Source organism: Scardinius erythrophthalmus (assembly GCF_964197995.2).
Source record: "Scardinius erythrophthalmus genome assembly, chromosome: 25".
NCBI classification, from domain to species: Eukaryota; Metazoa; Chordata; class Actinopteri; order Cypriniformes; family Leuciscidae; genus Scardinius; species Scardinius erythrophthalmus.
Window position 1 is genome coordinate 13,245,150 of NC_138245.1, and position 60,948 is coordinate 13,306,097.

The 60,948-nt window shown below is 37.4% G+C and overlaps 2 protein-coding genes across 3 annotated transcripts in view; one reads left to right on the top strand and one right to left on the bottom strand.

Annotated features, from left to right (window-relative positions):
- Window positions 1–10,727, bottom strand: part of il12rb1 (interleukin 12 receptor subunit beta 1) — a 10,986-nt gene extending 259 nt beyond the window's left edge. Inside the window, exons 1-15 of the mRNA XM_081357926.1 lie at window positions 10,492–10,727; window positions 9,158–9,284; window positions 8,367–8,542; window positions 7,948–8,084; window positions 7,830–7,863; window positions 6,015–6,155; window positions 5,832–5,911; window positions 5,544–5,763; window positions 5,189–5,320; window positions 4,992–5,090; window positions 2,673–2,816; window positions 2,378–2,527; window positions 2,159–2,243; window positions 554–629; window positions 1–147 (exon numbers count right to left, since the gene is read on the bottom strand). The exon at window positions 1–147 is cut by the window's left edge and continues 259 nt beyond it. Coding sequence (XP_081214052.1) covers window positions 1–147; window positions 554–629; window positions 2,159–2,243; window positions 2,378–2,527; window positions 2,673–2,816; window positions 4,992–5,090; window positions 5,189–5,320; window positions 5,544–5,763; window positions 5,832–5,911; window positions 6,015–6,155; window positions 7,830–7,863; window positions 7,948–8,084; window positions 8,367–8,542; window positions 9,158–9,284; window positions 10,492–10,546 — 1,803 coding nt within the window. The 5' untranslated portion in view covers window positions 10,547–10,727. The remainder of the gene's footprint in view (window positions 148–553; window positions 630–2,158; window positions 2,244–2,377; window positions 2,528–2,672; window positions 2,817–4,991; window positions 5,091–5,188; window positions 5,321–5,543; window positions 5,764–5,831; window positions 5,912–6,014; window positions 6,156–7,829; window positions 7,864–7,947; window positions 8,085–8,366; window positions 8,543–9,157; window positions 9,285–10,491) is intronic.
- Window positions 10,728–25,717: 14,990 nt separating this feature from the next.
- mast3b (microtubule associated serine/threonine kinase 3b) lies at window positions 25,718–58,480 on the top strand. Of its 2 annotated transcripts, none has more exons than XM_081358554.1 (26): window positions 25,718–26,163; window positions 27,465–27,547; window positions 28,600–28,675; window positions 30,575–30,653; window positions 30,975–31,132; window positions 33,137–33,212; window positions 33,299–33,508; window positions 43,551–43,652; window positions 43,768–43,900; window positions 43,999–44,069; window positions 44,163–44,251; window positions 45,220–45,428; window positions 45,910–46,048; window positions 46,127–46,259; window positions 46,353–46,518; window positions 46,650–46,751; window positions 47,497–47,619; window positions 47,797–47,909; window positions 49,873–50,033; window positions 51,015–51,136; window positions 51,499–51,699; window positions 51,801–52,027; window positions 53,011–53,133; window positions 54,050–54,186; window positions 54,582–54,763; window positions 56,660–58,480. In XM_081358554.1, the coding sequence occupies exons 1-26, from the start codon at window positions 26,078–26,080 to the stop codon at window positions 57,670–57,672; spliced, it is 4,314 nt and encodes a 1,437-aa protein (XP_081214680.1). In that variant the 5' UTR covers window positions 25,718–26,077; the 3' UTR covers window positions 57,673–58,480. The 2 variants fall into 2 exon arrangements, with proteins under 2 accessions (XP_081214680.1, XP_081214681.1); XM_081358555.1 differs by having other exon boundaries at window positions 44,166–44,251.
- The last annotated feature ends 2,468 nt before the right edge of the window (window positions 58,481–60,948 follow it).

Here is a 60,948-nt window from a genome sequence, read left to right on the forward strand (position 1 = left end):
GTCTACCTTGTCTTCCTCCTCAAAGACGACAAGGCCAAAGCCTTGCAGTAAAGTGCTCTGTTCAGGAATCACGTTTTCACTGGGTTTGCTGAGGTCTTGATGCTGCAAGAGAACAAACTCATGCACTTCCTCCGTCTGTCTCAGGTCCTGCAACACAAACATTTTCTCATTTGGAATAACATGCTCTGATGAATCATGCACATTAAGATCAATTTAATTGCAAATATACCCTCCATTTATTTTGCTTCACTTTCCATTAGTAGGTCTGGTCAACTCTATAGTTTATGTCAATCAGTTCTGTGAGAGGATTTTGCAAAATAACTTTTCTCGGTCTGATAGTTGCTTTTGAGGTACGTCACTGCAAATGCACTGATGTGACGTTGTGGTTGATATTTTTACCTCACCACAGTTTTTTTTGTTTTTTTGCTAACTGTGATGGAAGATTTAGAATGTGGGTCATTAATGTGTAGCATAATCAATCATGCCCTTTTTAAATATTGAGGTTGTTTCATTGGAAATAGGTTTAGATTCTTCAGCAGTTTGTGTTGCTAACCTGATCTTGCGGACATCTGATTTCTGATGTATCAATCACAGGACTGGGTACTTTAGGTATCAACTTACTCTTAAATCTGCAAAGCAAAAAAGACAGTTAAAGAAATGTTTTAGTAAAATACATTTACATATAACAGATGGTGCAAGTCTCTCTCTCTCTCTCTCTCTCTCTCTCTCCCTATATATATATATAATGTTTTTTTTAAATGTGTAATATATGTAAAACAATAAAGTTGTAACAATACAAGATTAAAATGGTAATATTTTGAGAATAAAATCAAAATTACAAGAATAAAGTGGTAGAATTATGTAGTAATATTTTGAGAATAAAGTCAAAATGATGACCAAGATGAGATTAAAGTTGTGTTTTGTCAAAATTACCAGAACAAAGTCATTGAATTATGAGAATTAAGTTGTGATATTTGTAAAAATGAGAATAAAGTCAGCAGTATAAGTTGTAATATTTTGAGAATAAAGTGAAAATTAGGAGAATAAAGTTGCAGAAATGCAAGATAAAAGTCATAATATTTTGCGAATAAAGTGAAAATTAGAATAAAGTATAAGATTAAAGTTGTAATATTTTGATAATCAAGTGAAAGTTGCAGAAATGCAAGATAAAAGTCGTAATATTTTAAGAATAAAGTCAAATTGATGACCAACAATAGATTAAAGTTGTAATATTTTGTAAATAAAGTCAAAATGACCAAAACAGTCACTGAATTATGATAATATAGTTGTGATATTTTAAGAATAAAGTGAAAATGAGAATAAAGTCAGCAGTATAAGATTAAAGTTGTAATATTTTGAGAATAAAGTGAAAATGAGAATAAAGTCGCAGAAATGCAAGATAAAAGTCGTAATATTTTAAGAATAAAGTCAAATTGATTACCAACACGAGATTAAAGTTGTAATATTTTGTCAATAGTCAAAATGACCAAAACAGTCTCTGAATTGTGAGAATAAAGTCGTAATATACTGAGAATAAAGTGAAAATGACTACAATAAAGTCATAGCAATACGAGATTAAAGTTGGAATATTTTGAGAATAGTCAAAATTACAAGAATAAATCTGTAGTATTGCGACAATAAAGTGGCAGAAATACGAGATAAGTCGTAATTTTTTGAGAATAAAGTCAAAATTACCTGAACAAAGTCATAGTATTAGAAGATTATAGTTGCAATATTTTCAGAATAAAGTCAAAATTATGACAACAAAGTCATAATATTCCTTAAAATTACGAGAATTAAGTAGTAGAAAAACGAGATTAAAGTTTCAATATTTTGAGAATAAAGTCAAAATTACGAGAATACATTTGTAGCATTATGAGAATAAAGTAATAAAGTTGTTATATTTTGAAAATGAAGTGAAAATTTCAAGAATTGTGCCGTAACAATATGATTTAAGTTCAATGTGATTAAAAAAAATCAAGATTCAATGTAATTAAAAAAAGTAAATAAATAAAGTCAGATATTTTTTCTTTAAACAGTGTTCCTGAAACCAAGGCCTTTTTTAGCTCTGTGGTCTACCAATAAAGCTACAGGTTATGTACAATATAACACAATAACATATTTTGGTGATCAGTCAGTTCATCTGTGATAATCTCACCTCTTGACAGCAACAGAGCAGATTATAGTACACAAGAGGGCAACCACTAAGACGCTCAGGATGGTCTGCTCCTGCCATGATAAGCCTGAATGAAAGGGCAGAACACATTTGCTGTTGGCAGGTATATTCTCACACTTCATTGTGTTTACTTCACACAAAAGCAGATAAAGTGTCAGTTCTGCATAATCATTTCTCATTCTGAAATGACTGTTTTAGTACCCATTTCTTCTGAGTGTGTTTCAAAGTTCACCGTTGAGTTCGGCCCTTTACCAGCCATTGTTTCTCCGGCTATAGAAACGGTGTAAGAGGCCCCTGGGTGGAGGTTCTTGATCTTGAAGCTGGTTTCATTTGTTTGGACTTCATGGAGTGCTGAAGCAAGAGGAACGGTGTTATAAACAATTTGTTTATAATAGATTATTTTGTTGGCTATACCAGTAAAAACTTCTATCTGCAGTTGTGACATAAAGGTTTCATAGCAAATAGATGATCAGTAAAACTACAAACTTTGCCTTACTTGTGTTTCCCTGTCCTGAAATCCAAATGAGATAATGCAGTAGAAATCCTTGCTGCCCCGCCACAGGAATGGAAAGCCAACTCACCACAGCTGATTCATGTGTCACATTAGAAATATTCACATTCCCTGGACCTTCAATAGGTGCTGAAACAAATGCAAACATTCCATTGTGAAAACTAGAGATCAATCTGGATTATATCTTACATTGTGGTCTTCGTGTTTCAATAACCTAAATAGACTAAACAAGGGATGCATGACATAGCAGTACCATATCGGTTATTTACGGAGCCCCTGATGGGACATGGTGATGAAAAAATATAAGATGGGAGGGACAATTATTTCTCAATTTGTGAACACAAAAGCATTGAAATATAATTTTCCTTCTTATCTCATTATTTTTCCATCACCATGTCCCTTTAGGGCAGGGTTCCTCAAATCTGGTCCTGTAGGGCCACTGCCCTGCAGAGTTTAGTTCCAATCAAACACACCTGAACAAGCTGGTCAAGGTCTTCAGAGTTACTGGAAAATTGCAGGTCAGTGAGAACGATCATGGTTTGAGCTAAACTCTGCAGGACAGTAGAAAATCCAGGGCTGGATTTGAGGAACCCTGCTTTAGGGGCACCGTAGTTATTGGCCAACATATCGTCCAATATAGGATATTTACTAGTGCAATTAACCATAATTTTACATTTAGCTGTCATCTAACGCATACTTAAAGGGGACCTATTATGCCCCTTTTTACAAGATGCCCCCAGAATGTGTCTGTGAAGTTTCAGCTCAAAATACCCCATATTCATGCTGTAAATGCCCATTTTTGAGTGGAAGAAAAAACATGTTGTTTTTGAGCATGTATCTTTATATGCAAATGAGCTGCTGCTTTCCAGAAGAGGGCGAAGCCACAGCTTGTGTTTCTGATACTCTGCTAAAAAACAACAACATCTGCTTGGTTTTCAGGTTTTGATTATCATCTCTATCGCGGTCACTCTCACATGACATTGCAGTTCTTCATCATCATGAAAATTTATTATCTGCATGCATTTTAAAGCAAAATGAGTCTAAATTTCTGATATATGGTATTCTGAGCGCACACATCCGAAGCATGCGCACAGAAAGCTGGATGTCAGATGGAGCATTATGTGAGTATTAATCTAAGTTCTTTTTCACGTCTTATTGCGTTTAAACTGTCAAATAGACGGTTATGTCAAAAACACACATAGTTCACTTAAACACAGTCGGTTACGTCTATGAACGTAAACAGCAAGTAAAGAAATTACGTGTATATATTAGATCTGTGTATTAAAGTGAAAGCAGGGTAATATACAGTACCTACTGCTATATATGCTTTTAATATGAATAAAAAAATATTTAAAAAAAAACCTGAAAATCACTTACTTTTCTTGATTGAATAACTTTAGTATCTTTAATAAGAACACATTTCTAACTTGAATGCTGCTGTTAAAGGGTTAGTTAACCCAAAAATTTTAATTTCACTAATTACTCACCCTCATGTCATTCTAAAGCCGTAAGACCTGCGTTCATCTTCAGAACACAAATGAAGATATTTTTGATGAAATCTGAGAGCTTTCTGTCCATCCATTGACAGCAATGTCATTGCAACTTTCAAGGCCCAGAAAGGTGGTAAAGACATAGTTAAAATAGTCCATGTGACTACAGTAGTTCAACCTTAATGTTATGAAGTGATGAGAATACTTTTTTTTGGAACGACATAAGGGTGAGTAATTAATGACAGAATTGACATTTTTGGTTGAACTAACCCTTTAAATGCTCTGGCGAGGAGATAAACATATCGGACTGTGTACAGCTCACTCAGGGCGGGGCTATGCTAATAGGGCAGAGTCTGTCATCAGTTGTGGGCGGGGCCTAAACATTTGTGACATCACAAAAGCTACAATCTGCAAACAGCTTGTTCTGAGACACTGCTAATGATTTATGGGGATTAAAAAAGGAGGAGTGGGTGGATATTTACCATTATAGGGTGGTTGTGTACACACTGCAGACACACATTTATGTTCAAACACCATGTAAAAGTGAATTTTGCATAATAGGTCCCCTTTAAATATAATCTTTAAAAACACTAATAATTTAACAACACACTGTTAAATATAATTTTATCGAATCTCACAATACCATTCTAATGATTTACTTGATTTATGTTAGTTTTTAGTGTTTTATTTCAAGAATATATTTAGACAAAATGTACGAAATTTTAATATCGACCATTTATTGGTCATAACAAAAAGTTATCAGCTTATTGATAATGGACAGAATCTTATGGCCACATTCTTAGTCTGAACGTACCTCCCTGTTCTGAGTAAAAAGGACACATATCAACAGTTTGAAGATGTTTCTTTCTCCTGGTGTGAAGAAAGTAATAATGACGTACAAACTTCTCCACCCCTGTAATTAAAACCAAAGACACGATTTAGCATACGCAGCACATGTTAATATGACACATGAACATAGTGCTCTACATTGGATGAATGATTTATCTCTACCTTTTTCAATATCCTTGAACGATTCGTTGCCTGAGCTGTTTACTGTACTTGTTCGGGTCTCACCGTTTTCCAGCTTGTACCATTCTAAGCAGGTTTGATAATCCTTGGTGATATTAGAGGGCTTGTCACAATCTGAAAATTAAAAAAAGTTTCCATTGTACAGTTTTTTTTTTTTTTTTTTTTTTTGTTACATGAGTAATTTATGACATAACACTTTAGGACCCCCTTCACCAAAAAACACACATACTTTTCACTTCCTTCCTGCTGTAAGCGCACACACTCAGATATTCATTCACATACAGTACATGAAAACCCAAGCTAACACACTCACAGTTCACACTTGCAGCACACTTACTGCTCAGATGTTTCACAGCGGGAATGATGATCTCCAGTGGAGGTGAACTTCCAACCTTGTTAGTTGCAATAATGGAAATCCTGGCCTCTGAATATGTTATTGAGGTTTTATAGGTTCGATCCAAAGTTAGCTTTTCCTTTCTCTTGGGTTTTTCACAAGCCCAAACACTGACGCTCAGCTTGTACCATACACCCCCAACAGACTCTTCAGCAGATGGTTCCTAAAGAAAATTGTTTCATTCATCTAAACAGAAACATTTCTGATGTCCAATGTTCTTCTTATACTTACATCCCAGGTGAGATTAATATGCCTGGTCCCATTCGTCCATTTTTCTACATGTTGTTGCTGTACAAGAGGGAGGCTGATTTCTGCAGAGAGGTGTTACATTTGTTAACCAAATATTTTCAGATGGTTAAACTTATTAAAAACTTCTTATTTGCACTGTATTGGCAGATACAGCTGAAATCGAACCTAAGGGAACATCCACCACTGGGCTCCAGTCACTCCAGAGAGTTTGTAGTGAGTCTTTACATAGATGTGGCTGCAGTTTGGCCTGCCGTCTCAGTTGGATCTGGTAGATCGTCTGTTTCTGTAGATGTAGCTTGTAGGACTCTATAGACATTCATCTCAGTCAGTTTTTATGTTTTGGACATGAATCATTTAAAGGGGTCATACATAATCATACTTTTTTTTTACACACCAAAAACAATGTATTTAGTTTAACTAAAAGTAATTTAGCTTTTCATTCCTAATTTCCAACATTTCTATGACCTTTAGAACCTTTGTCTGTTGCTGTACCTTTAAGAATCCATGTAAATACAGTCAATGTATTTGTCAAATTGTTAAAGACTCAAAGGATCAGAGACAGACACTGCATAAAAACTGACCTCTGAAAGGATTTGCAGAGCAGTAGGTGCTACACAAATCCACGTTTGACAGATGTTCTCACATTTTACTGTTAAACTTTTTATACTGTTAAACGTTTTTTATGAGCGTTCAGGATATACAGCAGTGCATTGTTTCGCACATCCTGTGGCAGCAGGTTCCATAAATAAGGAGCTGCATGACTAAAAGCTTGGGACCCCATAGAAGTAGTGTGAGTTCTAGGGAGAACAAGTGTGAGTGAAGAAGATGATCTTAAAGTCAGAGAAGGAGTATAAATATGAAGAAGGTCTAATAAGTATGAAGGGGCAAGGTTATTGAGTGCTTTGTAAGTAACAAGAAGAATTTTAAAATTAGTACGATATTTTTCCGGGTACAGGGTAACTTAGTTCAGGTTTGAACAACAAAACCAGACGGATACCCCTTTTTCACCAAAAAATAACTGGTTCAGAACTGGTGCTGGTTCAAAGTTGGTTCAACTTGCGAACCTTCTCAGAACCGGTTTGTTTTTCCACTGACTAGAGAGCCCAGCGAACGTCGTTACATCACTGTGTACGTTGCCATAGGCTACGTCTTAGCTTTCCTGAACGCTTGCGCCAAATTCAAGCATAACAATTACAATGGCGGACTACATCGTCTTTCTGCAAATGTTTCTCCTGGCTTTGCGATCCTATATTGGGGTCAGAAGAAGAAGTTTAGAACACATTTATGCAGCTCGTCTGGATTACTATAGACGGAGGTTACGTTCGAGAAGAAGTTCGACAATAACCCCGCCCCCAGCCCCCGACGTAAGCATGACGTGGTAAAAGGACGGTTCTAGTCCAGCAAAGAGTTGGTGCTGCTTTGGAACCAATTTTCCTGGCCGAGAACAGGTTATTTGGCTGTCGAAACACAAAGAACTGGTTCGCGAGTAGGCACCGGCTCCGAACCTGGTGGTACCTGGTTTACTTGGTGGCAAAGGGGTAAGTGTGAACTGGGGTTTGACTGGTTAAATGGAGTGTAGCTGATGAAGGTAAATGATGGCTAAAGGGTGAATCGTAAATTATGTGCATGTGTGAGTCAGGAGGGATTATGGGAAATGTAGTGTGGAGGTGACCGGTAATGGGGAAGTGACTGGACTGGTGACTGAGGATTGTGACAACAACATTTAAAACTTGAGTTCTGAAAATTACCGAATGTTTTCAGAGTACACTGAATTATTTTATTTAAAATTTGATTCTAATTTTATTTCTCGTGACATGACCCCTTTTAACCCTTTAAAGCTTTGTTATTTTTTGAACATTGCATTTAAAAAAAAATGTGTGTGTGTGTGTCATTAACTTTTTTTTTAAATACAAGGGCAAATCAATGTATCATTCAGATGACCTTATTTCTGCACTTTATAAACAGAGTAAGGAGTCTAACCTTGACTAGTGCTGTCCTCAGTTTCAAATGTCGCCTATAATTGCAGAACACATCATGTTAACAAAATAACAGATTCACTTCAGGATATGAAAATATCAGATTTTCTTAAATGTCTTACATTCTGCCATTCAGAGCCTCTCTCCCTCCATCTGATCTCATATTTAACACTTTTATTATCCTTTGGTTTCTTCAGTTTGAGAGACAGGATTCCAGCTGACCTTTTCATTCTGGTAATCTGAGGTGCACTGTATTTGACTGTTGACAACATGAGAGTGACACATTAGGCGCGACATACCATGCAAAATGTTATGCTGATAATATAATTAATTATTTACAATTAAATTTATAATAATGTAACTAATAATTAATAGAATCTATTTATTAATTATAATACAAATTTAAATGATAATGTAATATAATATACCATATTACCATATCATATACCAATTTATTAGAAACATGCAAAAACTTTAAGATCCCACCATATAAACTATCAGAAAATAGCAGTTTGAATAGATCTCTTAGATTGGTTCTTACCCAAGCATTCAAAGATGACTGAGATTTTGCTAGAATTGCAGGTGAGATTGTCCACTTGTGTTTGTACCCATACGTCCATATTTCTTTTTGTGTTTCCTAGTTCCTCCAATGGAATATATTTCTCTGAATGATTGCCAGAGTTTGCACACATAATAAAATTTTTCTTTTCACTGTCCCTGTGCACACCAGGAATTGAGATTTAGATTCATGCAGACTGACATACATAATCAAGCCTCTGTATCTGTTATTTAGTACAGTATAGCAATAATAAACACTTTGTGGCAACTCAATTTAATCTGGTCATCATATAAAGCAATCGAGTTTCTTCAGAAAAAATGGATTCATGTCATATGGATTAGTTTTATTATCTCTTTATGTACCTTTTGAAGCGATAAATAGGTAATTATGTAGACTGTCAATAGAGGGTCAGAAATCTCTCAGATTTAATTTAAAATATCTTTATTTGTGTTTTGAAGATGAACAAAAGTCTTACGGGTTTGGAACAGTGTGAGGGTGAGTACTTGATGGCAGTTTTTTCATTTTTGGGTGAACGGGTGAAAAAAGTTTCATTTTTTTATTTTTTACCCAAATCCTTTAACTTTCAAAAATAATCTCTCACCCTAAGAAATATTCCTGGAGTATAATGTTTGACAACTAGCCCCGGTCTCCCAAGTACTGATTTGTTTCACAATATGTGGCACATTCTTTAACTCTGAGGTTTACAATGTTTCATAACTATAAAGACAATGAGATTTGTTCATGTTACTTTTTAATGTGTTGGTTGAACTTACCTGATAAAAAGAATGTGTGTCTGATTCTCCTTAGGGTTTATCTTATCCCATTTACATATAAAGTCCTCTTCTGGTAAAGTTGAATTTTTGTAACACCGTGGAGTAGTTGTAGGTATACATCCTGCTGCTTTAAAAACATTTACATCATGGAAAAACAAAATCTGTAAGTTTGACTGTAGTAACTCACCTGATCCCAGCAAATATGTTTCTTAAAGAAGTTTATTGGCTGCATTTATTTGATCACAAATACAGTAAAAACAGTAATATTGTGAAACACTATTACAATTGAAACACATTGTTTTCTATTTTAATTTTGTTTTCTATTTTGATTTTAAAAATGTAATTTAATCGTGTGCATCATCATTTCATCATCATTTTGCATTTCATCATCATTTCTCCAGTCGTCAGTATCACATGCTGATTTGGTGCTCAAAAAACATTTATATATGCATTTATAATGTTGAAAAGAGTTTTTGCTGCTTAATATTTTTGTGAAAACCATGATACACTGTATTTAAAAGTTTGGGGTACATTTTTTTTTTTAAAGGAAGTAAAAATTAGTCAACAATGCATTAAATCGATCATAAGTGAGAGTAAAGACTTTTACAATGTTACAAAAGATTTCTATTTCAAATAAATGTCGTTCTTTTAAATTTTCTATTCATCAAATAATCCCGAAAAATAAAATCACGGTTTTCACATAAATATTAAGCAGCAAAAACCCTTTTAACATTGATAATAATAAACATTATTAATACAATCACCAATAACAATTGACAATAATTGAGCATCAAATCAGCATATTAGAATGATTTCTGAAGGATCATGTGACACTGAAGACTGGAGTAATGATGCTGAAAATTCAGTTTTGCCATCACAGGAATAAAATACATTTTTAAATATATTCAAATAGAAAACGTTATTTTAAATTGTAATAATATTTCACAATATTGTTTTTAAAAACTACTGTTTTTACTGTATATGTTTGATGAAATGCAGGCTTGGTGAGAGCAAGAGACACAGAGTCCTCTTGAAATTGTAATTATCGCAAACATTTGACGACACTTTTTAAATCAGATTGATGTTATAGTAAACACCTTAAAGAGCAGTTCCTTGAATTTGTTTACATCCTGTGGTTTTATAGTTGTTTAATGGTGGTTTAGGCAAATGGTGACTGGGTCACAGCTCTGATAAAATCTACACACCATCACAATCTTCTGAAATCTACATTGCTACTACTACCATAAAGTATATCAAGCTGATCTCAATATCATCTTCCGCTGTCTGCGGTGTTGTGTATGTGCCGTTCGCGCTGATAACATCAGCAAACATACCTTCAGTCAGACTGACAGAAACAACAAGCAACAGCACAGCCACTCTCATCCCCATCGCTTCTCGTGTTCGGAAAGGTCCTCACTCATAAGACATGGCGAATACACAGGCAGTTCAAGACGATCTTTGTACCCTGAGTTCACATTAAAAATCGTTGGGTTGGAAGTCATCTGGACTAGACACATGAGGGGTTAGTCTGATATGTATGAACTACTCATGTGTCTTTCTGGGGCAGAATAAGGTGCAAACTACTGCATCACCACAAACCACAACACGAGAGCAGCAGGGGAAGCTCATCTCACTTCATGAGAATTAGCAGGTTTGGTTGCCTGCTACACCCGTTTTTTACCTTCACTTTCAAACATGAACATGCGAGATGGAGATGCTACATGGGTTATATTTACAAATTAAATCATAAACCTAATTTACAAACCTATTGAGATCGCTTTCCAACAAAATCATCATTAACCCGACGTGGGTGGCTTTTAGTAAAGTGCTTTAGAGTAATCAGGATTTGACTCCTGAAACTGACTCAATTTTTACATCCTCATTTCATATGTAGCACACTACATTTTCCTTAACACACACTTCCTTGAAAACTTTTCATGAACTTAGAATTTAAATACTTAAAAACAATGTGAATACTTTACACTTGAGTCCCCATTCACTCATTCATCACAGCAATGAAACTTTTAATGATGCCTCATAAGCCATCATGCCAATTATTAAATCTCCTAAATGTTTTGTTATGCTGGTTTCTGTCAAGTGATTAGTGCTATTTAGTTTCACTTCTTTATAGGTGTGTTTGTGGGTGAGATGAATAGGAAGGCTTCAATAACCGCACTCTGTATGCGGCCAGTATTACAAAGATATCAATTGCTTCCTTAGGTTATTAATAGTAACCGTGTAGCTAAGCAGTGGTGGTACATCGAGTGTTCGTCTGAGAGAACTTTCCAACTTCACTAACGTTCTTTTAGAACTCATGCAAATTTAGATTGAAAGTAGATCACAAAAACATGCTTTTATGTCTTGTTTATGACTGCACATTTTTTAAAAAGGTCACTGAAAGGTTTCCTGGAAATGGTGAAATCCATTTCCTCTTGACGTTGACTCTTGTTCAAATGTCAAAAAAAGTGATTCACTTGTAAACATTTCCTTAACAAAAAAATAGATAAATAAAAATAGAACAAGAAAAAAAAAACTGACTGTATGTTCCTGGCTACTACTTGTTTCACTTTCACATTAAGTGAAGGTTCCCATCATGCATGCAATCAGTATTATATAAACTAAGAGAAAGTTAATTTAAGTAATCAAATGAGTTCAAGTAAATCTCAAATTCCCAGAAAAACAACACAACTATGTCACATGCTCACAATGGACTGTAATTACACACACCTGCAATTTATCACCTGCTCATTTGGACTTCCATTTAAGAAGCACTCAGTCACACAGGCTGCGTCCGAAATCACATACTCTCTTAGGTACTTGTTTTGTAATTAAGTAATTACTTCACAACCGCTAAACGCTCAGTACGTTCTATATAGTATGAATGTGTGTAGTATGAATGTAATCTCGACTACATTCTACATGTTGTCATTATCATGTGACCTAGCAGCGTCAGTTATGTCACTTCACTGTCATTTACAAATTCTCTCCCGTGGCCTCATGAGATAATAAAATGTCAATCGAATGCACACTTAGAATCTCACTGGACGTAGTAGGACGTCCGGGTTGTTTTTGCCTACTCTTTTATGAGTGCTGTGTTCGCAATGAGTGCGAATTGCACAGCTTTTGTCACATACTGTTTTTCGCCTACTTTATAGTAAGGAAGTACAGTATGCGATTTCGGATGCAGCCACAGTCATTGGTCAGCTCTCAATCAGCTCCCTAGCTCCCAAGCTCATGAATCAGTACGAATCCAGGTACTGGTACTGTCTTGCGATGTGTTTATGCTGACATATATTTTAAAAAGTGTTTTCTTTTCAAACCTTCTATCGCATGTCATAATTGAGTTGGCACATGCATTATATGTTTCGTGCTTCAGTAATGTGACGTAATTCTGGTGAGGGAGCATAGTGAGCATCGATGCTCCCTGTTTTTTGTGGTGCATTGTGGGATTTTTTAGGGCGCGAATATAAAGGACGTAAGCCAGTAAGAGGTGTGTGTGTAAACCTCACTCCCCTGGCCTCAAAGAGGCGTATAGCGTCTGCGGAGTTTAGCATCCTTGTTAGCGCAGCCGCCTCCCACATCGGAGACCCCGGTTCGAATCGATTAGGACCGATTACATTTGGTGCCGTGACCCAGATGGGAGTGAGATTTAGGGGGGTAAGTGTAACAGACGTAAGCCAGTAAGAGCTGTGCGTGTAAACCTCACTCCCCTGGCTTCAAGAGGCACTAGCAGCTGTTGTTTTTAGCTTTTCTGTTAGCGTGCCCGCCTCCCACTCTGAAGACCCCAGTTCGAATCCCGCTCGGAGCGGGTCGAGTAAGACCGGTTACACGAATGTTCCAGTGCAATGGATCGATTTTGTGATTGAGACAGCCTTTAAAATGGCCGACTCCCTGATCAGTGCCCTGACTGTTGAACTAGGGATCTGATTGAGATGCACCCATTGTCTGGCCTTATTTGTGTTTGCGTTAGTGTTGAAGGATTACAGACTCACCTTCTCATTTATGTTTTGTGCCAGAAGGATTTAAATGTGTTTGCTTCTCTTGTAGTGTTATATCTCCTGGGCTAAAGATGAGTGACTGTATTGCTCAAGTATTTTCTTCTTAAGGATTTGAATCTTACCTGAAGTCTTGTTCCCGTCTCAGTTATCCTGCTCCTTGTGTTGTTAATATAGAAGAAGAAATGTTGTACTCTGGTGTTTTGTGGACTTTTGTATTTGTAAGTTTGTACCTGTTTATGTACCTGTATGCTCTCACAAACTGTTCCACAGAGTATCTCATTCATGTTTATGTTTAAAAACGGTTTGCACTGCCTATGCATGAACCTGCATACTCAACTGCATTGTCATCCAGTCTTGCATTAAACTCCCACTCCTAGGTTCATCTCTATTTCCTGTAGTGGTGTGTTACAATATATTAAACACAATGTACAATGTGTGATTTGTTTACATTATCCTGGAAATGTACATCACACTTTCTGTGGGGAAAAACAAGTCTATAATCTTTTTTGTAAACTAAAACAATCTCAAAAGTTGCTAGTAGATGTATTATATTCCTGTTTATGTATATTTTGCACATTGCTGAAAATGCTTAATCAACTTAACAAAACCTAATAAAAAAAATTTAAATAAATGTTGATTTATTTTATTTAAAATAACCTACATTTGGTGTTAATTACTGAATAAGATGACGAAAAATCATGATATTTGTCATAATTTCATGATCAACAATTAGATTTCTCTGACTTTCAGATATATGTCGCCATCTCGTGTTCAAAATGTGTATTGATCATAACAATTTCTATATCTACCTTTAAAAAACTAAAAATAGTCATGTAAAACTATTACTAAAAAATGTAGGCCTAATAGGTTAACCAGCTAAAAGTATTTTAGATACTCACAATGTGATTTTTCTGTTGTTACAAGCAAAAAATAAAAACATAACAGTGAAATGATTCACATTTAATACTTGTGTTGAGTGGCTAAAACTTTTTCCTTTCATCATAAGATTTGTCAAGACTCTATTAATATTAAAAGCATGTCTGTGAATGATGATGCATGCATAAGAATCTGTGGTCATGCTGAATTACTCATATTGCACTGTTGCAGTATTGTACCACCACATATATATTATATTTTTTCATTAAAAAACAGAAGTTGTTACAGTTAGTCATTCTCTGTCTTAGCTGAGTTCACTTTTGTTCATCACCGATTTATAATCAGCAAAAAAGAGAGGGAGAGGAGAAGGTAGGCCCTCATCTCCATGGTAACTGAGAGACCTCAGCTCTCTTATTTTGCGGTGTTCCAAGTCCTCAACACAAATTGAAAGAGAGCAGAAAGGAAAGCCTCAAAATATTTACCATAATTTCTGTTGATGTAAATATCAAAGCCAAGTTCATATTGGAACTCTTATTTTCTTCTATTACATATTTGTCAGAGGATTTAAACTATACTGTTTACAAGGATGTTGTGCATGCGTAGAGTTAGCTCATTGCATTGATGTCAACATTTGTAATCAGGAAGCAGTACTTCTGGTATATGTGCAAAATGCAAGTCTGCACTCCTGCTTGTGCAGCCAGAAGCCAATGCAATCTGCTGATTGGTCAAGAGCTGCCCTGACCATGAAAACTGTAATCATAAATTTCATGCCAAGGTATCAAGATAAAATATCTAACAGATACTGAAATGACAATATTCCAATTTTAGTAACAATTCATTAGGTATTTATTAATTAGTTTCTTGTAGTATCTATATTATTAATTAGATACGAGTAACGATTTTTGGTTTAAATTTAACTATAAAGCTAGCTTTCTAACTATTCATTACATGTGACAAGGTAAGATAAGAAGTATTAACAACTGAAATGGATACTACCTTAGGTACAAGTGTAACGGAGGCCAAAGACTGCAGTCTTTGTTAGCGCACCCGCCTCCAGTGTAGGACTGGTGTCCCGGGTGGGATTGAGGTTTAGGGGGGTGAGTGTAACAGAGGCCAGCAAGAAGTAGCTGTGCGAGTAAACGTCACTCCCCTCTGGCCTCAAGAGGTGCACTAGCGACTGACGCTTGAGACTGTGGTCTTTAGCGTCCTTGTTAGTGCACCCACCTCCAGTGCAGATGCCGGTTCGAGTCCGGCTCGGACTGTGGCGGGTAGGACTGGAGGGGTGACATGGTGCCATGACCCGGGTGGGATTGAGGTTTAGGAGGGTAATTGTAACGGAGGCCAACTAGTAGAAGCTGTGCGAGTAAACGTCACTCCCCTGGCCTCAAGAGCTGCACTATTGATTGCCGCTTGAGACTGTGGTCTTTAGCGTCCTTGTTAGTGCACCCACCTCCAGTGCAGATGCCGGTTCGAGTCCGGCTCGGACTGTGGCGGGTAGGACTGGAGGGGTGACATGGTGCCATGACCCGGGTGGGATTGAGGTTTAGGGGGGTGAGTGTAACAGAGGCCAGCTAGTAGAAGCTGTGCGAGTAAACGTCACTCCCCTGGCCTCAAGAGCTGCACTAGTGACTGCCGCTTGAGACTGTGGTCTTTAGCATCCCTGTTAGCGCACCCACCTCCAGCGCAGATGCCGGTTCGAGTCCCGCTCGGAGTGTGGTGGGTAGGACTGGAGGGGTGACATGGTGCCATGACCCGGGTGGAATTGAGGTTTAGGGGGGTGAATGTAACGGAGGCCAGCTAGTAGATGCTGTGCAAGTAAACGTCACTCCCCTGGCCTCAAGAGGTGCACTAGCAACTGATGCTAGAGACACCGATTTGAGCGGACGAGTAGGACAGGGTTACATTGGTGCCGTGCCTCGGATGGGTCTATTGGAACAATTGCCTACAACGAGTCACTGAAATAGGTAACAGCATAAAAGATTTTTGTATAAGCTGCATCTGAAATCGTATACTTCCCTACTATATAGTAAGTGAAAAACAGTATGTGACAAATGAAGTTTACCAATTCACTTACTTGCAAAAAGTACCCGGGTGACCTACTTCTTCTGGAGATTCTGAGTGCACATACAATGAACACTTTAATATCCCATGAGGTCACAGATTGTGAGGATTTGTGAATGGCAGTGTATTCACCACTACATTCACCATGCTGTCATAATAATGTGACCTACAAGAATCAATTATGTCACTTATAATTGATTCTTGTAGGTCACATTATTATGACAGCATGGTGAATGTAGTACGTCCGGATTACATACACTACACACACTCATATTATAGAACATACTTTTTTAGTAGGACTTTGTGAAGAAACTACTTACTTATTCAAAATAAGTACCTAGCCTAGGCTACTCAAGAGAGTATGCAATTTTGGACACAGCCTCTACTAGTTGAATGCCAGATAGGCTGTCATTTAATTTGAGAATTCAGCAGTGTTACCAGTAACAATGGAATACTGAGTGATGTAGCAAAGGAGTGTATTGTATGACCAATTGAAAAGACACTATCAGATCACTTAGTATAAAAATAGAATAGCCTGGTAAAAACAAAATTGATAAGAGTTAGTTTAAAGAATGTAAAAGGTCTTGCCAAAAGCTTGCCGACTTGGTCAAAAGCTGCCCTAATGCCATGCAAACTATAATAAGCTATGGAGGTAAAATGTCTTTCGGGGGTTTTAGTGTTGTTTGTTTTTTTTCAACCGCACGTTTTTGAAACACACCTCCTCTGACTCTGAGCATGCAATCACATGGGAGATGTGACCGCACCATTCAATCTCAATCATCTCTCACTCCACTTTCGCTTAGAAGCATGACATCACTTCAACTAAAACTGTTCCTAGAGAATCTGTCTATTTTAATGGAGTGTCTGCACTAGTACAACAGAAAACCTCACGCTGTCGTTTGACAGATGTTAAACGACGATGTGTAAACAGTGGGCACTTTGTGTGTTCTCGCGTGAGATCTGAGACAAGGTTTATTTTCACCTGGTCGTGCTTCAAGGGCTTCTTAAAGATGAAGAGGAGAGACAAGCTGAAAATTCCCTCCCTCACTTTAGAGTAAGCTCAAATATTCTTTTCGTTATTCAAATGTTGGTGATGAATTATTTACTCGCGATGGGGGAAACCCCTCTCGGAACTGTTGTGAGAGACGAGCCGACAGCCACAACAGCGAAATTTTACAAAATAATTCAACGTTTATTAATTTCTCTTCGATTTCTGTGTGGTTTTGATGTTTGATATTGATGTAAATTAAACAGTCAAATAAAAGTAGCGAAGCATCTGTGGCGCGCGATGTCATTTATTTGCTGTAGGCTACGGAAGAAAATAACAGTTACTGCGCTGTAGGATGGGACACACTACGATTCAACATTAAGCGACAAATATGTTTACATTAAAGGTTAAAATACTCCATTATGGATTAAATGTTTGTTGTTTGTTTTTTGGCGAGAAATATTTCCTTTTGTTTCATGCGCAGTATTCAACCACACAGAAAGGATTGCTTTTAGACCTAAGTCTGTAAGTTAAATGTTCTGTATGATAAACAACAGCCTATGTTTATTTGTTCATGGCTTCTTCAGCTTTATGTTTGTACGCTGTTGGAATTTAAAATTCTACAGTAAAACTGTTATCTGGTTAATTAACTGCAATATCTTTACAAAAGAAAAGTTATAATAGCCTACATTTAATTGCACATTACATGTAACTTTACAGTAAATACTTTAAAATGTATGTTCAGTGACATATATTTAAAAAATTACTGTATAAAATGACAATGTATATACTTATACACACACACACACACATATACAGTAATATATACTTATATATATATATATATACTGTATATATATATATACACTCAATACTTTTACAGTAAAAAGAAATTAAGAAAAAATACAAGTCGCCTTACAATTTACAGTGAAAACCCAACACGATCTCATGAAAGTGGGTATCTTTACCACAAATTTTATTTATCGTGCCATTTATACGCCAAAAATGGTTTTTGCATGCATATGCTACGCACTGTAAACCCCTTGGTTAGGATTAGGGGTGCAGAGTGCATGTGTATTACACGCCATAAAGTGCATGCACGCGAAAACTGCGTATCATATGCACGCAAAAACTATTTTTCACACTTTATTCACACTTTCATGAGATCGGGCTGGAAAAACAGTAAAAAAAGTGATGCAAAATGCTTCACATCTAATCTTATTTAACAAATGTTCTTATATTTCTTAGCATTTAATTTTTTTGGGTGGTTACATTATATGTTGTTTAGTTAATGTTTATTGCATTATCCTAATATGTTTGTTTGTATGGCACTGTGCACTCTCTATACAAGTATTGGCGGTCTATGGATAGGCCCACTTGTTGTTACCGTATTTGAATTAGTCATTTTTAGAAACCACGGTTTTTACAGTAAATTTAACAATATTGTACATTGCCATTGCCTTCTAGTCAGATTACATGGAATCGTCTTCACTACAGTGACTTTTCATTGGAATCATTCCACATCACGTTTAATAGAGGGTTGCAGATGTGCTTTGTATATTGAACTCTATAATCACAGGATCCTACTATGATTGAGCTTTTTAGTGAGAACACATGTCTGAGTGTTCTGACACCCTCTTTATCGCATCCGTATCGTTCTCGCAATGTTTTTCTGCTTTTCTGACACTTGCTTCTGCCTGCCTTCAACATGATCACTGCAGCTTTCCAACCCTGTCCTCCCACTCTGGGCTTGGAGTGAATATAGCCGACCCCACAACCCACTGCATTTTCAATCCCAGTGTGTAGGAGCCGAAGCCTTCCTTCGGCAAAAGCATATCCAAATATGATTGAGGATTACTGCTGATTTGTAGGGATTTTCTGCTTTGGGTTCCAAAAGCACTGCATCGGATCTGTGAGAAGATACAAAGCTGTTTGAATTTTGTGTTTTATCGAACACTGCGTATTCTGAAGGCAAATGAAACAGAGAATGGTTGAAAGCGGCATAACATCAGATTGTTGAGCGCAGGGGGGTAGTATTCACAGTTGGGTCGTCTCCAGTTTTCTCTCTTCACCATGACAACATCTTCACACTTCCACAGCGCTCGTTGCTATCTGTTGCGGTGAGAATATACAGACTGCCAGATGGTGGCAGCCCTATTTGTACAGTCACACATATTTAACGTTCCAGTTAGCTTTTAGGTCACCAAAATACAAATTTGTTATACAAACCAAAGTTCATCAAAGTTTGACCGGAGCACTTCTAGAACGGAATATTTTAGAACGGCCAGTACTAAAACAGCACATTACCCTCATCAAGGTCACACTAATCAATACCTGTCTAAACTGGCTTCCGCTAACAACATGCCTCATGTCTGTTTTGATTTGCTCCATTCGGTCTGACGTGTAAATACCTGTCGGGTTAGCCTGAATGTGTTTTAGGCTACTCAGCTGATGACAACATTGAATGGCATGAAGGAAACATGAGAAATTGTGCTTCCAGCAGTTAATGGCCTTATCTTGATGCCACTAATGCATTTTGTGGAACTGAAATTCATGGTGGCAGTAAACAGTAAATGACTTAGAAGGTCACACATTAAAGTAATTAACTGAACTTTATCACTGGAAAACACCTGCAGGACCAGACTGAAAACTGTTGACAAAAACAGTGGAAATTTGAGATGATATGCTTTTATATAGCTAGAAGCCTACTAATAATCCAATTCATATGCTGTTAGATCTCTGATTATATGAATCATGTGGCATGTATGTTCATCATACATGATGCATTCCATCTCATTGCCTGACATTTTCCATCCGGATAACTGCTGCTTGTGGAAATAATTAATTATTTAAAGATGCTGTTAGTGATGTTTGACATCCTAACCTTTGTCAGACTACTGGTACGAGTATGGGTTCAACGATGTTTACACGAAATGATAAAAACTGAAAACTTTTTGCTTCGCGTTTTTCGTGTACAGGCGACAATGTTTTCAAAAAGATCCCATTCACGCAAATCCGCAAAAACAACTAAAAACGCTGTATTCTGCTGCCAGGCCAGTAGTGGGCGATGTCACTTTTTAATACACATGCGCATGACATCACCATTGTCAGAAATTCACGCTTTTGTAGTTTACACGGAGACGGTAATGATGGGCCATTCATGAACGATCCGTTCATTGCGTCTGTCACGTGACAAATGAACGAAAGACTCGGAAGGGAAAGTAATTATTTATGTTCCCTGTAAATTATGTTTGACTGCATTATAATGATTTCTTAATTCAGTATAACATTTAAAAGTATAGCATTTAAAGCCACTTAAATGTACGAAATGACTCGAAAAAAAGATTTGTTCATTTTGATGAACAAGATCGAACAAGAGAGTCAGTAAAATTATCCGAACTTCCCATCACTAGGAGACGATAATTGTATCCTTTTAAAAAACTTTGAAACCCTTTTTCAAAAGTTTGCATATTCAGCCCCCAAAACGCCCGTTGATGTATAAATGAATGGCCAAAACGGATAAAAAGTTTTACACTTTAAGGGTACGTTTACACGACAATAATATAGTAAAAACGGAAAAAGTTTTTCTTTTGCGTACAGATGACAGCATTATCAAAATGAAGTCGTTCACATGTATCCGCAAAAACAACGAAAACCGCTGTATTATGCAGACACAGAGCCCGTCTCACTCCCTATTAAGCCCTGTTGTACCGAATTTTGGTTGTAGTACCACCAGAGTTCCACTGGGGGCGATCGCCATGAGTGCAAAATGAATGGGAGTCAATGGGGCTAGACGGCTAAATTTGTCTCTTTCACCCGATTGCCGTTGAGAAATCTCAGATCTGATTGTAGATTTTGCAAGTTCAACATGGGTTATGGGTTGAAAGTTGAATGAACGAGTACTTATGTCCTTTTGATTTCTTACAGGCTGAGTTGTTGTTGTCCATAACACGCTAGCATTCTGCTAATGAACGCTGATTGGTCAGTGAAGGACTGATTACGACCAGAGATCCCGCTTGATGGCATCGTGTCATCCAAAGCGGGACCAGAAACAAACAAAACAAAAACTCTTCTAGCACGTGTGTTTACCTGTGTCAGCTGTGTTGTCGATGTCTCGAGAGAAAAGAAAGTGCAGAGCGCGAAAGCACCAAAGTGACTGAAGGATTGCCGTAAAGCCGTATCTCTGGTCGTACATGTGTATGACGTCATTGACACTTTAAAAGACTTTTTAAAGCAAATAAGTGACTCTAAAAAATCTAACACCCAGCAATGTGTAATTTATTTGCATTTCCTTTCGAATACAACATTCAAATTACTAAACAAAAAATTATATCCTGAGAAAAGTGGATTTTTATTGGTATAGCGCCATAGACCTTCATTCATTCTGCACTCGTCCTGTGAGCGCCCTCATATGGAATCAGAGAGGAACTGCAACCAGTTCAGAAGCCGGAAGTGTAGTGAGAGTGAAACTTCTCCCCTTATTAGACATTCTCTGGCAGACAGTAGTTGTACACGTACTTTGCATGCGCATGACGTCACCGCTTTCACAAATTTGCGTTTTTGTTGTTTAGACGGAGACGATAATGGTAGTGTTTTCAAAAACGTGCACTTTTGTGTAAATGAACGCCAAAACGCATACTTTTTTTTCCTGCTTTTAGTTGAAAATGGTGTTCTGTAAATGGCCCCTTAGTTGAAAACAGTGTCGAAAATAGACTGTTTTCATCTATTCATCCACACGGCCTCTGTCCAAAACCAGACCCCCAAAGACATGTCAGCACACAGAAGAACCTCCAAGGTTGCTGATTGGCTAAAAAAGTCCAGGCCACGCTCCGATTTTTCTTTTACTGTTTACAAAATCTGTCACAAAGACAAATGTGATTTCTCAGGACACCTATTTGAGTGATACACTACCTTTCAAAAGTTTGGGATTAATATGAATTAATACTTTTGTTCAGCAAGGACATATTAAACAATAACAGCTTCTTCAAAAATATTAAGCAGCACAGCTAAATTTCAACTTTGATAATAATAAGACATGTTTTAGGAGCACCAAATCAGCATATTTCCAACGGATCATGTGACACTGAAGACTGGAGTAATGATGCTGAATATTTAACTTTTCGCAACAATTAATTTTAATTGCAAAATAAATGTAGAAAATAAATAGATGCAAAATACAAAATAAAAGTTTGTGTTTACATAATATATGTGTGTGTACTGTATAATTATTTTGTATATATAAATGCAGACACATGAATGTATATATTTAAGAAAAATGTGTTATTTATACATTAAATATTTATATTTATATATATAATATAAATGATATATAAATACCTATACAGTATATACATGGAAATATTTCTTAAATATATGTAAGCATAAGCATGTGTGTATTTATATATACAAAACAATTATGCACAGTACACACACATATATAAACACAAGCTTTTATTTTGGATGCGATTAACCACGATTGCACAGCCCTAATTTGATCAAATGCCTTGTTGAACAAAATACTTTTTTTTCCCCGAAAACTTTATGCATAATGTTAAAAGAATCGCTAACAGCAGCTTTAACGTGGCCTTTTCAAAGTCTCTGTTCATCTCATTTATTAATTTGTGCATTTCATTTTTCTTTCATGTTTAATGTTTTGCAGCACCATGATTCCACTTAATTAATCCCTTAAGCACTTTAATTTGCAGTGCTGCCCAAAGCATGAAGAAACACCAACAGAAATACAGTCTACATGCACTTAGTCAGAGCGCTAATGCATGTAAACGTGTCTTGCTTTTCAGTTTGTCACCCAGCCAGAGCCCCATCATCCTGAGTCCATGCAGTCCAGGCAGCCCCTGCAGTCCTTTACAATCCCTTCATCCCTGGAGGTAAGACAGCCGATTCACAAGCCAAAAACATTACATAAACCTGCGCCGGTCTTGCAGAGAGGCAGAACTGTCTCCAGTTAGTCAGCATGAAAAACACATCTTATTGATTTTTTTTATACTCATATCTATATGTAAAGCTCATGTCATATGTGTATGATTCATATGGACACCAAAAGCCCCAAACGTGTTTTGCCCATGCACATTGCACCCGCATGACTGACTACTAGCTGATACTATGTATCTCCTTTTTAAAATCCCATTCAGTAAGACAATATTATGTAGTCTGAGAGTATTATTTAATTATAATTCGAAATCACATGTAAAAACAACAAAAAAAATTAAAATAATAATAGTATGCCATGATATATGGAACAGGCTTGACGCTTATACAGGTGTGTACATACTTTTTCATCATATAAAACTCATCAACCACTTTTGTAATTTAAACATTTTAACTTTTACTTAAAATAGATGATTTATCATTTTGAGATGGTTTATCCAAAACTATAGCTTGTCAAAAATAATAATAAAAAGTTTTGTTATAATAGTCTACATATTTTTTATTTATATTCATATTTTTTAAAATCATATATACATTATATAGCCAATTTGATGGTCTATTTTGACTAGCTCTCACGTGAAGATTTGCCGTCAGTGGACAAATGCTTAAGCTAGGCATCTTAACATGCAAAAATGATATATTTAAGATTTCTATGACAAAATAAAAATAATGATGAACAAAAAGCTTTTATTTAAAGCTGTTAAAGGTGCTGTATGTAGGATCCAGCGGCCTCTAGCGGTGATGTTTCAGATTGCAACAACAGTGCTCGTGCGCGTGCTCAAACTCAAGAGCGCGAACTCACTACCGGCGGCCACACTTTTCAACACAACGGAGAAAGCATCACACAACATGCTGGAAACTCATGTAAACTCCCACTGCAACATTACCATAGGCTACTTTTATCAGCTTGACGTAGAACTAATGCTCCATGCTCGTACCATGATAACGTTACATTGACTGTATTTTGCCGACATGTGGTGTTATCTAGCATTATTTTACTAACTATTTGTGTATCTTTCACAATCAGCAATGTCAATATAAGGTCAATGAATGAAAACGAAAACGGTTAGTCAACTAGACTGGACAATTTCAGTGTAACAATAAGACAGTAAGTAATATTACTGTACTGAACATGTCTGGAAATGTGTATTATAAACAATATGATAGTAGTGGGATGAGTGACGTTAGACAGTAGATCTAGAACATAAAATAAAAGTTACATCCTAAAGCACCTGCTTTTTGTTATCATGGAACAGTCTTTTGTATTCATTTCATGTCTTATGTATGTTATATTTTACCTTGCTATTTCAAAACGGAGGTCTCTCCACAATTCAAACGCTCTGCCGATGTTGATCCGTGTTTTCGTCCTGAGTCGATCCGATTGACGTTTGGCCTGACGAGCTTCAGCAGATATATATATATATATTTTTTTTTTTTTTTTTTTTTGGAGTTTGTGTTGGAGTCTGTGTTGTGCTGGAGGCAGGTCGTTTTTTGGTGTTATCAGACTCCATGTCGTTAGCTGCAGTGCAGTTGCAATAGACTGTAGGCTCGGGAGCGCGCATGCACGTCACATCCGGTGGATTTCGCAGAAAATCCGACCCGGAGACTTCACATAAAAATAGGAATAATGGCCTTCAGAGGTAATAGCAAAACACGAAAAGTGGATCAATGTAATGTGTGATTACAACCCCTTCACAGACGGGCAATAAAAAAAGGATTCATTTTATAAAAAAAGTTACATACAGCACCTTTAAATGTGTTACATAATCAGATTCCAAAAATGAAGTACTTGTAATTAATTATATTACACTTTAAAACCTTCGTAATTAGACTACAGTTACTTTTTATTGATTACAATACATGATTATATTATTCACACAATGGCAGTAAATCAATCATCATTTATTGATTCTCCCTAATTCTTATTTTTCATGTTTTCAATTTTCCTTCCTAAAAAAAAAGCACATCGCTTATATACAATCAGAAAGTCTTCTAGTTTTGTGAAATTGCACACAGAGACCCCAGCCAGTCGGATGGCTAAAATTAGTCTATACGGAAAATGGAGAGGCAACAAAGCATTTGACCAATGGATTTACAAACAAATGTTTTACCTTTAATGAGTGTTTTCTCAACACTGCATATTGAATCAACTCCTGTCAAGCACATAAATTATTATTTTGAATTATCACCAAGTACTTAATTTGTCTTTGGAAGGCTTTTGTCTTTCAAACACATTTTTATTACTATTTTTTATTTTTTTATTTTTTTTTATTAGGCCTATGTATTTTAAATGATTTATTTAATTATTAGCTTTTCATTAAACTCACAACAACCTCCTGAAGTTCCCCTCACGAACCCTCAGATTATATTACCCAAAATGTGTAATGTAATGACTGATATATCATTTGACGCTCTATTGTTTTGACCAGCTCTCACGTGAGGATTTAACGTCACTGGTGAAACGTTTACGTTGGGTCATACCATCTTTCAGATTCGCTATTGCTTCTATCTTATTCATTAAACATCAATAAAATATATATTTAAAAGATGGAAACAATTATTTATTTATTTTTTCGACAAATAACAAAACGGTTAGTCGGTCAAAACAGAGACGTTTTAGTCAGAGCCTCGGCTTAGACTCCTCTCCCCCTCTTCGCAGCGAGATGGTACATCCCAAGCGTATCACCCGGCAATCAATCAACACTTGAAACAACCTCAACAACACAGCATCTTACTCTCAAACATGGGCTCGCCCGTTCCTGTTATCCGATGCAAGTCGCATTTTGGAAAGTAATTAATTAACTTGTTGCTATCTCTAGACGATATCGGAAGGTGCTTTTAACAGAATGTGAACGTCTAAACTTTTACGAAGTTGCACGGCGAGTCCAGGCAAGCAGACAGCAGCGTGCCACACAAAGAACAGAGATGAACCGCTGCGAGTCAGACGCAGTCTCCCGCACGACATGATACAGTCAAGAGTTGGACTCTTCTTTCGGGTTCTGTTGCTCGGTGTTGCTTGGACGGTGGTTGACACTCTGATCGTGTGCGATTATGTCTGATCCAAGTTCCTGGAGCGCGTTGCCTGGCAGCAGCAAAGCTCATTTTTTTACGGGCGCGATGCTCAAGCGATCCAAAAGGTAACATGCAACATTATACGAGATGACACATTGGAAAGTTTTGAACTTGCACAACTTTTGGGCGTTTATTGGTCGATGTATAACGTTAATCATGAATGTTGTCTCAAAACAGTGTGCGTCGTAGTAGCGTGTCTAATCAAGTATGACGCACTATAACGTTAATAGAGCTAGGATTATGAAAACTGTTGGCTTGGTTTTATCTAAACCTTTATTTCGAGCTATCGATGGTGGCATATATGTATATACATTGATAGATCTCTGTAGCTGCAGACTAGCTCGAGATGAAGGTGCACTGCATGACTTTGCAAGAGCTGTTGGGAGAGAAAGTGACACATCACATGCACATCTTGAGTCCTTAGGGTAACGTTAATGGAAATGACAGCTGTGTTGAAGGACATCACCTCTGATGTCCAGAGTGTGCAGATGTTTCAGTATTACTCATAGATTTAATCTTAAACACAAAAAAGCAACATTATTGTAAAACTATGGAGGCTGTGCTGATCTTTAAAGGGTTAGTTCACCCAAAAATGAAAATTCTAGTTCAGTAATTACTCACCCTCATGTTGTTCCAACCCCGTAAGACTTTCGTTCATCTTCGGAACATGAATTAGGATATTTTTGATGCAATCTGAAAGCTGGATCACTCCTTCATAGGCTGCTAGGTAATCGATATGCCATCCCAGAAAAGTTAGTAAAGACATGGTTAAAATAGTCCAAGTGGCTCAGCCTTAAGTTCGCGTTGTGTAGCAGCGCTTCTGGGTTGTACGTCAGAACGTAGGCTCACTATTGGCCAACGCTGGTCATGTGTGTAATGCTGGCCAATAGTGAGCCTACGTTCTGACGCACAACCCAGAAGCGTTGCGCTGTTACACTACGTGAACTCACTCAGATGCCCAAACAGAAGAAAATGAATAGTGGAATAAAGTCGTTATTTTTGTTTGTTTTTGCGCACAAAAAGTATTCTCGTCGCTTGATAAACTTAAGGTTGAGCCACCGTAGTCACTTGGACTATTTTAACGATGTCTTTACTAACTTTAATGTGATGGCATATCGATTACCTAGCCTCTCAGATTTCATCAAAAATATCTTAATTTGTGTTCTGAAGATAAATGAAAACCTTGCGGGGTTTGAACAACATGAGGGTGAGCAATTACTGACAGAATTTTCAATTTTGGGTGAACTAACCCTTTAAATCCTTTGTCACTTTCTTTCGTTAACTTTGCCGTTGGCAATCAAAGCTGGGTTGGATTATGATGAAAGGTTTTTAATAATCCCTCTCTCCTCTTGTTTGTGTGTTGCAGCTGTCGCAGCAGTAATAGAAAGAGCCTTGGTGTTGGAACGCCATCGCCCACCCGCCCTCTGTCTCCTCTGTCCGCCCACACAGGTAATACTCGCCGACACATGACACTCGCACTAGGAAAGCTGACATTGAGCTGGCCTGTCACCAATGAGTGGTTCATGTGGCTGGAGTAACACAAGCCTGTACACTCCTTCACCCTCATGTCTCTTACTATCCCGGCTGAAGGGTTTACTTTTAGTTAAAGGGATAGTTCACACAAAAAAATTATTAAAATGTGAAAAATCAGATCCTGTATGTTGTTATTTTGTTCTGCAGAACCCAACGGATATTTTTTAAGAGCCTACATGCAGCTCTTTTCTACACAGCAGCAGCTTGTTAGTTACCTTGTCTATCAACTCCAAAAAAGAACTCTTATGAATTTGCACTGTATTTCAAGTCTTCTGAAGCTGCATGATAGCTTTGTGTAAGGAAAAGACCAAAATTTTACAGTTTTTCACTAATAATCTTCCCTCACAAGTGACTTAAACTCAAGAAACTGGATCAGTAATAGAATCTCAAATAAACTGAATGATTGGTTCCTGATTCAACTAAACCATTGGTTCCCGAATCATCTGAATGATTTGCTGAACGATCTGCTCACGAATCAGCTGAATAACATTTAACTTTAAGTCATTAAATATACCTAACCAACTATATTTTGATGTTACATCTTTGTGTAATTTTGGCCAAACAGGATTGCAGAAACAAAGGCTGTTTTTTCAGTCTGGTTTCCCTAACACAGACACACATGTAGTCCCGTCCAAACACATTTGTCGTTGGTGGAGTCAATTTTGCCATGTCTGGCTGTTCAAACAGAGTTTTGATTGCACCACTGTGTCTAAACTTTTTGGGGGGGGGGTTGGGGAGGACTTAAAGTTGTCTCTGCGTATTAAGCTGGAGCAAATATTTCAAAATGTTGAAAAACATCAACGCATCAACTTTAAACTCCATACAGTGAACCAGACACACTTTATGTTACAAAAGAAGATAAATGTCCTAAAGTGTGTGATTTGTTGAAGTCATCTGACGTCTATCAAATCCTGTAGCTTACGTAACACTGTGTGCTCTGTTGAAATTTCCTCTTGTTCCCCTTCCAGCTGCCAGCAGCCCTCTGGACAGCCCACGAAATGTGTCCACTGCTGTTTGCTCTCTCAACTTCCCTTTCGCCCGCAGGTAGACAAGCGCACTTTATCTTTTTTTTTTCTTGTTCTTCAAGTAGATGACGGGATCAGTATTCTTGATATTCTTCAGCATTTACCGCTTTGTCAACTAGTGTCAGGTTCATATTATATAGAGTTGACTCATTTATTCTCATATGGATCTTTCTATATTGTAGACCTCACTAAGTGTGTTGCCTATTTTCTCTCTCTTCATCCCTCTTTATTTCTTCATAGCCACCTGGCTCGAGCTGACAGGTAGCCAATCTCTTTTTCACACTATAACCTGGCCAAACCTTAATCACCTTATGTATTTATGTGTACTCTTTAGACACTACCTGTTTTTTTTTTTATTGCTGCTTTACATCACCATGTCTTTCCTTATGCTAGGTTTATACTACACTGTTCCATTTATGGACATTTAAAAAAGGATGCGCTTGGGAAAGTTGTGAAAATTCTAACCAATATTTAATTGAATTTTTTTTAATTATTAGGTACACCTGTTCAACTGCTTGTTAACGCAAGTATCTAATCAGCAAATAAACATGACAGCATCTTAATGCATTTAGACATGTTCAATCTGAGCATCAGAATTGGGAAGAAAGGTGATTTAAGTGACTTTGAATGTGGTATGGTTGTTGGTGCCAGACGGGCTGGTCTGAGTGTTTCAGAAACTGCTGATCTATTGGGATTTTCACACACAACCATCTCTAGGGTTTACAAAGAATGGTCCGAACAAGAGTAAATATCCAGTGAGCAGTGAAAATGCCTTGTTGATGCCAGAGTTCAGAGAACAATGATCAGACTGGTTTGAAGCTGATAGAAAGTCAACAGTAACTCAAATAACCACTTGTTGCAACTGAGGTCTGCAGAAGAGCATCCCTTTTGAATGCATAACATGTCATACTTTGACGCTGATGACTTACAGCAGCAGAAGACACTCCGGTGACACTCCTGTCAGCTAAGAACAGGACACTGAGGCTACAATCGCACTGGCTCACCAAAGTTGGACAATAGAAGATCTGAAAAACGTGACCTGCTCTGATCAGTCTGGATTTCTGCTGCAACTCCAATGGCAGGGTCAGAATTTGGCGTAGACAACATGAAAGCATGGATCCATCCTGCCTTGTATCAATGGTTCAGGCTCCTGGTGTAATGATGTGGGGCATATGTTCTTGGCACACTTTGTACCCATTGAACATTGTTTTAATGCCACAGCCTATCTGAGTATTGTTGCTGACCATGCCCAGCCCTTTATGACCACACTGTACCATCTTCTGATGGCTACTTCCAACAAGAAAACGTGACATCTCACAAAGCTCAAATCATCACAGACTGGTTTCTTGAACATGATGATGAATTCACTATACTCAAATGGCTTCCACAGACACCAGATCTCAATCCAATAGCGCACCTTTGGGATGTGGTGGAACGGGAGATTCACATCATGGATATAGAGCCGACAAATCTCCAGCAACTGCGTGATGCTATCATGTCAATATGGACCAAAATCTCTGAGGAATGTTTCCAGCATCTTGCTGAATCTATGTCACGAAGGATTAAGGCAGTTCTGAAGGAATAAGGGGGTCTAACTCGGTACTTGTGAGGTGTACATAATAAAGTGGTGTGTGTGTGTATATATACGTGTATATATATGTATATATATATATATATATATATATATATATATATATATATACACATGTATATGTCTGTATATGTATATTATATGTATATGTATATATAATATGTGTGTGTGTGTGTGTGTGTGTGTGTGTGTGTGTGTGTATATGTATATATGTGTGTTAATATATAAAGAGAGAGAGAATCACTTGTTGTGGTCTAAGCGCCCACATACAGTTTTGAGTGATAGTGTATCATTCTGTCTCCTGAAATTCTCTTTTTCTCTCCACAGAGTGGAAGGGAGACGGTGGTCTCTGGCTTCACTTCCGTCCTCAGGTTACGGGACCAACCCTCCCAGCTCAACTGTCTCAGTATGTGGCTTTCATTTATCTACAATTCAAATCTTACAATTATGTGCTTAATGAACATAAATAGCATTTTGTTTGAAACAATGTGAGAGTGCGTATATAGTGACAATTTTCATTTTCAGTTGAACTTTCCATTAAAACCCTTTAATAGTGAAAGAGCAAATGAGAAGGAATTGTTCCTGTATGAATCAGCTCTTTGAAACTTCCTCATGTTTCTGCATACCTAGACAATTATTGATAGGTTAAGGATGGTTTTCGGTAAATTTGGTACTATTTTATATTAATTGTGGCCGTGTATTTGATGATGCATTTGTTGTTTTGCAGTCATCTTCCTCATCTCAAGAACGACTGCACCAGCTTCCATACCAACCCACACAGGACGAGCTTCATTTCCTGTTCAAACACTTCCGAAGTTCAGAGAGCATAACTGATGAAGATGGGCGGCCCTCCCCATTTATACGACCCCGGTCACGTAGCCTTAGGTAAACAAGAGTGATTGTGTCCGGTATCTGTGTGCTGCCACGCTAGTTCTAGCTAGAGTTAATGCATTGTATATGCGTTCACTCTAGTGATGTTTTCCTGATCAATCGGTGTCACTTCAGAGTAATCGTCGACATTCCTGGAACTAGTAATATGTATTATATGTAGCTACTGTAATGTTGTAATGCCTAATATTTTAAACAACCCCATAAATGCATTAAACATCTTATCTTTGGGGATTTAAAACTGGTTGGAGCCGGGGTGTGAAACTCAGTTCCTGGAGGGCCACAGCCCTGCAGAGTTTAGCTTCAACCCTAATTAAACACACCTGATCCAGTTAATCAAGTCCTTCAGGCTTATTTGAAAACTTCAGGGCCATTTCTCAATATATGTTCTTGTCTGTTCTTGTGGACTTGTGAAATGTCATCAGTCGTTTCCCAAGTACTGTTCCAATTCAAAGATCACATCTAGCCAAGTACAGTTCAAATCCCTGGATGTGTTCTTGCTCCGCCCCTTTTATCGAGGATGCATTGAGAGGTGACTTGAGTCAGCCAAGTATCCCAGAATGCATCTCGCACCAACCAGCAAGTGTCAATAGCAGAGGAGAAAACCCATGTAATTTAAAAAGGCTACTTTTATTGTGTCATGAAATGTAGTATTAATGTAGTTTTTCGGGCGAGAATGTAGGCTAGTTGTTTAAGCTCAAATTTGTGGTTTATTAATAAAGAGAGAGAGCGCCTATTTGGAAATTTGATCTGACGTTTTCGGAGTTGTGAGATCCAGGCGGTCACTGGGCGCTCATAAACCCCGTCTGGAACAGCGTTACCTCAGCTTGTCCATTTGACGTTTGCCGCTGGCTCTGATGTTTCTGTAGTGGTTAAACATGATATAATTCGTCTTGTGTAAATCTAACGGGCGATTAATATTTTTAAAATGTAAATGAAAAGAGGAGTTTGTTCTCCTTTGTCGTACTTGGCAAGTCCGAACTACCAAGGGCGCAAGTCCGAACTTTGCGTATTTGCTATTGAGAAATGCCCCGGGTATGTGTGTTGGAGCAGGGTTGGAACTAAACTCTGCAGGGCTATGGCCCTCCAGAAAAGTTATTTACAAAAGATTGTTCTTAAGAACAATCTTAAGAAAAAAATTAAAAAACATTCTTTAGAGAGCTTTTTGGGAATACTAAATATTCTTATCTTTTTTCTTAAGTTAGAAAATAAGAAGAAAACTTATTTAGTAAAATCTTGACATCCAGCCTTATTCATCCTGCATTAATGATATTTTCGATTACAAATTCGCACTTTGACTTGATTTGGTTTGGAAGATTTGGTTACTTATAAATGATTAATTAAGGTCTGTACCCAACACAAAGCTACCATATGACTTCTAAAAACCTCAGTCCCCCATTTATTATAATTGGATGGAAAAGAATGACCAGAAAGAAAGTCATATGGGTTTGGAATGATGTGAGGGTGAGTAAATAATGACAGGGTTTTCATTTTTGGGTGAACTATCTGTTTCAGTGATGTTGCATGGCTTGCTGTCAGATTAGTGGACTCCTGACTAATAGGAATATCCAGGCTTTCCCCATCAAAACAAAAGGAGTGTTTTTGTTTTGCAAAAGAACCTCCCTCGAGGCTGTGTCAGAGAAGAAATTTCACTACGGTGTAATTGAACACTGGGGTTTGAAATTTGCATCTGGCCAATTGAGATTCAAGAGGACGATTCTGAAGTAGAAACTAAAACTAAAATCTGATGAAGGTTTTTGTTTGTCGCCCATTCTGTGAGGCAGCAGTCTGTTGGTTTTGCTCTGCTGCTGTGCAACGCCTCACCTTAAGCTCACATCTCTGCAGGATTCAGAGGTTTAGATGTCCACCCACAATGCTTCACGCCTCAAACAGCCGCTCGCTCAATTGGTTTTTGAAATAAAAAGGGTTTAGCTGGAATGATTATCAATAAAGTATTTAACCTTCGATCTAGGTTTTCATCTGTTCTTTTCCTTGTTTTAGCCCTGGACGAACTGGTGGCTCCTTTGATAATGAAATTATAATGATGAACCATGTCTATAAGGAGCGTTTTCCAAAGGTATGTAGCGCCAAACTCGCTGAACAGATTATTACCCGTTTTTCCTCCACAAATTTGAGGTGTTGAACGTTCTCTCTGCTGTGAAGGCTACCGCTCAGATGGAGGAGCGTTTGCTAGACGTCATCAGGCACTTTTCCCCAGACAGCACCCTACCGCTGGGAGACGGAGTCCTGGGATTTATCCAGCACCAGTTGGTGGAGTTGGCCAGGGACTGTCTGGATAAATCCCAGAAGGGCCTGATTACATCTCTATACTTCATGGAGCTGCAAGATAATTTGGACAAAATGCTGCACGAGGTGAGGCGGGAATCTCTAAAAAGAACACCTAATATTTCTAATTTATACAAGATATGTATCACTTGATGTGCAGTGGACAGCTACGCTGAAAGTAAAACCAGATATTTGTTTCCGTATGAGACTAATTGTTGATTTTGGAGATGTGGCCTTCTGTACACATGTACAGAAAAGCTAAAAACGTAAAAATGTAAAGATTATAGCGACATAATGGCTACATTCACCTGGTCAGTTTTTGGGACCCATATTTATGGAGAAATATGAATTTCAAATTGTTGCATATTGTCATGGACAGGGGCAAAACATACTTTGTGAAAAGACATTAGTCAGTCCCACTGAAGAACCGCAGAACATTTTATCATCAACACATCTTAATCATGCTCTGAACCACCTTTAGCAAACCCCAAGTTTGTTTGCAATCGCGCCAAGACGACCTCGATCAGGCGTTCTCGGAGCGATTGTTTTGGTGCGGATCCAATTGCCTTGTTTACACATATGCCTGAACGAACCAAACCACGGGAGAAAACGCGCCAGGTTCCGAAAAAACACGCTCAGGTGTGAAAGCCCCCTAAATTAAACTTGAAACTTTGAAGTAAGACTGAAATAGTATTTTCTTGTAAAACGTACTCCAGGCTCCAATCTTTGTTTTAACTCCACAAAAACATTTTCTCCAGTGTAGGAGATTTTGGCCTGGCAGGTATTGTACGGACTTCGACATGTAGTATGGTTCTTATGTCTGGGCGGCACAAGTCTTTCGCACGTTCTAATCACACCGGTGTGATCAGTCTAGGCTGGTCCCTGGAGCGTACGATCACACCGGTGTGATTAGAACGGTCAGTGCATCACGTGATTTGCTGCTAAATTCAGATGTGCTTTCGCGCGTTGGCTGGCGCTGAGCCAGAGACAGGCACGTTCAGAGCTGTCATATATCACAACTTTTTAGTGTTTTCAACCACATAATGTTTATTTTAGGTTTCGGACATATAAATTCACATAAGTACTAAAAAAAACAATACATTTAGAGTTTGTAAAATACACACTGATGTCTATGGAGGAGGTAATAATAATCCTTTCCATTATAATTACGTTTTATTCATATCAGATACACATTGTGTAAATAACTTTAAAGTTTACTCTATTCTTCTCCCAGTTCACCAGCCACTTACTTTTATGTATTTCGGGAGAAGTGGATGAATTCACGTGTTGTAAATCCAACAGATCCGATTCTCTGAACTGCATCTGCGGCACAAACTAACATGGCGGCGCCCATCGCGCATACAGCTCAAATAACGCGATCGTTATAAAGGTGTTTAAATAACAAAACACTTCCACTTGCATATATTTGACAATCGGAATATCCGATATTTCACGCCATAGCTAACAAATTTGTGAATATTTTGAATTAAAAAGGAAAACTGACATAGAAGCAGATCATCATTCATTCAAAGGCTGTTGTTGCTGCGGTGTGTCACATGACAAGCAATGACGCGTCACCATGGGAACCATAAAGTGATAAAGTTGCCATGAAAAACTCACACTTTGGGGTCAGCCAGAATATTTTAAATTTACGTGTGAAAGGGTTAAATCAGGTTTGAGTTTGGTGGTGAGTCCTTTTCATAACTATATGAAGCCATATTCTGCTGCTTTGAAGCCGTATTCTGCTGCTTTAGCCTCTGTCAACTTGGTAACGCTGGCCTTTTCTGATTATGCCAAAGTCAACGGGTGTTCTGAGATGGTGGTTGTGGTTTGGCTGGAACATCAGGTTGACAGTGACATTAGGTCAGTGTTGGGTTCTGTCACTGGTGTTGTTAGTGTGCTGCCACTGGCTTTAAAGGGCCAGAAACATCACGCAGTTTCAAAAGAGACTGTGACCACCACTTCCACTAATGAGTGTGAAATATGCCTCATTCGCTATGGTGTTTTTACACTATAAATACTTTAAGATGTTTTTTTAATTATTTTTTTACGCCTAGCAAAAAAGAGCATCTGTTAGCTGAGAGTTAGCAGCGTGTGCTCAAATTTGCATACATGTGAGTGTTTGCGAGCGTGTGTATCTGCGCGTGGCTTCATGTATAAATGTATGCGTACCCTTCAGCAGAGGTTTTGAGTAGAAATATAGATCTCCCCGTTCAAGCTCCATGCTCATCTTTGCAACTACAGGGTGTTAGTTTCCATAGCAACGCTTACGCCCACCCTGTATGTAGTGTTCAGACAACCCCAGGCAAGACTGTCAGATCGCTGCTGTGCAGTGGATGTCGTGCTCATAGATAAGGCTATTAAAGTGTTTCCCACTTCCCTTAGTCAGCGGTGCCAACACAGGCCCCTGATGCCGCAGTCATGCCGCAGTTTAACTGCTCTAACCATTCAATCATCAAACTGTTGTGATTGATAGTCAAATCCTATGGTTTTGTGTTGGTATTGGGTAACATCAGTCCGCTCTACACTGATCCTCTGTCACTCTCTACTCCCTTCTGGGATCTGAAAGTCTTTGTCGGTTGACTGATATGTTGCAGAGGTCTAAAGAGCAGGTTGACCGATGGCTGACATAATGATAAAAAAAGATGTGAATAAAATAAAAGTTTATTATCTAGCCTATAAACAGTGTTGTTGGTAGATTTGAAACTGCAGGAAGTTATCTTATCAGCTGTGGCCAATAATATTAAAATGGACCAATTTTGGCTGAAATATTGGGCTATCACTACTTTAAACATGTTGGATTAATGCTGTTTGTTATTACAGTATATGGGAACTCAATTCTGCCACTCAATCATTTTTTTAATTAAAGTCAATTAAATAATGTTATCAAATGTCTAAATAGTAAATTATGTAAATAGATAAGTGCAAATGATCTGAAAATATTTTACATAATATGATAATAAAGAATAGTTGGAATAAAACATTTATTTAAATGTTGTAAAGTACTTTATTGTTTATCTTTACTGTTTATAATAAGTAATTTGTACTATTTAATATCAATATGGTGTATAACTTTGTATTAGATACAAATCTTAGAGAATTAGATAATCTTAATAAATTAGTAAAGCTAAAACATTTATTTCCAGGGTTAAATCTGTATTTTCAGACTTTTGGAAATCGGTTTTATTTATTTTTTAGTTTAGTTTAGTTTCTTTATTTATTTGAGCAGTAACCATTCTGCTCAAAAGGAGTGGGCCATTAGGTTTTTTTCACAAATTCCTTTATTTTTTCTGAATTTATGAAATAATGAAACGTAACATCAATTTGAAGTTTAATCATTTTAATTTGTAGGGTGTTTTATTTTTTATGTTTTATTTTTACATTTTTTTCTGCATTCATGAAATCAAATTTAACAACAATTTATTAAAAGTTTAACTTAACTAAATTTCTGGGCCATATTAAATGTTTTATTTTTCCCCAAATTCTGTGTTTTCTGATTACATTTTTCTGGATTTGGTTTTAATGGTTTAATTTGATGAATTGTACAGTCCTACTTTCTGCATCACATAAATCATGGGGCTCTACTCACTGTAGTTATTTTGATTAGCAAAGTGATTGATCATTGCATTTATAATTGTATGTACAGTGAGGAAAATAAGTATTTGAACACCCTGCTATTTTGCAAGTTCTCCCACTTGGAAATCATGGAGGGGTCTGAAATTGTCATTGTAGGTGCATGTCCACTGTGAGAGACATAATCTAAAAAAAAAAAAAATCCAGAAATCACAATGTATGATTTTTATTTATTTGTATGATACAGCTGCAAATAAATATTTGAACACCTGTCTATCAGCTAGAATTCTGACCCTCAAAAACCTGTTAGTCTGCCTTTAACCCCTTAAACCCTAAGCGTCCCGCCGGCGGGACGGCACCCCATGAAAAAAATTCATAATCAAATTACTAAGCAACCACTGAATGATATGATACAAAATAGCTTAGAATCTCAGCTTTTCAATGCACCTATACATTTTATTCAACTCCTAAAAGGTGCTGAGTTATTCCTTTAGAACGGATTATACCGCCGGAGGGCGCCCCCTAGCTATGGAAAAAATTAATTGTCATATTTTTCAAAACTACTGCATTGATCAACACAAAATAGGCATCATTTGAAAGCTTAGAGTCTAAACTTTACAATGAATGTAGCCATTATGATTATCTCCAAAGTAGTGCTGAGTTATTTGCTGATAAAATGATTTTTTTTTTATACATAATTTATGAGGAAGAGGAAATTATTATGTACTGCAATGTGTCAAAAACATCATACTGCTCAGATAGTCATGTGTCATATGTCATTTGAAAGGTCTCAATGAGTAGAATACAACAAGCATAATTGTTTCAGGCTTTTACTAAACTTGAGCAAGGTTTTTGTAAAATAAGCCCCTCAAGAGACCCATGGGTAAACCATATATGGATGCTGAATTTTAGACACATTTCCGCTTGTAACTTCATGAAACATGCTCCGATTGTGGAAAATGACACATCATTATTTACAGCAGATGCTTACAATTAAAATGAGTCCAAACTCAACGTAATCCATCACTCAGAACTAAAGATATTCCTCATGGAGTTCTAATTCACAAAAAATACACAAACGCATGTAGCCAAGCGAGGTAGCTTAGACTTGGCCTTTTTACTCGTATCTTCATGAAACATACATCGATCATGAAAAATGACACATCGTTATTTACAGCAGGAGCTCATGATTAAGACGAGCCCAAACTCATCAGTCAGATCTAAAGATATTCTTCATGGCGTTCTAACACAGAAAATACCAAAGACGTACCTAGCCAAATATATCCTCCTGGGACCCAAGAATAGACTTTTGTCCACTGTAGTGGACATTATATTTTAGTGAATTTCTCTGACGTCATACATGTCACATGACACAACCTGGGTGTCCTGTAAAGAGCACATTCAGGACTTTTCAGAGATACCAAATGTTTGGAGGTTTCACCATGAAAACAACTACTCCTTGGTCTTTAAAAATGTCTGACATTAATTTAGTGATCAAATGTAGCATTCTTATGGAAATATGATAATATATTGTAATTATAATTTAAATTGGACTACTTTTCAAATTGTATTTCATAAAACAACATCTCAGGAAAATGTTAAGGGGTTTCAAATAAAAAAAATATTTTCTGTTACAGAACAGGGCGTTGATTTCAAACGTGTCCACTGTAGAGGACACCGGGACTTTAATCATGTTTATCAGGCATTTTGTGAGACACAACAAGTGAATATGGAAATAAATTATACATCAATATTCCTATGAAATATTAGATATTATTATTAAAATGTTGCCAATTATTACTCCAATTATTACACTTCTTTTTTCATTAAATGTTGCTCCAAGAACACATTAAGGTGCAAATAAGATACAGTTTATATATACATTGCATTGAATGGGAATATTAATTTATGGACATTTTACCCACATATTGCATAATGTAAAATGGTGTATCAATTCATTCCGTTATTTCTTTCATAACATAGTTGAGAATAATCTTCATACAAATTTTGGTTGAAAAAATCCTGAAACCCCCAACTTTATTGGTGATTGAAAAAAAAATCCCATTGTTTTTGCCTATACATATAATTTCATGTCATTTTATTTTTTAAACAACTTAGTCCTGGCGTCCACTACAGAGGACATATCATAACTTATGAATAAAATATTATTTTGCAAAAATGTTTTTTTACCATTTGTTTATTGTGATCTAAACAGTGTGATGACATGGAAAAAAACTAAATTCAAAAAACTTTTTTTTTCTGGGTCCCAGGAGGATATACTCATGAAGCACTCGCGTTTGGTTTTTACTTATAACTTCACAAATATTCATTCTCATATTTTTCAAAAATATTGCCTTGATTCAAACAAAATTGGTGTCATTTGAAACCTTAGAGTCTGAACTTTACAGTGAATGTAGCCTATTTGAAAAACTCCAAAGTATTGCTGAGTTATTTACTGATAAAGATATAAAAAAAAATTCATAATCTATAAAATACTTTTTTGTACTATGTACTGCAATGTGTCAAAAACATCATACATCTCACGAAACATTCAAAAATCGTTGAAAATGGCACTTCATTTTTTACAGCATATTCATACAATTAAAATGAGCCCAAAATTAACTTTATCTATTGCTTTTATGACAAGATATTCTTCATGGTGAAACACTATAAAAAATGCCCATGAGGGGGCGTCAAGGTCTCAACAAAAATGCTATCTTGGTTCCAAAGGCTGTAACGTTTGATTACTTTATCCAATCACCACAAAATTTTATCCAGATGCAGCTCATATGTAGAGGGACTTCCCCAAAAAAGAATTTTCCTCCTACCTTATTTCCTTCCTGAGTTATTCCATGTCAAATAAGAAAGATATGCATTATCATTATAAAAATTATATTTATTTTTTGTCTTTTATCAGCAGTTTCTCGGCAGAAGAATGTCCAAATGTAATTTAATTTATATTTTCAAAAAATGTGAAAAGTGTTCTTTCAAACGATACCTACCTTTTGACTCTCCTTGCTATAGTTTTGAAGTTATGAGTCTTTAGTTTTGTGTATGTCACTCAGAAAACTCTTTTTTTTTTTATTGCTTTCCAAATGTGTGAGGACTAAACAAAAAGGCTACCTTTGTTCCAAATGCTGTAACTTTTGAGTACTTTATGCGATCACCACAAAATTTGATTCAGATGCAGCTCACATTTAGGGGTACTTCCCCAAAAAAGAAAATTTGTGCTACCATATTTCCTCCCCAAGTTATTGCATGTCAAACAAGAGAGATATGCAAAATCATAATAAAAATTATGGGGTTTTTTTGTATTTATCAGCAGTTTCTCGGCAGGAGAATATCCAAATGTAATGTAATTTATATTTTCAAAAAATTTGAAAAGAGTTCTATCAAACGATACCTACCTTTTGACTCTCCTTGTTATAGTTTTGAAGTTATGAGTCTTTACTTTTTTGTGTGTCACTCAGACAAAAAAACTCCAAAAATGGCTCAGGGTTTAAGGGGTTAAAATGTCCACCTCTACTACATTTATTATCCTAAATTAGATGCACCTGTTTGAGGTCATAGCTGCATAAAGACACCTGTCCACCCCATACAATCAGTAAGAATCCAACTACTAACATGGCCAAGACCAAAGAGCTGTCCAAAGACACTAGAGACAAAATTGTACACCTCCACAAGGCTGGAAAGGGCTACGGGGAAATTGCCAAGCAGCTTGGTGAAAAAAGGTCCACTGTTGGAGCAATCATTAGAAAATGGAAGAAGCTAAACATGACTGTCAATCTCCCTCAGACTGGGGCTCCATGCAAGATCTCACCTCGTGGGGTCTCAATGATCCTAAGAAAGGTGAGAAATCAGCCCAGAACTACACGGGAGGAGCTGGTCAATGACCTGAAAAGAGCTGGGACCACCGTTTCCAAGGTTACTGTTGGTAATACACTAGGACGTCATGGTTTGAAATCATGCATGGCATAGAAGGTTCCCCTGCTTAAACCAGCACATGTCAAGGCCCGTCTTAAGTTTGCCAATGACCATTTGGATGATCCAGAGGAGTCATGGGAGAAAGTCATGTGGTCAGATGAGACCAAAATATAACTTTTTGGTCATAATTCCACTAAATGTGTTTGGAGGAAGAAGAATGATGAGTACCATCCCTACTGTGAAGCATGGGGGGTGGTAGCATCATGCTTTGGGGGTATTTTTCTGCACATGGGACAGGGCGACTGCACTGTATTAAGGAGAGGATGACCGGGGCCATGTATTGTGAGATTTTGGGGAACAACCTCCTTCCCTCAGTTAAGAGCATTGAAGATGGGTCGAGGCTGGGTCTTCCAACATGACAATGACCCGAAGCACACAGCCAGGATAACCAAGGAGTGGCTCTGTAAGAAGCATATCAAGGTTCTGGCGTGGCCTAGCCAGTCTCCAGACCTAAACCAAATAGAGAATCTTTGGAGGGAGCTCAAACTCCGTGTTTCTCAGCGACAGCCCAAAAACCTGACTGATCTAGAGAAGATCTGTGTGGAGGAGTGGGCCAAAATCCCTCCTGCAGTGTGTGCAAACCTGGTGAAAAACTACAGGAAACGTTTGACCTCTGTAATTGCAAACAAAGGCTACTGTACCAAATATTAACATTGATTTTCTCAGGTGTTCAAATACTTATTTGCAGCTGTCTCTCACAGTGGACATGCACCTACGATGACAATTTCAGACCCCTCCATGATTTCTAAGTGGGAGAACTTGCAAAATAGCAGGGTGTTCAAATACATATTTTCCTCACTGTATTTATTAATTTCCAAATTTCTTCCAATATCATACTGTTTCAAAGTTTATAATTTTCTCAAATAATTATTGAATGTCACAATACCCCATGTTAAGCATGGCTCTTGATCATAAATAGATTATACATTTTGACATCTTTGCTCATGTAAACATAAGGGAGTCGGACAGCCTATAGCTGGGCATCATTATAAAGCTCCATGCTGCAGGGGCACAAGTCACATTCAAGTCTGAGCTAGAGAGAGAGACTCGCTGGCTGCTGTGCTAAAAAAGGAAACAGTTCATTGTTTTGATGTGACGGTTCGTGTCGAGTTAGAAGCATCCATGTTTCCCTCACACCCCTCTTGCAGTGGCATTTGGCTGTCTGCGAAACATGAGTCACACATCTTATCATGCTATGAGGCTTTTTAATGCTGATTTGATAGCATGTCTCCCTCACTTTGTTCAGCTTCATCAAATGCATGAAAATGCAGTAATTTTAGTTTGTCGTAGGAGTCCCCTGACCGAGCTTGATCCCTTGTTTACTCAGCTTTTCACCTAAACAACCTTACGCAAGGAGACAGCAGCTCAAGATAGATTAAACTGTTTTATGTGCTCTTGGTTTAGGATATAATATCTGTATAATGTTTCAACGTCCTGCTCAGTCTTTGGATTTTGCAGTCTAATGCATGTTAAATCCAGATTCAGTGAGAATGCAGAGTTGATTAAAATTCACACAAGTGCCTGGAAAGGATTTGATCCTGTAGCACCAGAGCATAAGTTGCTCATTACCTCCCACTCCCACATCCCACAAGCCAGCAGATTCCCCTGCACAAACAAGAAATAACATTCCAGTCACTTCGCCAAATACTGTCCAGAGTTCAGGACGGACACAGTGTTCTTGTGTTATTTGATGACTAACACAGTTTGCTGCTTAAATGGTGTGCCTTATTAAATTAATTCACATCTTCAGTTTTATGACATTTTAATTTCCCCCTGAAGTCCACTTATTATGTTAGACAACATTGCTCAAAACAGTCGTACTTTAGGTTTTCCGTTTCCACCCCGCTCTTTTTTTTTTTTTATATATATATATTTTTTTTTTATATGACCTCTAATGATTGTTAAGGGCGAGCTAAGTAGCTGGATACTGAATAGTTATGTACACAAGGGATGTGCAAAACATACACTACTATTCAAATGTTTGGGGTCGCTTATTTAAAAAGAAATGAATCCTTTTATTGAGCAATGATGCATTAAATTGATCACTTTTATAATATTACAAAAGTTTTCTATTTCAAATGAATTGTTTTATTGAACTTTCTATTTAACTTTGTTTCTAAAAAATATTAAGCAGCACAACTGTTTTCTACATTGATAAAAGAAAGAAATGTTTCTTGAGCACCAAATCATCAAATTTGAATAATTTCTGAAGGATCATGTGATACTGAAGTCTGCAGTAATGATGCTGAAAATTCAGCCGAAAGACTGAAACTATTGAAATTACTATAGTATAGTTCTTCGGCAATAAGCCGTCTTCTCGTGATACATTTTTGAAAGAAAGATGTATATAAAAAAAAAAAAAAAAAAAAAAAAGAGCAGCATTTTGCTTAATATATGCACTATAGTATGTATTCATCAACTTTTTCGGCCAAATGTTTTTGGTTGGCTTAAATTTCGGTGCATCACAAAATATCTCTTACATAGACCTTTACCACATACATGGTACGATTTTAGGAGATCAAGACAAATCATGCAATGCCCCTTTAATATAGTGTGTGTTTGTCTGTCTAAGGCTCTGGATCGCTCTGAGAGTGAGGAGGTTTCAGTGATCACACAGCTGGTGAAGAAGATCCTCATCATCATCTCACGTCCTGCACGACTGCTGGAGTGTCTGGTGAGATTCTGCACCTACACTTGATTCACAGCCGTCCTGTGAATGTTCCTCACGGCCTGACACTCCTGAAACTGTGTCTTAACTCCTATTATTACTCCTTATTTTTACTGTGTAGGAGTTTGACCCTGAGGAGTTCTACCATTTACTAGAGGCTGCAGAAGGTCACGCCAAAGTCGGCCAGGGCATCAAAACCGATATTCCCAGATATATTATCAACCAACTTGGGCTCAACCGAGATCCTCTAGATGGTGCGATAGCTGTTGTTTATCTCATGATGGTTTTGTTCGGAAAGCCTGTCAGTTTCTCTTTAGGCTCATTATGTTGTGTCTTTCATCTGTTTTGACAGAAGTTGTGCAGTTAGAGGAGCAGTACGACTTTGGACACACACTGACAGTTGATTCTGAAGAAACGGCAGAGGTAAAAGCACAACAAAAAGATATGGAGCATTAAATAGCCTTTCTAGGTTTCATAAGACGTCACTAACGATACATCTCTTCCTGTTGCTTACAGCAGAATAAATCTTTACCCACACCACTACGAAGAAAACCGCTGGAGAGCGATTTTGAGACCTTAAAACTCATCAGTAATGGGGCTTATGGGTAAGCAAATCTAGGTATTCAAATCTTGATATTCTAGGTATTATCAACTGGCCGGAATTTTGAGATCGCAATAGACGCAAAGGGCTATAATGCGTTAGGAGCTCGCTCAAGTACTGGGGAGCTAAACTATTTAGTGCTTTGTAAGTAATCAGCAATATTTTAAAATGTATACAATGTTTAATAGGGAGTTCACATGATGACAGTGCGTGCACACTTGTGAGACAGGGCGTGCGTGGGTTAATGCAGATGTATTTGGAGGTTATGTTTTGTTATTGGCCCTGGACATTTATATTTAATAGGTGTATAGGTTAATAGGGGCTTTCGCACCGGAGGAACATTTTCATTGTTCCTAGAACACTATTGTGTTTGTATTTTTTGGCGTGTTCGCCCGCAGGGACTGGGAACGCTTTTAGTTCTTGGAATGCCTTTTGGGGGAACTAAATGAACTCCTTCAGAGTAGGGTCTTACGTCACTGATAGTTCCTATAGTGCTGGGTTAGTGTACGCTGTTTGGCCGAACGCGCGTGAAACGCCAGCACCCACTTTTTAAAACATTTTTTAATTAATTGCAACTAAAGGATGATTTCAAGCTTTCAAATTCAAGAATTTTCTTCACCAAAACTGTGAGTGTGTTGGCAATTCAATAGTTGGAGGTTAAATTACCTTTAGAATATATCAGAAAATAAAGACTTCTTGAATTAAAATGTCAAAAATATGAGACTTTATAAAAGAGGTTTGAAATATTTCTATTTACAGTGGGGTTTTTTTATGGTGTTAAACATCTATTTTAATCAAATATAGAAATTGAAAGTGTATGTGTACATATGTATATATAAAAATATAAATAATATTCTTTCATGGCCCTAAACCCACCGGTCATCAGGCCACAACTCAATACTTTATTTTAATATATGTGTTTATATGAAGGTCTGTGATTGTATCTTGCTGTGTTCTCCATCTATCCTGCAGGGCTGTGTATCTGGTAAGGCATAAAGAAACTCGACAAAGATTTGCAATGAAAAAGATCAACCGACAAAACCTGATTCTGCGAAACCAGATCCAGCAGGTGTTTGTGGAGCGAGACATCCTGACATTTGCAGAGAACCCTTTTGTGGTCAGCATGTTCTGCTCCTTTGAGACCCGCAGACATCTGTGCATGGTCATGGAGTATGTGGAAGGTAAACTCAACAAAACTCTCTTGTGAACATGTATGTTTTAGTACAAATTGCCATTAAACAATCAGTCAGAAATTAGACTGATTTAAAATCACCATGAAATCAAAATGGACAATTCCTGTTTTTTTTGTGGAATTTATTGTCAGTGTTTATTATAAATGATTTATCTGTGCACATCATTATTTTTGTTAAATTCATGCCCTCGTATTCTTTAATATATATATATATATATATATATATATATATATATATATATATATATATATATATATATATATAGTTTGAATATATTCGATTTTATATATACATTAGTCAACATTTGAAGTGGATCAAAACCTTTCATCAATAGCCGTTCTTGTCTTAGGACAACTTTGATTTGATCCACTTCATATATAAAATGTTTAGTTAATTATTATTATTATTAATGCATGTACAAGTCATACACATGTATAAATAAATATGTCTGGGCTAATATGATCTTCAGGTGGTGACTGTGCCAATGTGCTAAAGAACATGGGCCCACTTCCTGTGGACATGACCAGGATGTACTTTGCGGAGACAGTTTTGGCACTGGAATACCTCCACAGTTACGGCATTGTGCACAGAGATCTCAAACCAGACAAGTGAGAAAATACCTACAAACCTCTTAGGCAACTGTGTGGAAATGTAGCTTGTTAAACGGTTCTGTTAACCCTTCACAGCCTCTTGATTACTTCAATGGGGCACATCAAACTCACTGACTTCGGGCTCTCCAAAATCGGCCTGATGAACATGACAACAAATCTGTATGAGGGCCACGTTGAGAAAGACACCAGGGAGTTTATCGACAAGCAGGTGGGAAAGACCACAATACTTCTTGGATACAATTTATGTCAATTTTCAAGAACTGTTATTGATATTAATGTAGAGTCAATCATTATGTTGTAGGTTTGCGGCACTCCAGAGTACATTGCTCCAGAAGTGATCCTGCGGCAGGGCTATGGGAAACCCGTCGACTGGTGGGCCATGGGCATCATCCTGTATGAATTTCTGGTGGGATGTGTTCCGTTCTTCGGGGACACACCAGAAGAGCTTTTTGGGCAGGTTGTCAGCGGTGAGTTCAGATGAATGTGTTTTAAACAGCTGGTGAGACACAGATATTATTTAAAGAAACAGGAAGCTTTACCAACTGCTTTAAAATGAAACAGTGATCAAATGATTTGATACTCGCTGTTTCTTACGCAGATGAGATTATCTGGCCAGATGGGGATGATACTCTTCCTGTAGACGCCCAGGACATGATCACACGATTACTGAACCAAAGCCCGCTGGAGAGACTTGGAACAGGTGCTTTGTCTTTCATTCATTCATGCTTCAATTGTTAAGAATTGTAGCTATATATAGTTCGCACAAAAATGCAAATCCTTGTGTTGTTTCAAACCAGACATGAGACATATTTCATCTGTGGAGGAAAAAAGAAGATATTCTGAGAAATGTCTTTCTTCTTTTTTTTTTTCTTTTCTTTTTTTTTTTTTTTCTCGCCAAGTCAGTGGTCACCAAAACTGTTTGGTTACCAACATTCTTCAAAATATCTTTTATCTTCCACAGAAGAAAGAAAGTCATACGGTTTGAATGGGATGTCTGGGATCATACAAATTGCCCGCATTTACATATCCACGTGTACATGTCAGTGACATGTAATTTTCCTTCACAAACGTTTTTTTGTGAGAACAGTTGTATTTTTGTGAAAAAATGCATTTTAGTCAATATAACAATGGAATTAAGCTGTTTTTGAATTTTATAGAGAGAGAGAGAGAGAGAGAGAGAGAGAGAGAGAGAGAGAGAGAGAGAGAGAGAGAGAGAGAGAGAGACCAAAACTAAACTGGTTGCTCAAAACTATTGTTTTGCTATAAAAATATAATAGTATGAAAAACTAACATTTACCTCGAGTAGAATGAAATGACAAAAAAAATATGATATGGCCTATTTAAGTTCAAAACAAATTCTTTAGAGTTCGCTATCCTTCAAACCTCATTTATACAACTATTTTATGTAGAGATTTGGACAAGTATGACTTCCTGTGTGTTTGTAGGTGGGGCTCCAGAAGTAAAGCAGCATTTGTTCTTCAGTGGTCTAGACTGGAACGGACTCCTGCGTCAGAAAGCGGAATTCATCCCTCAGCTGGAGGCCGAAGATGACACTAGCTATTTTGACAGTGAGTTCCACTTATTCAACACAGGAAAGAGGTCCTGGGAGCTTCATAAATGCCTGGAGCAAAACGCTCTGGAAATATCAGCGCATTCTTGTGCCTTATGCAATGAGGTGCAGTTATTATTTCTTCATTGTACTTGAGTATTACCCCCTAAATTCTTTGGTTTTCTTTCCTCTGCAGCACGATCTGAACGCTACCATCATTTGGCCTCCGATGAGGATGATGAAACCAATGATGAGGAGTCTTCATTAGAAATACGAGGGTTTTCTTCTTGGTCAAATCGTTTCAGCAAGGTTGGGTCCTTTTGCTGTCTGCGCGTTTTGATAATGTTGAAAGCTTTTTTATTACATGTGTGTGACTGAACAGTCATAATCATATTGTTTATTTCTTGTACTTGCCGCTTTCTTTCACTGAATTTTTATTTATTTTTTATTTTAAACTTTAATTACCCATTTTATTTTATGTATTTGTATTTTTTTTGGAGGCAGCAACAGGCTTCCATAAACGACACATTTTATCGCGTTAAAAAACTAAATGAATAGTATGAAAAGAGTAGTCAGACAAATGTTTGAAATGCACACACATGAGATGAAGGCTCGTATCAGTATCACATGGGTTTTACTAGGGCTGTCACGATTCCTCAATTAAATATGAGTACTCAATTTGAAAAAAATCCTGGATTGCAATTTACCCGTGTCGAGTAACTGGCAAAATAACAGAAGTGGTGCATTCCACATACGTGAATCCATGAAGCGCATTATTACACCGTTTTCTAAGGCTGCACGATGTATTAAAACCATTTAAAAACCATACTATAGCATAGTGTTATTGTAAATTCACAAAGGCTGTGATTTAATTAAATAAATCTATACGCTGCGGATTTAATATATATGCGTTTTAATAATTGGCATGCGTGAAGGGTATGTGTGGCTCTGTTCACAGTAAATGCTGCTCCACATGTACTGTTATCATTTACATGCATGGAGCGCATCTCAAACTGCGTCTCTGCATCTGCTGTGAGTTTGGGTTACTTTACAACGTTTATTTGGGAACGCAATGTGCACCATTTCATCAAGTTTGTAACACAAACCATTTGTAAACATTAGAAGTATGCGAACTGTTCATAGCGATTAAAAAATCTGCATGTTTTGATGTCCATTTAGTCTTGTTTAAGAATCACTTCTATCGTAAAGAAGTGGCCAGACATGAAAGATTAAGTAAACATTTGATTAAATGTCATTTGGTCAATGTTAAACAAGGATTTGATCTGTTGTAAGAAAAGTGTAACAACACCAGGCCGTTGGCATCCTTTGCAGACATTTGGGTATAATACATAATATACATAAGATGATTGTTAAAATACATGATATAAACCGTGTTGGTCTATAAAACCATATGATTACTTGTTTTGATGCACAGCTAGCCGTGGATTATCCCGCTTATACCATGGTCATTTGCCAGCATTGATAACTTAAAGCAGTTATTGATGTCTGCAGCGTAATATTTAACCGGAAGGGTAAAATTGACATTATATTCGTCAGTTAAGGCTCGTTAGATCTAGCATTCTGCCCTCTTTGAATCAGACACAGAGATGAAGTAGTGTGTAAGATGGCATTTATTTGCTGAATAAATCATAGCATTTAATTTAATGAATTATCAAGAGAGAGATTCATACCTGCGTCTGTTCAGCTTCTCTATTAATAATGAAGCTGTGAGTTTAATTACTTCAAAATAGCAATGTAACCCCTAGTTTATGAGAAATATAATGTGCTTCAATGAAAACTGTGCATTAATATAAAATGGTGATTAAACTGACTTGGTACTACCTGTGCATAAAATGTTTTTTTTTTTTTTTTTGCACACCTTCCAGCCAATCAGAATCGAGTATTCAGACAAACCATGGTATAAATGTTTCAAGTCATTTTAAAGGCTTAGGTCTTTGCTTAGATCTATTTTTATTACCACAAAAAAATATCCAATTACTTGATTAATCGTCAGAATAATCGACAGATTTCTCTATTATCAAAATACTTGTTAGTGACAACCCTAGGTTATACCTTTTAATAAATGAATTATGGGTTGCACATATAGTATTTATATAATAACATATGTAATTAGACTTTTGCTTTTAAATAGGTTTTTAAAAAAATTAGACCACTGTTGTATTGCCCAGCTAAAACATAGGGGACATTTTTCTGTTGTGTGGCCATTTTTGTCTCTCTTTCTCTCTGACATTTCTTATCCACAATTGTGTAGGTGTACAGCAGCACAGAGCACCTGGCCACCCCGTCCCTGAGCTTCTCCTCCGACCGCAGTCACAGTGAGGAGATAGAGGACCGGGCAGACACTCACTCTCCTGGAGAGATCCGACGGCAGGCCTCCACTGGAGACAAGAGGCTCTCAGCTCAGAGGGCAAGGTGCGAATCGAGTAATCCAGAAATGTATTCAACCCAAAATAAAAAATCTGTCATCACGTGCCATTACAAACCGATGGAACATATTATACAATACAAAAAAAGTTATAATAAATAGACATTTATTAGAAAAATAAAAACTATACCCATTATAGTATTAAGTTCTGGTTAGAATATTATTCTACTTATTGCATGGTTCTCAGAAATGCATGATTCTGATCAGTTGCGACGTTCCGAGATCAGTTATTCCCCTGTAATGATAGTCACGTTGTAAAATTATCTCTCATCAGGGTATGTGAGGCCAGTGCTGCTTTCATTTCCCTCGTATCACACTGCAGACACACTCTCATGTTATTCAAATGTAGCTGCTGCCATCTTGAGCCACAGTTTTTTACTTTACTTTAAATTAGGATTACAGTATTAGTAATTGGCATAGGTAATATTTTTGAAGTGTTCGTCTTGTTGCCAAAACTAATGATTTGTACACTCGAATGGATTATAAGAATAAACAGGTAAGAACTAGAACTGTTTCTGTTTAATTTTAGAACCGTTTCTCATCCATCCAATGGCAGTGTATCACGTACGGTAGGGTTTTATAAAAAAAAAAAAAAAAACATGACAATGAATGTATTATTTTTCAAAAGTCATTCATGAGACACTATTAGTGCTGCAGTTCACTCCGACTCGCCCAGAAAATCACAAACACGCAGTTGTACACAGAAGACTGGTCTAGGCTCAAAGCTGCTTGTAGGAATGGTTTTCTATGGGGAAATGTTTAGTTTTTTTTCAACTTGTCTAATTATTTTTTTTGTGGCAATTAGCCGTGTAATAAGTAGGACCCTGACATTGTTGCGGTTTACTTTGCAGTAACAACCAGTTGTATGTACATTATTCCTTACATGTATGTTTTCATTGAGGCTTAATCACAGTAAATGTTATTTACCAGCATTTTGAATGCGTGTTTTTTTATTATTATTTTTTTAGCCTGCGCCCTCGAACTTCATCCAGCTCATCTCAGCCCGAGCGTGCCGTGAGCCCCCTAGTTGTGAGCAGCACACACAGCCTAGAGGCCATGCCACGATTCGCCCTGTCCACCGATGATGAGGGTAAGTTGACAAAAAAATTGCCACGTTTTTGATTTTTTTTGTTAACAATTTATTGCCCTTTACAATATTCAAAACACTGGTGGCCTAGTAGTGGATACGTTCCGGCCACATAAAGATGGGAAATGAGGATTCGATCTGTCATGTTCCAATCCTGTTGTCCCCTCATTTCCTTTACTCTCTTTTTAAAATGTCAAAAAGGACCCATAAAAAAAAAACTCTTGCTATTATGCATATTCATAAAGAAATATATACTGTAGTAAATGTGTCTGCTAGCAATCAAATTCAAGTCCTTGTAAATTATAGTAATGTGCTACATTCACTGGGTGGTGTTTTATTTTGATGCAAACCTTTTAATTCTGCAGCTGAAGTTGTTGTATCCAGCCTGCGAAGACTCCGACTTCGTAGCAACAGCACAGGAACGAAACACTCGTCGCCAAGGGAACAGGGGACCCCTCAGTGCTTTGGAAACCAGCTGGAGACGCCTGACAGACAGCGACTTTCACCAGGACGCAAGGTCCCCAAGTCTGCATCAGTGTCCACCCTCTCGCTCATCATCACGCCAGGTCAGACCCCAAATATAGTTACCATAGCAGCTCTAAAGAAAATGGTGGTTCTCTTCATATCTGGAGAGTGTTTGTGACACATTTTTCTTCCTTTTCCCCAGATGACGGGATTGGCGGCCTGCAGGCGCGCTCCATTTCCCCTCGATCGTTTTCCTCTAATCCATCATCCCGAGACTCCTCCCCCAATCGAGACCTGTCACTCAGCGTCAGCAGGCTCCGCCCCCCAATCATCATCCACAGCTCTGGGAAGAAATACGGCTTCACCCTGCAGACCATTCGTGTTTACATGGGGACCAGTGACATCTACACCATAAACCACATGGTCTTGGTAAGCAGATAATCACTTCTAAGCCTCTTATCGGAACACACTCGGTTTACACCTGGTATTAAGTTGTGTTTTGGTAGATCAGATCACAGTTTTTTACTGTTCCCAAACTGTACTCCTACAGGAGCATAGTCTTGGGGTTGCCTTTTTTTCTCCTCACTTCTCCTCATGTTATGCTGTATTTTTTTTTCCTAAATTCTCTGTCTTCCTGTTCTGTCTACCCCCTTGTCATATTGTATGTATGTTTGTATGGACAGGTTGATGGCTAATTTCGCTGGTACTTGTGACTAAGTGACAATAAAAGGCTACTACTACTAAGTTGAAAAGGGAGACACATTCCCGTTTACACCTGGTGTTTTAATCTGTCTCTTTTGTCCACTTTCAACCTCTTCTGTCCTGATTTGTTCGAGAGGAGGGTAACATGTATGGGTTTTTTCAGATCTTTTGAACTAACTGGCAAAATAAGCAAGTGCAATTTACATATGAACGTGAAAGGAGACAGAAAAATATACTGGGAGCATCAGCTTCCGTTTCTGCTCTGATACTCACAAGACCACGCCGAACACTGAGAGTGTGTTAGAAATCAGGAATGGCGAGAAAACATTGTGCTTGGTACGTTTTTCGTCTTCCAACCAAACTTGGTTTTCCAGCCAACAAAGTACTTCCAGCACTGCCCATAATGTTTACGTGTTAGGTCAGTAGATGGAGAGAAGGCGGCCTTTCGTGGCTGTTCGAACACATTCAACCACATGAGCGTTTACTCTACAAAATCAATCCAGTCAAATGTGTTTTCAACTACCTCTAAAAGTGGACAAGCTCAAAATGTTTTAGACCCAGTTTACACCTGTATTTAGCATCATCCACTTGTGATCCGATCGACCAAAATGCATCTTAATGCCAGGTGTAAACGGCCTCAGACATTGAGTTTTAAAAATGGATGGTTCAGTCTGTTTATTCTGACTCCTATTGTTGTTTTCCTCTGTCAGGGTGTGGAGGAGAGCAGCCCTGCCCATGAGGCTGGACTGCGAGCAGGTGATCTGATCACTCATGTGAATGGAGAGTCTGTGCAGGGTCTAGTGCACACAGAGATGATGGAGCTTCTCTTGAAGGTATTTGAACAGCAGCATGTTGGGATTCCCATATTCTGAACTAGACCAAAAACAAAATGTCAGTTGAGGAATTTCACACAAAAAAAACTAACATTTTGAAACCCTTACTTGAAGCTGTACTTGATAGGGAATTTATTTTTATTTAATTTAGCCATGTTTGTATGCCTAAAACACATTTAACCATAGTGAAATCACTTTATTCAAAGCCTCAAGTGGCTTTTTAGTTTTATTAAATTGTGGCAACAGCAATATGATAATAGACGCCAATGTTTAAAAAAAAAAAAAAAAGGAATTAAATACAGTAAATAATATATAATAAATAAATGGTCATAGTTGAAATACATTTTGACAAAAATAATTTCTAATAGTAATAATGCTGATCAAACTACTGAGAATTAAATATATCTGCAATTTTATTGACTAGCCAAACATTTCTACTTGTAATAATTGCATATTACTAGCTCAGATTGAGTTATAGATATTAACTCACTTTAAATTAGAAAAAATACATGTTTGAATAATTACTAGTCAAAATTGTCTAACAGATATCTAAAATAGTAGTTTTGACTAGACATTATAGAATTTAGTTATCTGTCCTAGTAATAATTCATATGGCAGATATTGACAATGTCATTTTTGGATTTGTAAAAAAAATCTAACATTGTATTTTACTGTCTGTAATTCTATTTAGACCTGTAAAATTAAATTATTTGTAGTGAAAATGTAATTAACTAGTCAAAATAAATTTGCTGATGTTCTTAATAGTTCAAATTGCATTATTACTTTTTTAATTATTGCTAAATTGAATTCTGACTAGTTAGGGGAGATTAATAGATCATCTTTTGTGTAATAGATTTCTTTTGTGTAATTTGTCAACTAGTTTCATCTACTTTCGTTTGGTCTTTTTAATATACAGAGCGGTAACCAGGTGTCCCTGCAGACTATTGCGCTAGAGGACACATCTATAAAGATTGGGCCAGCACGCAAGAGCAGCTGTAAAGGAAAGATGGCCCGCCGCTGTAAGAGGAGCAAATGGAGGGACAATCAGGACCGGTCAGGAAAACTCTTGTTTTTAAAGCTTTCATATTATTTTACATCATTACATTACATCATTAGTGGTTGATTTGATTTTTAAATGGCTGATCCCAATACTCAATACTGTCCCAATACTGTCTACTAGTGCAGGGTAGACAGTGGAAGCTATAATCCCTCTGCAAACATAATGCAATTTAATGAGCTCAAATTAGATGCACATTTATGACCTGTAATTGTTGAAGTTGAATTAACATTTATTTTACACTCTATTTATTTTATCCGTTGAAATGGTTACTGGCTGATATATTTGTCTATCGCTAATGTCAGTAAGGACATTTAGTTCGATGCCGCTTGCAAGAGTTTATCATTCATCGATGTTTGCCGTTACCCTGAATAATCTCGTGTTCACCCAGGAGGCGCAACATGCTGAAGAAGCTGTCCAAACAGAGCACCGTCATGCACAGCAGCCGTAGTTTCTCCTCCGGCCTGCATCACTCGGTGTCCTCCAGCGAGAGTCTGCCAGGCTCTCCCACCCACAGCCTTTCCTCCGGACCCACAACACCCTGCCGGAGCCCCGTTCCCGACCACACCGCTGGTATGACCCGACATATAGATAGAAAACATGAAACTATTTGTCAGTCAGTAATTAATCAGTTTAAGTTGGAGAATATATATTGATAAAAATGTAGGAATATTTAAATATTTTCTTAAATTAAATGATTTCTTTTAAAACGGTTGTTATATTATAAAATGAAGAAATATTTAAGGACTTCTTGGTTTCTCAATTTTAGTAGATTCTCATTTTGATGAACCAATATCGATTCTTAATTCCCAAGATCGATCTTTTAGTCTATGCTCTTTTCAGTTGTTGCATGAACACAACTTCATGAAATATTGTTTGTAGCGCACCTCCCATCCAATAAATCGCAATAAGCTTTGTTACTTTTGATATATAAAACGGACGGAATTTGAACACTGATACTTTATCACAAATGTCATAAGTATTGTTGTGGTGTGACAGATCGCTGTAGCCTCAGTTCAAGCGAAGCAGCAGCACGAAGCACATGTGAACCATTTATCTCTTACTTTTTACTACTAGTTATAGCACAACATAAAAATAAATGAACATCTGAAGATATGTTGAAAGATACAGTACGACTTACTGAAATGCATCATGTAATTGCTCAGTGAATGTTTCGGAAAGACGTCAAAACAGCTTGTAAACAATGTCACGCAACTCTGAAAAGCAATTCAATGACCATAGCTTGATAGTTGACAAGAAAAATACTAACTAATAACTTGAGATAAGCATTTTGCTAAATATATGTAGTATATTACATATTCATTATAGTTTCTATGACCGCTACCGTTTCATTTTTTTGTACTGTACATGATCTATAATCTAAATGAATTGAATTGAATTGAATCGAGATCAGAATTAAATCGATTTTCAAACTCTAATTGTGAAATTTGTGTCAATACCCAGCACTACTATGGCTTGGTCACTTAAAGGGATAGTTCACTTTGAAATTAAATTTTGGTATTTTTTAGCTTACCTCAAGGGCATCCAAGATGTAGGTGTCTTTTTTCTGCAGTAGTTTCAATTTTGATATTTTTAGGTCAAACCGTTCTTGTCTAAATATATAAATATCATGCAGGTCTATGGTCACTATCTGAAAGAGCATGCAAAGAGTCCAAATTAAAACAATTCCCCATCGTCCAAATTAAACAATTCCCCATCGTCCAAATTAAACAATTCCCCATCGTAAGTACCCATTGATGGCCTAAGACACGAAACGAGCGGTTTGTGTGAGAAAACGAACAGTATTTATGTTGTTTTTACCTCTTGTAACACAGCCACGTCCAAGTGATCTGAGGGCGCGAGCGCATCCTGGTGTGTGACGTGTACGCAGACTGGTGCATAGATATATATACACTAGATGTCGCCTTGGCTACGGCAGTTCATTGGAACGAATGTCTTTAATGCGACATTTAGTGTATATATATCTATGCACCAGTCTGCGCACACGTCACACACCAGGATGCACCCGTGCCCTCAGATCACTTGGACGTGGCTGTGTATAAGAGCTAAAAACGATATAAATACTGTTCGTTTTCTCACACAAACCGCTCGTTTCGTGTCTTAGGCCATCAATGTGTAGTTACGATGGGGAATTGTTTAATTTGGACTTCACTGTGCATGTTCTTTGAGACCGTGACCATAGACCTGCATGATATGACTGTCAGACAAGAACGGTTTGACCTAAAAATATCAAAATTGAAACTACTGCGGAAAAAAAGACACCTACATCTTGGATGCCCTTGAGGTAAGCTAAAACATACCAAAATTTAATTTCAAAGTGAACTATCCCTTTAATTTAATCAGAAAATGCCAAAAAACGTTTGTTTATTGTATATATTATAATATATTAAATATGTCGTTTATTAATTATGTTGTTAAAATTGTCACAAAACATTGCAATCTGTTCAGAAGCCAGCCTGCCCCAGAACGCCTCTCCATGCTCCAGCTCTCCCAGTTCACCAGCAGTCCAGATGCGGCCCAGCTCGCTGCACGGCCTTGGCTCAAAACTTGGCAACCAACGCTACACTAAAGTGGGGAGAAGGAAGTCCACCAGCAGTATCCCACCGTCACCTCTGGCCTGCACCTCTTCGCCACAGGCCCTGTCCCCCCAGCGCTCCCCCTCACCCTTACCCAGCATCTCCAAAACCCTCCACTCCTTCCACGGCAAGACTCTCTCGCCCCCCACGATCATTCGGCATGTGGTCAGACCCCGGAGTGCAGAACCTCCACGTTCCCCTCTGCTGAAGAGGGTCCAGTCTGCAGAGAAACTCTCAGGGGCCTTATTTGCTGACAAAAAGCCCCACGCGCCCCGCAGACACACGTTGGAAGTCCCCCACTGCGAGGTGGATGTACTGGGAGATGCCGAGGCAGAGGTGGCCTGCAGTGCAACATATTCGGTGGATCATGGCAGGCTGGGTGGGTACTTTTGCGGCCAGAGAATGAGGGACTGGCCTGGTGACCGAATGGAGCAGATCGTTGTAATGCGCAAGCTGAACCTCTCCGAACGCCGAGATTCCTTCAAGAAGCAGGAAGCCGTGCAGGAAGTGAGCTTTGACGAACCGGACGACAGGGCCGCCCAGATTCCCGCTCAGTCGGCCAAGCAGATGCTGGGTGAAACGCAGTCGGAGGAGGAGTGCATGGCGAGGAGGAATCCGCTGGTCCCTCAGATCGCCGTGCAAGGATCAGAGAGCGAGGAAGCAGACGATTGGAGGCTTTGTTCGGATGAAGACGAGGAAGAGATTGAGGAAAACGTGTCGCATACGCTGTGTCAAGCTGAACCTCAGGCTGAATGTGCTGCCAAAGACCCCCAACGCTCCTCAGCAACTACACATGAAGCCGGCGAGACCACTGCAGATGCAGCAAAGCCAGAAAAGCGTCAGAGTCCAGGAAAAAAGCGAATTGAAAAAGAGATAAATGAGTAAAGGACTGTTGCAGCACATCATCATCCCCTCGGGCTTCACGACGCACCCGGCATCACAACGTTTGTTGCCACGCAGAATTCAAACAATTACTAAGTGGAGTATTTTATTAATGTGTAAATGGAAGTACGATAGTCTTATGCAGGGAATATGTATGCTTTTTTAATTTATAGTGTACTGGAGATGTGCTGTTGGCCAAAAAAAAAAGAGAAAAACTTAACGGTTGCTAGTGCATTTTTCTCACCTTCTGTGAACGGGTTGAGGAGGGGATTTGAATGACTTGATTTTTTTCTATGAAAATGTGCAAAAGCTTCGAATCCATTTCATCCTCCTAGAGCTTTTCATTTTTGCACCGACATTGTGTGAGATTTTAAAAGCTGCAGGTTCAAATGATATTTGAATGGAATTGTCATGTGGCCCTTTTCATGTATTATTCCACAATCTCAAAGGGTTTCCAAAGTGTTTGAAATGATCCGTGTGAAAGAAAAATTGGACTCTGTTTGTGTCGACCATTTGGGCTTCAACTGTAGGAACCCCACAAGTAATTTGAAATGAAGTTACATGTTGGTCAAGGTGTCAAAAAAACAATTGTTTATGTGAATTTTATGCATCAAACCAAATAGATCAGTTTTACACCTTGTTTTATTTGACCATTTTTGTAAAGATGAATTTAGATTTAGAATATTTTAAATTAAATTCCTTTCCAGATACTTTAATTAAAGGATGCTAAATTTAATTCATGAATTAAAAAAAAAAAGTTCTATACTTAAAATTGAACCCAGAAAGGGATAATGTTTGGTTTTAAGATATTTAAGGTAAAAAAAATTATGTATTTTCGCAGAGTTCTTTTACTTAAATATTCTTCCTCTACTTTTCTTTTTCACCCAGCTTTGTTCAGTTTACCTGCAATCTAAAACATCTCAAATTTTCACAGGTGCTAAAATGAATGGGCTCACAGACACACCTGAAATATTTGAAGAAATACTTAAGCATGCAGTCACACACCTCACACTAGCCGGAACTCATTTACACAAGAAATCACTGAGTAACGAACCACATCGTCATGAGTTTTTTGACCATTGGCCTGTCGCGAGTACTCACAAGTTTTTGTACTTGGAGAAATGTTTACATTTTATATATATATATATATATATATATATATATATATATATATATATATATATATATATATATATATATGGATTTCTACTGTGCGGAGGTAACTTATTTACAAATGTTTGCAGAACTGGAGTCAGTGGGTGGAGGCTTTCGCTAGATTATCGTTTAAAGTTCGGTGTGATGTCATTGTTAATAGACACTGCACACATCAGACTGGATGTTTTTGTTCATATGCATGACTCTCTTCCAAAACTTTTTTTTTTTTTTTTTTTTACTTTAAGTTGTTATTTGGATCTAATATATGACAGTATATTAATTGCATATAAAACTGCATGAGAAGGTTTAACAGTCAATTGGATGCTATCAGTCAGTCAGGACTTCATTTATGTTGGACCTTCAGGAAAAACGGCACATGCTTGACCAATTCAAGAAAACATTTCTGTTGTATTTTTGAGGTTTGTTAATTGTGACCTCTCCGTTTAACTTTATGCACCAGGCTACTGTAGTCGTAAACACTCTGTGTGACACAAATTGGTGTAAATTTGAATAGGCTGTATTTTCCTGCCCGTCAGCCGATCGTTTGCATGCTGCATGTTAAGTAAATGCACCGTTCACTTTGGCATGGCAACCTGAGTGCAATGTTTAATGGTCAAGTATAACCGAGCCTTTGAATTACAGTAATGTTATTAAAAGCTTAATGTTATGCAGACCCAGTTGTGACATTTTATCCCTCTGTAATCACAGACTTTAGTGGATGAAGTGTTTGTCTTGTGGATGTCAAACCCACTCTTAAACATGTTCAGACGAGACTGGGTCACGATGTTGCATTCGCACTAATGCTTCACAGCACTGAAAATCCAACATCTATATAACCTGCTGTGCTGATGGTTTCTTCCATTTTTCCAGAATTGTCAGGACTTGGTAACTGGTATGTTTGTAAAAAAATAATAATAAAAAAAAATACTTTTTATAAATATTTTTTAATGTTAACTGTTTGTCTGATGATGTTTTGTAATAAATCATTCTCTGGTTAATATGGAATATAAATGACTTTTGTTTTTCTTCATATTTATATTTATTTATATATATATATATATATATATATATATACATACATACATACATACATACATACACACACACACACACACACACACACACACACACACACACACACAATTCTGGGTAGTAACTGATTACATGTAACCCTGATTGCTTAATCAGATTCCAAAAATATATTACATTTTAAAATACTCGTACTTCAGACTACAGTTACTTTTTTATTGATTGTATGATTACATGTTATTCTCCCAGTGACCGTAAATTTATTTATTTTGCTATGTCTTTTTTATATAAAAAATTTTCTTTTCTAGAATAAGTCTATCCATTTAGAAGCTCTTCCAGGTTTGTGGAATTGCACACGGACGCCAGCCACTAGTCATGTGCCTATCACTGAAAACAGCATTTAATCACCAGATCTACAGAAATCATTTCACTTTATCATTTATATCATTTCACATGTTTTCTCAACATTGCCTATCTAATCGGCTCTTGACAAACGCATAAATTAGTATTTGAATTATTACTCAGTGAGTCATTAAACCATGTGTTACTGTCTTTGGAGGGCTGTTGTCTTTCAAATACATTAAAATGTACAAATTCACACCATTTCATTTTTATGTATGCAGGGATTTCCCAGATTCCACCAATAGCTCTGCCTCTGCTTCTTATGAAGCACTGCGAATGACATAATCAAGCCGGTCTCCCTACGCTTTCAAAATACTTAAATATTTGTATATATATATGCATATTTTGCGATTGCTCCATGGGATTGTTGTTAAAGGGATAGTTCACCCAAAAAATCTGTCATCATTTACTCACCCTCATATCATTCCAAACCCATAAGCCTTTTCGTTCATCTTCAGAGCACAAATTAAGATATTTTTGATCAAATCTGAGAGCTTGCTTTCCCTTCATTGACAATCTCAATTAGATGATTCTACCAGTTTGACGCTTCACACCACTGATCCATTCGGCCGAAAAGTTCCAGTTTTGTTTCATCGCCTCACAGAACAGAATACCAAAACTTCTGTGGCTTATTTATATGATTCTGAACACTTTTCTTGTGCTTTTGGATCAGTAGTGGTGTATGTGTTGGAG

Coding starts and splice junctions, on each gene's coding strand:
- mast3b (XM_081358554.1), top strand. CDS start 26,078: ATGTCTGATCCAAGTTCCTGGAGCGCGTTGCCTGGCAGCAGCAAAGCT. Junction 28,676..30,574: donor AACTTCCCTTTCGCCCGCAG/GTAGACAAGCGC, acceptor TTCTCTCCACAG/AGTGGAAGGGAGACGGTGGT. Junction 30,654..30,974: donor CTCCCAGCTCAACTGTCTCA/GTATGTGGCTTT, acceptor GTTGTTTTGCAG/TCATCTTCCTCATCTCAAGA.